Source organism: Bombus affinis, chromosome 12 (genome assembly GCF_024516045.1).
Source record: "Bombus affinis isolate iyBomAffi1 chromosome 12, iyBomAffi1.2, whole genome shotgun sequence".
Lineage (NCBI taxonomy): Eukaryota > Metazoa > Arthropoda > Insecta > Hymenoptera > Apidae > Bombus > Bombus affinis.
Window position 1 is genome coordinate 9,122,404 of NC_066355.1, and position 72,089 is coordinate 9,194,492.

General features: G+C 45.8%; 1 protein-coding gene and 1 long non-coding RNA gene across 2 annotated transcripts; one reads left to right on the top strand and one right to left on the bottom strand.

The window, feature by feature from the left end:
- Positions 1-286: 286 nt before the first annotated feature.
- LOC126922757 (uncharacterized) lies at positions 287-581 on the bottom strand. The gene is made up of 2 exons (XR_007712922.1): positions 391-581; positions 287-332 (listed from the first exon to the last, which is right to left on the bottom strand). It is a non-coding gene; the product is annotated as an uncharacterized LOC126922757 (long non-coding RNA).
- Positions 582-828: 247 nt separating this feature from the next.
- Positions 829-47,853, top strand: LOC126922697 (transcription factor Sp9-like). The gene is made up of 3 exons (XM_050735517.1): positions 829-14,116; positions 43,374-44,436; positions 44,505-47,853. Exons 1-3 carry the CDS (start codon positions 14,006-14,008, stop codon positions 45,476-45,478), a joined length of 2,148 nt encoding a protein of 715 aa, XP_050591474.1. The 5' UTR covers positions 829-14,005; the 3' UTR covers positions 45,479-47,853.
- Positions 47,854-72,089: the final 24,236 nt, after the last annotated feature.

The window sequence follows — 72,089 nt, forward strand, 5'->3', positions numbered from 1 at the left end:
CTCCATATTCTGTCGGACACGGCAGACACCTCGGCTAATTGTATAAATTATGTATGCGGCTTGGACCTTTGCCGACTCGTGTCGAGAAAATACCGTGTCTCGTGTTCTCCTCGTCGTCGGTGGTATTCTCGTGGTCGTGAACGACCAAGCCAGACGTTCGACGAGAAACCAAGGGGGAATGAATTCTCTGGAAGAAAGGGGATGTTGCACAGGGGGTACCGATTTACGAGCTTGCGCATCCGCTTTGCGCGAGCATTATTGAGATTAACAGGCGTCCATACGGTTGCTCTCTCTCTCTCTCTCTCTCTCTCTCTCTCTCTCTCTCTCTCTCTCTCTCTCTCTCTCTCTCTCTCTCTCTCTCTCTCTCTCTCTCTTTCTGTCTCTCACCACCGAAATGGTTTCTCAATCGTCGGGCAACTCGGAGCCAATCCGCTCGGAAAACTGAGCGAGAAAATGCAGACAGTTTCCTGAATCGCTGTAGAATGACTTATCTAGACCACCCAGCACGGAGTAAATAAATTAAAATAAATTAGTTAGAATGATAAATTGTGAAATTGTATAATTACGTCTTGCCAACTTATCTTTAAATAACATTGACTGCTGTTCGAACGTAGAAGTCGATCCATTTCGATAAAACGTCTATAATTATACCAAAGACGCGTGAAAAATGTTCATCCAATCTGTTAAGTAGATCTTAATACATTGGAAAAGGTTGGAAGGAAATTATAGTTTTTCGTGTCATTGTAACATCATGATCGAGTGCGTAATACACGTTCTTCAATCAGATACTATCTTATTAAGGACATAGAATTAAGAAATATCTTGTTAAGGACATAGAATTCTACATACACATACACACATACTATTAAAACTATGCTGTTCTAAAAAATGCAACAAGAAATATCGATTCTTTCCTAATATACATCACCCCTGCAGAGTCGCCCTCTTAAAGAAGAAGCGGATCGGATGTTCTCGGCGAGAGAAATCCGAGCGTTATACGAAATACCGCGGATGTTAATAACCACGAGATAGAATCGCACGCACGCGTGTGTTCGTTGAAATTCACGATGCGAAATAATAACACGCGCGCGGCCACAACGAGGGAAATTTATCCTCGAATTACCAGCAGCGAATCTATTGACAGCCCCTGAACGGCGATCGAACACGAACGGTCGCAGTTGCCCTGGACAAAACATGAACCACGCTACCGGCCGAAGTGGATGATTTATCATGGAACCGTGTGTAGCGGGAAAATGATACAAAATGATGCCGACGATTCTCCGTCTTTCTCTCGATTGGATTTTTTTTCTCTATCGAAGAGGAGCGATCGAGTATCGACGCGCGTCGCATATCTATAAGACTGTCGAACGTACGTGTCCAAGAAAAGACAGGACGCGACGCTCGCAAAACGCAGGAATCTGTTTTCCCGCGTGATATCTCCGTGATAAATCTGACGTCAGACTACAAATGAATTTAAATGACGAGTATTCGTATGCGCATTGTTAAATGGTCCGCATAGTTGGAGAGACTGTAAGACGCGCTTATTTTCGCCTATTCATCGGACGGGCTACGAGGTAGTACGATCTTGGATCACGTTACGGGCTTCGCTGGCCAGCCCCCTGGTATGGTTATTATCGAGATGACAAATAAAGCATTTTATACGCAACGCGATAATTCATCGCGGCCACGGTCATGGAATGTGGCGAGATGTTAAATCGATAAAGCGTTTCGCGGCGAAGAAAAGGAGCGGGCGAAAAGTACGGACAGGGGAAGGGAAAGAATTATGAGAGTTATTATCGAGTTCGTCGAACAGTGTTATTTGTCCAAGCCAAACTGCCGGATCTTGTACTTTCGGCTTTCTCGAGGAAAAGTACATTGTCGATGTTGCACGCGTGCTTATTTTAAGAATCTGTCGACCGTTGCGACCGATTAATATTTAACGCTTTCACGAGGTCAGTTTGTCGCATTTCTATCGAAGTAGATCTCTGTGTTTTATTTTGCTCGGGTAGTTTCATAAAAACGAACATTCGCTCGCGCTTTTATCAATCTAGCCATTTTATACTCTCGGTGAAAAGAAACGAGGCACAACACAATGACGTAGAATTTACGTATAAAACTATTCGCCATTACCATACGATGCACTTAAGAAATAAAGCTATGCACGTAGACTGTGAATTGAAGATTGATATTGTTGCGCTAAGAATCGTGGTAAGGTCCGAAAATTTCGCTGGTATATGATCGTTGTAACGAAGGAATCAGAGAAAAGAAATGGAACGTTCGTGCGGCGATAATCCATAACGGAGGCAGGTGGTTTCTTAGAAATCTCTATAAAATATGTGCTGCGCGCGTGTGTCGTACGCGCATTTACGTAAGCGTCGGACATGCGAAGAGGGAATTGCAAATCGGTGAACGAGGGGAGATTTACGGATCGCGTTTATGCAAACAATAATGCGCCTTGGCTATATAACCGGTCTGAACAGAGGTACGCCGGTGTTCGAGTCGGCTGGCAAAGGATATCGACGTACAAGAATTGGTGCTGTTAAAGCTCGAACGTCGGAGGTTAGGTCGTTCCCTCAATGATTCACCGGATAATGGAGACGAATGCGGCCATAACTCCTCGTCTTCGTGCAACGTGTGTACTGAAAAGCCACACTGTTCCTTGCCTATTGGCCCGGTACCGTTTACCAGCGTCCGAGTTAACACGGTTTGCGATCACTTTGCTCTAACCTTTTCGTTATTTCTTATTTTCCACTCATGGACATGTTGCGCAATCCGAGCAGCCCGAGTACGGCAATACGAGACTCGTTTTCACACAGCCACGTTCCTAAATTGCCACGAAACGAAGTGGCAAACGATAAAATTGGAGCGGTTAACAGGGTCGCGAAGTGGAGACCGAAGCACGCTGAATAATTGTCCGTTCTTGGCACGAGCGATGATGTTAATAGGCGCGAGTAACCGTGTGTATTCCGTGGCGTTTGCAGTTCGCACCTACATGCACGTACATAGTTCGAAGTTTCCCTTTCCACATGGAACTCGGTAATTACCGCGCGCGCTACGGTGTAATAACGAGTTACGCCCGGGACACCCGCTATTGGGTCGCGAGTAAATACTATAATAATATGACTAATGGCGCGTTATGAATTACAAACCGGATAATGAATAAAGTATATATACGCGTTCGCGCTTTCCTCCTCTCTCCCCCTCCTCCACCTCCTCCTCCCCTGATTGTCCTTTTTCTTGTACCCGTTTCAGCGGTATACCTGTTGCCCGTTATTGGCTTCCATTACGTGCACACACGTGGTTGCGTCTACTCGCGAGAACGCAGAGAAACCAAACAGTGGTGGGGGGTTGCAGAAAGGGATAAAAGGGGGATAAGAAGGAAACGAAAAAGGAACACAGAAGAAGGAGAGTACAGAGAGACTTTCGTCGAATCGTTATCGAAGGTCTACCAGACAGATGAGAGGAACTGATCGCGGACTGGCCACGTTTACCAGGAGGATAATCGAGCGCAATTTCTTGCCTCTTTGCTTTGGAGCGGTTTCACACCTCGGTCGCTCTTTCTTCTTCCGTTCCGACGTTCCTTCTCGGTCGGCCGCAAACCTCATCGAGAGCTCGCGCGGCTTCGAGGTAAAAGGTTAACTTGATAACCACGCGGTAACCGCGGCCTAACCGCTGGCAAGCCCAGCCGGACCATAGCTCGGACCTCGGCCGCAAGTCGAACGCGAGCCAACACGTACGAGCAACTACCGTAAGAACCCTCTCTGTAAGCTACGTCGTGTTTTCCCTTCGCTACTTAGAACCCGTGATTGCGGTCGCAACGACTTACCATGCCACTTTAAACGGCTGCATATTTCTCCATAATCGCACGGTCTGCGTCTTACCCGAACAATCCTTGCCACGAGATATCACTTAGCTAGTCAGCTGTGACGCGGCTCTCTGAGAATAAAAATTCGCGGAAACGAAATTTTGAAGATTTTGGTATTTGTAGAGAACGTTCTGCGAAGGTATCGTGGCTCCTAGTAGCTCGCTCCACCGTGAGTTTTTGTACCCGATGAGATCCGTGTTCCAGCAGAAACTTGTACTTGAGAAAATTGTACGATTTGCTTCGAAATAGTCGCACGAACTTGAACGATCGTTAGATAATACCGAAAATACAATTAGTTTGTTATATCACATAGTTGCGACAATGATAAACAACAAAATAATCGTACATTCTTCCCCAGAAACTCGTGATTGAATTCGACATCCTGTCCAGAAGAAACGAGTGCCCAGATACTTTCTAAACGACGTTATACGCCTATTATAATTTATAAGTTCGCTTTCAGATACAGAATATTGTACGAAACATCGAAATGGAGAAAGATTAGAAGTTTACACGTTGGTTCGCGCGTTAATGTAATCCAGATATTATCGAGGTCTGACCCGCAGGGGGTGAGTTGACCGGCATCGATCGAAAGAGGGACACCCTATCGAAGATCGACAGCCGAGTTTACTTCTCGCTTTCCACTTAGCGCCTACATGACCGTACATCCTATTGCATTAGCAACCTATTTGTAAAGATCGAAACCACCCGCGGTCCAACAATGCCGCGAAGGTGTGTTCGACCGGGAGGTGATCTTTCGCAGCATGCGCCTTCCCAGCGGGTGATCGCTTGTTCCTTTCGTCTCGGTGACTCTACAATACGACGTGCCATCTTTCCGTTCTCCTGATGCTTGTAACCGTTCTTCGACTTTGTAACTTCACGCCGTTGATTCTCATTCGACCCGAAGAATTCAATCTATCTATCTAATCTGCGCTGCTTTTCAACAACCTGCACCTCAAAAATAATACGTACGGCCATAGAATTTTCACTTTTTACATTCGTAATCGTGTCATCGTGATTCCGTTGATCAAATTTTCATTCCACTTTGAAACTGTTTAAAGCTCAGCGAGCGAACGAAATTGTATTCCATTGTACGATCGAACCAATCGATATTATTGAATCGAATCGATATTGTCAATGTTATTGGCCAGAAATCGCAACTCATCAGTATCGACCAACTCTCCTCTATAACCAAATGTAATTTTGTAAATTATAAGTCGTCCGATCATCAAAATTGCACAGCTTTAAAAGAAAGGTCTGTGACCTATAACCCGTAACTTATCGATTCACTAACATCGTTAATTACTAAATTATTGTGCAAGAAAATGCAGATTCGGTTCTGTTCGTATTATTATTTATGAATTTCCAATGATCCCGGTATTTTCTGCACTTGGCTTATCCTTCCTTTTTCTCTTTCTCTGCGTCGCTTATTCTCACAACAGCCAAGCTCCTCTTTGGCGAGAACGGTTGTACGTGGGTACGTGCAGTAATCAATTAATTTACCGCAGTGCAGTACGCAGGCATCCTCCGACTCACCCTTGTACTCCGGCTCGTCGTCCGCGTTGATCCACGTTTACTTTGTGAGCGGGTATCCGTGTAGGCCGACACCAGCACCTAGCACGGATATTAGTCGAGATTGAGTCTGGAGAGCCGGGACGGATCACGAGGATCCATTAGCCTTTATACGCGCGTAGATGTTACATCGAGATAAGGATGCCATACCTTCTCGATCGGTCGAACGTCACGATAATTAGAAAATTAAATTGTCTGCTTGATTCGGGATGCTGGACCAGTCTTTCGAGAAAGGACCCGTGCACCTGCTAATTTATATTTCATCGCAAATCTTTTTTCGTGAATAACGTACGCCAGCATGTAACACAGCGTTCAACTAAATTTACGCTTTAACCTACCTACGTACACGGAACAAAAAAATACTCGTCTTTGAAACTCGAATCACGATTGCAAGCTCACGAGGGTTGTATTTTATCTTTACGATGCGACGCTTCGCTATAGTCGATCGCTACCAGTTTGGTAAAAAATTGGATTTTCCTTTTGTCAGTAAGAAATGGAAAAATAACCGAGAATCTGTGAGAAGGATCTGTGTTCTTTTAGGATTGAGATTGAAAAGTAGTTGGGGAAATTAATTACGCAGCGTGAGAGTTAAAGTACCGGCTCAGGTATACGTAGCTTTGTTCAGGATCGACGTAATCAAATCACGCGCGTGCAAATTACACGTGCAGTGAATGACGTGTGGAACATGGTGATGTGCAGAGCGTCTTATCGCTAACCACGATACCTCTGGACGACACGAATCAATAAATGCTTGCCACGCTTTAATCGGACAGAATTCCTCGTGCCGAGATCTCTTCGAGAAAGTACCCTCCAAGAACGAGATTCTTCTGGGGAAAAAATTAACCACCAAGTCGAAGGAATAAGTATCGTAAGTCGAAGAGATTTCTTACCTTGTTCTTTTTTTCGCGCCGCTATCGTGAAAGAGGAGAGCTCGTAGATTTACTACAAATGCAAAGAGAGTCGGTTGGAAAGCGGGGAGACTTGGCGATATCTTAGCCGGTCCACAGATAGGCTTGAAAGATAACCCGAGGGCTGGTGGGTGGTTGATTTAATGCCGAGGCAACGGACGAACGTGGGGTAACCTCGAAGCGAGGGACGAACGGGTGGGGGTGACTCTCTGATATTTTAATACGACGGGGGAGCGTGATGCTCGGTCATCCATCTAACGCCACGAGAGCTGTTAGTGCGTGTGCACGCTCGATTTTGCATACACGGAAATCACGATGCATTCCGGTGGTAACGTGCACGAGGAAGAAACCGCCGGCCTCGTCTGGAACAGGAAGGAAGACAGTTTGTTACTATTATCTTCGTTCCTGTCTATACACTCGTACGTAATTGTGCCGCTTGATGAAAACAGGAAATGTTTGACAAATTCCGAACCAGGTGTATTCATCGGAAACACGAAGATTGTTAAACGTCGCGTTATTATTCGTATGAGAAATTTCATAAAATAAGTTGGCGAGAGAGAAACTTTAAGGAATTGAATTACGTTTTTAATTAATGAAACGAGGGATTAAAATTAATGGAAGATTAATAACATAAAATTGAGGAGAACAGCGCCAGTTTTAACAAAAATATATTTTTATATTTATTATATAGCGACTCGTCTTTTGCTTTTATAATATGGATCTTTCTGTCGTGAGAACTACAACCTCCATAATTTAATATCGTTTTACGAATACGCAAGATCTTTGTTCTTCAACTTGGTACCATTATTTTCTCGTACAGTCGTCAACGTAAAAACTTCCAGCAAGACAACTTGGAAACCATAGAAACATCGCTTAAGCTTTCCACGAAAGGCAAACGTGTCCCTTGTTGCGTTCAAACGCGGCTCATCCAAACGATTCGACCATCGCGTTGGCAAAGCCGACTGTGAAAGGAGCGTGCGAACCAAGTAGGCAATCAGGGTAGATGCTCGTAGATCGCGTCTAGGCAGAAGGGCATTTTTTCTCGATTAGGTTCCCACATATTACCAAGCCACCCCCGCGACGTCGACGTGGACGTCTCGGGTCTCGCTTCGTACATCCTTGTGCTCTGTTCGCTCGCGCTGGCTTAAGCAACGTTTCGACGTTGTTTTTTGTGTCTGGCGGGCCCTTCGCTGGTCAGGTCCATGGTCCGCCACGATTTAGTGGCCTTAATTGCAGGGTTCAGCTATTTAATTACCGGGTTTGGGGCCCTGCCGCGGCCGTCCCTGGCCCCCTACACGCCCGGTCAAAATGCGAGTACATTCATACGCGAGCACACGTAGATGCGTTTTGGTCAAGTCCACCCACAAAGAGAGAGACCAAATCCTTTCTTCCGACGCGAAACCAGATTCGCGACACAAGTGGGAGATTTACTCTCCGATCAATCCGCACCTTTCACCCTTCCTCGAGGGTTTACGAGTTATGTTACGAAAATGTACTCGTCCTCTATACATCGTTTTCGATCGGGTACTGGCTTCGGTATATCCATTGACCAGCCACCATCTTTCTTTACACCCACGTATCACTTTACGTGCCCCACTCGTCGCCCGTCTTCCTACCACGAAGCTGCATCACGGCATATATCACCTTTGCTCGCACCTCGGCCCACCTTCTCGCAAACCTCGCCGCTGTTAAGATGCCAGGAGTCTGCGCCATTTTGGTACATCGTTCTGAACCCAAACGAATCTGTTAAAATGGTTCTTCGTTACTTTCCTTTCGAAGAAGAAGTAAGAATTTCTTACGAGTCGATTTTTAGATCTTGATGAAAATAAATTTTTGTAATCGAACCAAAAATGTCGCAAGAAACCATAGAGTGGAGTGTACGTTCTTGCACGAAATGCCTGGCGTGAATTCATACGAATAGAGCTCGTTCGATTCTCACCTTGAAATATCTCAATTTCCATAGATCCTGCGAATCGGTTTTTATATCCTGATGCGATACCGATGGATTATGATGACCGAAGGAAAAAGAATCACACGAGATCGTCGTCGATCGCGTCGTAGGCGAAATGACCGGTGTAAATTCATGTGAATGAAGCCTGATTCCTCCTGACCCCGGAATCTTTCAATCCTCCCTAATAACAGGCTACAAATCGGCAAGAAACATAGGGCAACTCTCAGCTCTCTGCATGGCGCTACCAAATGATTGATAAGTCCATAAAGCATTCGCTGCATCCTGTTTCTCCGGTGGTTTTCATTCGGTGTTGTCGATGGTGGCGGAGCTGTTGATGCCCAAAGAACGTGCACAGGGTTAAGGACGTGCGTGCCACGATTTTTTGGCCGCGGGTGACGCGGTGACGAGATGATGACCGACCCCAAAGTTGGAATCATCGTGATTACCCCGCCCGCGTAACCCGTAATGCGGACCAAACCACCGGAGCAACTGCCACCGTGCCATGTACTCGTTTCTCTCTCTTTTCTTTTTTTTTTTCCTTCCCTGATCCTTGCCATTCGACCGAGTACCATACCTATTTCCGATCTGTGCCCGCTAATTTATATTATTAACCCGACAGCAACTGATCACCTCCATTTCTCACCGCGAGCCATGCTACAGTCTCGGATTATTCTCGACGTTGGCAGATAAGGACTAGATTTCTCTCCTGGCGTGAACGAATTAATAGGACTTCGTCTGCCTGTTGCAAACACCGATTAATCTCACCCCATTTCGTTATTTTTTACATCGACATATCGAGATTCGTTATGAGAAGCGATGTTAAAAAAGCGTTTCGATGAAAACCTTCATTCGTCTAGGAAGAAGAATACGTTTGTCTTTGACGCGATTGAAAATACGACGCTTCGTTGGCCTCCGCGAAGAACAGCACATCCGTACGTTTCGAAAGAAAGAAGCATGTCGCTCCACCGTGGAAACGAACATATTTGACCAACGATATAATCTGTTACTTTTCGTTTGCAAGACGGTGAAACATGCTACATCTTTTTCCTGGATAGCTGAAATATGCCACGTTTCGCAACTTCGCGTCTATCCAAACGACGTATTTTACGTTCAATACCAAGTACCCCCGTTTCCCTATCTCCGGCTTTTTTTCTCATGTTCTTAGCAAAACGAATGTTTCCCTTTCCGGACGACAGAAAAGAGGGTTCGATCGATGTATTCCGGAAGCACTCTAACGCGCAATGCTCCCTGAAACCGGTCGCATTCTCGATCGACTGTTATTTTCCTGGAATCGTTTGTACCCACGAATGCCGAATAAAATCGGTAGATCGTCATAGACAGCAAGGGTGGAGAGGTTGGTGCACGAGAGCTGGACATTGAGCGAGTCGATTAACCGGCGCGCACCGACGAGAGCCCTTCCCGCCCTTGGGAACGCGCGAGAGTTTTAATTGTAGGCCGCGGCCACCATAGGGGGAGGCTATTATTCTTTCTCTCTCGTCGGTAACGCGCTGTCCCGAACGCCGATCCGTTTCTCTAAGACTCGAAGAAAAGAGAAGAGAAACGAGAAAGGGAGAAAGATATAATAACAGAGCGCTAGAGCCCGCTCGCGCACGAAAAGAACGACCATCCGTTCTTTTCGTCCGTCCGTCCATCCGTCTGGCAGTTTCATATCCGAGGGAACACACGAGTCTCCACCGGCACAATTTTTCATCGTGGATCCCGTGTGCCGCGATTCTACGCCGATACGCCTCTTTCCGTCTACTCTCGTGCCATCCCCCGGCCCCTCATTCATCATCCCTTAACGCGATCGGCGTTTACGTGGTTTCGGAAAACCTCGTTGGCGCCACCTGGCCGAATATCGATAGATCGACCTACCTCCAACCGGGAACGTTTACAGGGGGCCACAGACTATACAACCACCCTCGATCAATCGTGCCCTTAATTAGTCCAACATAATTCATTCGTTAAACGAGCTAAAACGATGGTTTTAGGGGGTAAACCGATCTTCGATTTCTTCGAACGTTAAATATCTTCCAATAGGGGAATGTAGAATTTGTAGGCGTCATCGTTCCGCTGAATCGAACGAAGAACGCCCTCTGGTGATGCAACCGTACAACCACCCTCGATCAATCGCACCCTTAAGTAGGCCAACGTTAACGTACTCGTTAAACAGGCTGGGGTTTCAGAAATCATTTAGGCTTCGGTGAAGCGCGTTTACTACGATATTCCGCCATCGTAAAGCATCAGATTTATAATGTACATGCACTCGTACATCACTGCGTAAGTATACATTTACCGATATTTCTTAACAATCTATTAAACTATGTATCAATTAATCTATCGATAAATGTATCTTCTTCTCTTTTTCTTAACTGGTTTAAAATATCGAAAATTGAACGCGAATCGGCCGTGAAATATCTCGACGAGGAAATCTAAAATTACCGAACGATTAAGGGGCGTCGGTACTTTGTGACGTCCGATGGCATTGAAAGGGAAGAGGAGGGTGGTGGTATCGTGTGCACGAGAGGCGCAAAATAAAAGTCCGACAATCGACTCAGTTTAAAGAGCGTCGAAATCCCTTCAACTATCCCGCTCAGGGAGACGGAAGACTTTGTCGGCGAGGGAAGCCGCGGTGTCAGCGAAGCAATCCTTTCGGTCCTTCCATAACATTCTAGCCGGTGGTGAATGGAGATCACACGCGGTTCCCACTGTATCGAGTTACAGGCGAAGGGAGACGAAGAAAGAGCAAGAAGCACTTTGGCATTATGCGTCTGAGGGAGAATACGAATCCATTCACCGGCAATCATCCGTTCACCCAAGCGTTCTTGCTCGCCGTCTCGTTCATTCAGTCCTTGTCGCTGTTAAACTAGCTCGAGTAATTCACACTGAAACGGGGAACATCGCTCGTCCGAATCATGGAAGAAAGAAAGAGGGAAAAAACGTAGTGCTTACTTTCGAAGCGATTTCCAGGCAAACGATCCTCGATCGAGTTGAATAATCGCGAACGATCGATCGAGCGTCAGCCGAGCCTACGAATGGAGAAAGTCGAGTCGTAGATTGCGGATTAAATGTCGCGTTACAATACGTGGCGTTTAAACGAGCTATTCTTCGATCGTTCTACGTCTTTATCTTCTTTTTCTTTGGGTGCAAAGATCGTAGTACGGTAGAAATCCGTGTAACGAGGGAGATACAGTTCCGAACTTCGTATTATGTAGATCCCAGAACGCAGGAAGTTACAATTAAATGGAACAATTCGTCTTGTTTTTAAGCGATAAAGACGTAATCCTCGTAGAATAAAGCGAAGTGGCAGGTAAAATCCAAATCCGAATACCATGGCCATCGCTTAGAATCGAGTTTCACGGATATCGCTTTTCGGGGGTTGCTACGGTTTCTTCGTTGCTTGAATTCTTTTCGACCTTTAGAATTTGTACGTCCTTTATCTGCAAATGTTTCCTTTGATAATTATTTGCTTAAGAAAGAACCGCGTTATACAAAGTGCTGTATGAAGAGCGATCGATTTTTAATTAAAGAAAAGGATCTGGTAGGGTTACGTAAAGATAACTAAGAACGATCGGAACTGGAGTACGACGGAGAATGGTCGTGTTCGTGGCACGATAAATTCTTGGCGAGTACGCAATATCATTAGCGTGTACGATAATAGGTTCGATCCTGAGGCTATGATCGTTATATCGGTACGCTGGAGGAGATCGAACGCTAAAAAACGGCGCGCATCGACGCGCTAACGTAAACCACGAGCATTACGGATAGATAGAGCAGACTATCCTGCTATTACGTTACGCTGCGAGTTACTTTATCGCATTAATCTCGTGTACGTGCTCGCGGGTTTTTCTGAAAGTTTCTCACCTGCTTTTTAATTGAAGCGATAACTCAACGAGGACCGCATATATCAGGGCTTCGTTGTTTAACTTGCACGACCGATAGCCGGCTATTTTCTAAACGCGCAAAATTGAATTAACCGCGCGAACGACACGCAGCGACAAATACAGCCACGGCGTTTCGATAATTGAACTTTAATTGCCAGCTTTCGCCAATGAGTAATCGAGTCTCGCGTACGCGATACGTTTAACGCATGCTTCCACGACCCTTAAACAGACGATATCTCATTAACGAGATTGCCGCGATTACTTTCCACCGGCTTATTCGAGGAATTCCATTAACGCGCGCGCGCCAACTCCTCGTATGAGAAATGTCGGAGCCGGAGCGTTGAACGCGGCAACCCCATCGTTGCGCGTATACCGTCCCTGGAAGATTACCATTGACTCCGTAAAATCGAAAAACCTGTTCCACGACCGTAACGATATACTAATATCTCGGACCTAGTCGTCGTTATCTGCCCATTCGCCTCCCACGCGCGTGACCCCGAACGAGTATCGGCACGGGCACGAATGGTACAAGAATAAAACAAAGGGGGTACTGGCGAAAGGCGAACCGGCCGAAGGGGTGGCGGGTGTATGGAGGTGGAGGACGCGGAGTAAAAACAACGGCTACAAAGATAAAAGCGAAAGCTAGAAGAGGAGGATATAAGACGATGGGACGAAGGAACGGAGTCGAAGCTGAGAAACTGAGAAAGAAGAAGAAGAAGAGGAAGACGATGACGACGAAGAAGAAGAAGAAGAAGCAGCGGTGGTCGCGGCGGTGAACCACGTGATCGCAGCGCGTTTTAATTGGTCGGGAGTGCGGTCTGCGGTGCGATGGAGGGAGGACGAGAGACAGACAGGGAGAGAAAAAGAGGGAAAGGGGGAACGGAGAGGGTTCGTTAGGGTTGCCACAAGGATTAGACAATCGCGAGGTTGTACGAGGAGGACCGTTGCGAGGGCGGGCGCTGCTTCTGCCCCACCAGTAACACCTTCCAGGATGGGTACACACACTTGTGGGAATTCCTGCGGGACGTGGCCCGACCACTGGCGTTTCACGCACACTGTCGACCTCGTTGCACACGCATTCGCGTATCCATACGGACACCTATTCGTGTTAAAAGACGAGAACGGTGCCGCGGTGGAAGAGAAACCGAGAAGGAAGAGGAACGGTAAACAGGGAAAGAAGGAGAGAGGATCCGCCTCCGTAGACTCGTTCTCCTCTTCTACGTGGGGGACGAAAAAGCTCAGTTATAATTGTTGCACGCCGCGAGCTGCACCTCCAGTCCCTCCGTCTAATTGTAACCTCCTTCCGCATCGCACCGGACGCATCGCAACGACCACGCGAAACGTCCGCGTTTCCTGCGTCCTCGACCGACCTCCTTGTCGACTGACCTCCTCTGGTTGCCTTCTGTGGCCAACAGCCACAGAAATTACTGTGATTACCAGGATATACGAGGGGCTACGGCAACCTTCGAACGGACTACCGATGCCGTGGAGCGCTTCTGCCGCACGATCGACCTCCACCGACACCAGATTCCCTCGATACTCGAAGGATCTGTAACGGCAGCTTCTCCTTCGTAACAATCTTGAACCAATTTCGCAGCGATCCGTCGTGAAAACATGATCATTGATCTGTGTGCTCGAAACGCTCGTTCGCAGTTAGTCCGTGAGATCCTCTGACTCGACATTTAAATGTCACTTTGTGCATGGTGCGCCGCGGTATCGTCGGTCGATTAAAAGACAGAGGTTTCGTGTAACCATAGTGCACAGACTCGTTGATATATATTTTTATATCTATCGGAACACAGTTTGTCAAGACTGAGGGTGTTTAAACATGAATTGCGCGTATCAGTATTCGCATCCTGCTCATCCGCAGAACGTCATGACCATACCACCGACGGCTGTCCAACAACCTCAACATTCCACGGATACCGAATATCTAGAGGTAAAGTTTGTCAATAATTATTTGTAAAAATTAGCGTTGTCGAGACTATGGTGGATCAAAGTAGTTTGCACTTTCTGTCAAGCTGCCAGTAAAGTTTGACAGAATCTATCGACAGCATCTGCTCCCTTCTGCGACGACATCCTGGGCGGTCCAGCGACACCCTCCCGTTAATTGTTCATCTCCCAGTAGCGAAAGAGGCCAATGCGAAGCCTCACGCACCCCCGAGTCTCCTTAACGCGTTGCCAATTCATCAGCGCTCGTTGAGAATTCAATTTGCGCGATTGCCAATCGGATCTCGCAATTGAATTTCGCGATCCACGGTCGGGGTCATGGAAAAATTTGGCCAAACATGGAGAATATGTATAGCAAACGCTTCGTTGCTTACGCAGACTCGCTTGTCAGCGATTGTACAAAATGACGCGACGCTCGCGTTCTGCCACGTGGAAACGTGATTCGAAAGCTCTCATTAACGAGCGTAACGATGTTCGCAGCAATAATAAATCGGAGTTGATCGGTTCGCGTGAAAGGTTGCGGAAAAAAGTCTACTTTCACGAGGCTAAAGGCTTCACGAACGAACCAACGAACGAACGAATCGTCGCGGAAGAGAGAGGCGCACGAGAAGGAGAAAGAGAGACGTAGCTGGGGGATATTAATATAAGGGCTCGATACGTAATTATAGTGATTACCGTATTGCCAGGGGGCGGACGAGGGCGTCCCTCAGTTTGCACGTCATTTTGCAATCTCAACTTCCAACGAACATGCGCGCGAATTTGTCGGCGATCCTCCATCAGGCTAATTGTTTCCCCCTTTTTGCGCTAATTCTTCACGCTCTCTTCGCTCCTTTTGTTCAAAGTACCGCGTGTTCCGGAAGAAAGCCACCGTCGCCACCTTACGCTTTAAATACTCGTCATCATTCGGTGGCGTGTCTCTGTTTCGCGCGAATCCTGTCTGTTCAGGCTAAGATAAGATAAGTTTGTCTACTCGGTAGAATATTTCGCTACGATATTTGGAAATTTGACAAATTCTGTTATGAGAATTTCCGAGAGATTTCTGTCTGAAAGTAAACTATCCCATTGGTTTTTAGTCGCTTGGTAAACAATGAAATGTATAGTTACATTGACAGTTCGACGATCATAATTTTCTACTCACTAATTTCGACTCGTCGAAAGGTAAGAAGTTTGTTCAGTCAGTGTTAACAGGATGATTACATCTGTAATCGTCATAATTCAATGATGCGTGTATCGTATTTTATCTTTGCAAGATATTTTGTGGCTTACTTTATTAATTCTTGCACGATAGCTTCTCACGCATTCAAATAAATCTACCATATGGTTATAGGAATCATTTCCTCGTTTCTGGCATCTTTTCTTTCTGTGTTCTAACGTACGCAATATTTGTTCGTTCTTTCGTTACTAAATGAAAGATCGATAGTCGCGTAATATAGAACAAATTTGATTATTCTGTAGAAAATACGAGACTAAACTTTTACAATGTCGAAGCTCACTTTGCCGTATCACTGGAACGTGGTGTCGTTCATTATCATTACGATAGCACTCCTCAAATGATCTATAATTATTAGTTTCTTTAGCAATTACGCTAATCCTTTCGTATATTGTCAATTGCGACTGTTTTAAAATTAAACAACGTTTTGCGCTATTTGCAGAACAACGTAATTTGAACTTAATGGCTATGTCGTCAAGCATAATGTTACTTCGACAATTCGCCTATTACGATTATTCGCGTGTAAGTAGTCGATTCCAGCGCGAGTTCTGTTATTCTTCCGAGCGTTCGTGAAAGCGGCGCGAGTTCCTTGTTTGCGGATTACGCGCCGACAGAAAACCGAGTACCGCATGAGTTACGGAGGATCGGCTTCTCTCCTCCATGTGGAACACCCCATAAATCTGGCCAAGAGCGTCTCTCTATTCCGGACCACGATACACACGGAACCGCGAGTTGTACGCCAGCCTCGGCCCGGCCAACGAGTCCGTAAATCAGTCCTAGACAAGTTTCTCTTCGCCTTGTTTCACGGCAAAACTAGCTGCTCGACCTTAAAAGCCTCAAAGAGACGCTGCCGAGCGCCTCTTCTTCCAGCCGTTCGTTCGCAGAGACGAATCGTCGACAACGGTCAAAACAAGCCACGCTAGTATTTATTTGTTCGTGGCCGGTGTATCGTTATAATTCTTTTCGACGATTACACTATGACACGTCTGAGAATAACTTTCGCGCTGAGAATAACTCGATCGATCAATTTTAGAGATTTCTCGTTCAAATTTGGATGTCTTAAGAGGCGAAGATTCTCGACGACGTTGTACGTGTAAAGGTACCCTCGGACGATCTGTACGTATCGTCGATGTAACGCCAAGTCGAAACTGACCGTATGGTGGAAATATTTATTGACAAAGTTGAAATATTGCCGTGCGTTAGGTTTGATACAGACAGCCGAGTGTCTCGCGTTCTAGCGATCCGCTTAAATACAAATTATCATTCCGCCTAAATCGAGCGTACAAATGCACGAAAACGTACGCGGCGTAAGCATCGATAATGAAGTCTTTGTCTCCGATGTTTGGCATAAGCAGGATCGTGAAAATGCGTGCACAGAGAGTTAACAATCGCGTGCAGCAAACGAAACATTGTAAGGCTATATGGTTGAAAGAATGTTTGCACGTTATCAACGCTCTTCCATTACATACTTCACGCGAGTGTTTGATTTATGAAACGAGCATTGGAACAGGTTGACACCGTGTGCCCGTGCTAAAATACTGCTTTTTAACTGCACTCGTTGCCCGACGCGCGAACTATCATTACACCCTACGAGTTAAATATTTTCAAAGTCACATTGAAAACAGTCCGCAATTATTACGCTCTTTTCCCATTATCACGAACGCGATAAATTACGAGCGTGTTGTATACGCGATGGTTTCATGCCGACGGTTTAAATCGCCTTTTTTACCAACATAATCGGCTGCTTCTTCTCGTCAAAACCCGATAGCGATAGACTAAACAGGATACGGGGGTCGTAGTGGTTATTAAGCACAAAGCACCTTTTCGTGGGCCAAGCAGCCTGCTACGTAGCTGCTACAACGATAGCTGCACGACTCTGGCTCTAGTCTGCTTTGGTGAATCTTCATTTTCGACGGTCCCAGCCGCTATATGCGAAGCTGGTTCCTTGGTAATTATTAGTCCATCAGCATCTCCCGATGGCCACATGGCCGTATAAGAGGCAAAAGGCGAGCTGGTTCCAACGCGGACCATCTTAGCATCGCGAGGCCGCCCTGTCATTATCCGCCCCCGTCAGGCCCGTGGGCCCCATTTCCCTTTCAACCCTGTTCGCCTTCGTCTCTGTGCCAATCAGCGATCCGTCATTTCATAGACTCGATATCGTTCGATCGTTACCGAGAAAATCAATCGTCGCTCGTTGATCCACTTTTCCCATCCGATCTTTTTTCTTCCTGCTTTCTCGTCTCTATTTCGCCTTTGTCTGTCTTTCTCTAAAAAAATCGTCGACTTACGTTCGCGTGTACGTGATCGGACTGCTCGCGATGCTTAAGCTAATAAATAAGGTGGCTGGTTTTTATACAAAAATCTAAAAACGTGCATGCTAGAAACGAAGGGAAGAGAAACATCGATCAGAGAAACAAAAAAAAACAACTGAACACCCCTCGAGGAGAATCTCGCACCCTCATTTGCACGATCCAATGCCGTTTCCTCTTTCAAAGGACGTTAACGCCCGATTCTGCTCCGGTTCATTGTAAAACATCCCTTTTCTCGCTTCCCATAACAGTTGCCGTTATCCTGTGACCTCGAGAGCGGGTGGGGTAGATCGCACCTTTTGTTGCCCGATTGCACGCGATCTACGCATCATCGTCTCCTCGAATCGGTGGGGGATGACCTCCGATAATGCCTCGCGTTCCGCGAAATATTTGTTCGTCGATTAGAACTTGTATCGATCCTCGTAGTCCTCGCGAGCAACCAGGTAGAAAATTAAGATTCGAAAGGAACGTTTCTACGTTTTACCGCTAAACGCGAGGATTCGGAAAGAATGTGAAAGTCGAGAATTGGACGCGAAGATTCGGAATCGAAAGCAAGGGCACAAAATTGGATACGAGCATTCGGAATAAAACGCGTGAATTTAGAACCGAAGATACGAAATTTAACGCGATTCGACGCCATTTCATAATATTTGAATAAAAAGGCAACGCTTGGAATACAAAGCCATATTGCTATTTCTCACGATCTACGTTGCGCATTTTACTTCAGTAATTTATTAATCAACCGATCGAAAATTGCATCTACTGTCGGAAAAAGTGAATCCAAATTTCGGTGTATTATATCTTCTTCGCAAAACCGTACGAAAACACGACGATTATCAACGACTAATGTAAAAATAATTTTGCACGCAAGATAGAGAAAGATTCGGTCCCGAAAGGGTTAAACGTAAATCGTATTTATCCAAACGTCGCTATTATTATTATGTAAAATTAAAATAACAATTACTAAGCGCACATATTCGTCGTTAGGCCATAGCCAAACTGGGAATCGTTAAGAATAGTTTTCTCTCGACGTATATATCTACTTAGGTTATTCGGAAGGTTAGGAAATCGATGATCCTTGCGAGACGTCAGCTATAAATTAACCGCGGAAGTCACGAACATGGTTTAGAAAATACCTTGCTTGTCCCAGCGACGAACGACGAGGAGCAGTTATGAATGGACCGCGATTAGACGGTCGCTTCGCCACAGTGGCGCCTCGATTCTCTTCCATTATGGAAAATTAGGACCTAATACGATCCCAACGCGTCTGTTTCTACGCTAACCATTGGCGTAGTTTCTCTACGTTAGACCGTATCAATTTGTAATCGTATCAACCTGCATTATGCATAATGACGTGACTAAGCTAGCTACTAAAAAGATGATCGAATACGCCACTGGGACCAGCAGTCATAATAGAGCCGCGTTCCTTGTTCGCTAAAATTTTATCCAGTATACAGCGGGTTGCTTTATACGAGCAAGTCGATAGCATTTGAAATTCAAACTCCTCGATTAAAATCACATTAGACGCTCGTAAGACGGTATTCTCGTGATCTTCTTGCGTTCCCTTTTCATGGATCTCGCCAACAACGTCATAATGCTCCGAATCTAACCGCGGCTCGCTCAAATCGTCGCAAATGTCGTTGTAGATTAAGCGATAATTTATTTCACCGGGCAAAAAGTCGATCAAGATCCGCGCACTTCTTGAGCAACGTTGCTACCGTAAGCTGAACGAGACGCGTTCACACAGACGTCCGTATTCCCTTTGTCTACGATACGACGTTCGCGGAGCGATGCCTCGTCGATATGCGCTGTCAGTCATAACTATTACAGTTAAACCAACCACTTTGACACGTTCATCTAATTCGAGCAAACTTTATTCTACTCGAACCTATTTGACAATCTTCCGGTAATTTCTTCTCTTGACAATTTCTTTAATTTACGCGATTAACGTGCGATTTTCAAAGATACGAATAGCTTATATCTGCAAGCTTATTTACTTATCGCAGCAGGATAACGTAAGTGATGGTAAATCATCGGACAAATTTTAGAAGTATTCTTTATCAATCAATATGGTTTCTGAGCAACTCTCGAGTATTCTTACACTCGTAGCTGGTAGCGCACAGTTTTGAAAACGAAGATGCGAAAATTAGCGAAAGCGCAGTTTCGATCTGTGAAAGTTCGGAGATGAGAAAATACCAGGCCCGACGAATACAGGGAAGCGTGACAAATCGGAAAAACGTACGGTTTCCGCAAACGCGTGGATTCGATTTGTATATCAATTACGCAGCCCCGGTCGATGAACTTTGCTGGTTTCGTTGGTATCAGATAGTGGCATGTTGGTATTTAAATACCGGCGACGTGCATACCGTTACGTCAAACATCGAGGCTCGAGTTAATACGACAACTTCGGGTCACGTAAGCCTCCGCTTGGAACAGCGGACGAGCGTAAGAGAAAGAGCGAGAAAGGGAGGCAAAGGTAGGGACAAACGTGGAAAGTCCGTGGTGGATAGAGGTGAAACGCCGAGAGGGCACCACCAAAGTCGTCGTACGCGTGCCTCCTCTTCGTGGCGATGCGGTGCGCGCGCATTTCACGGTTAAATTATCGAGGGGAGGGTTACGGATTGGCGGCGGCGGCGGTTGGAGAGACAGAGAAAGAGAGAATGCCTCGGATGGAACACGAGGAAGAAGGACGACGAGAGAGCTGGAGGCAGAGAAATGGGGAAAGAGAGAGAAGAGGAAAGAGTGGGAGGAAAATCGGTGGGGATAAATAAAGCGAAGAGGAAGCGGACACGGCACGGAGGCGGTCAGGGGCGGTAACTGGTTTTCCCTGGGTTCCGCCCAGCAAGCTCTGCCCCTTTTTTGCCCGGGGGCCGAAGTCCTGCTCGCTTCCCTACTACCATTCCCCTGTCTGGTCGGGGCAAAGCCGATCGGATAGCCGGCAGTCTGTCACGGGGCGAAGAACGGGAACCACGTTAACCGGTTTGCCCGACGCACCACGACGTTTCCGATCCACTCGCTTTTTTATCCAGCCGACGGCCGCGGACACTGCCTCCGAGGCCTGCGACTTTTCCAATCTTCCTTTCAACCAACGAATTCCAGTTTCGAATCATCGAACCGTCGGTGAACGCAAGTGAAGTGTGCACATTGGACAGAGAGAGACTCGATATTTGAGAAAAAGATAACCGCGTCGTTCGTCGAACTCGCCGAAGAACCAGCAGACAGGATTCCGCGAATTGACGAGTATAGACGTTGATACGCGTCAACGAGATGTTGACTGACATGACACCGGCTGCGGCTGGCCAACTTTATCCGCAGCTACAGTCGATCGCCAAGTCACCGGTGCACGGACATGTGGTGAGTCCTCGTTCATCAATTTCATCGAGTTTCTTGCGTAGATAGTTGCTCGTTCGCGAAGCTTCCTGCCACGATCGTTGTGTTTAAATCAACGTTATTATTCCGAAATTCTTTCGCCACGATTGGTAAGAAGCGGCGCAACCATCGAGACTTTTGGAGCTCTCGATCGCCGCTAAAAATAAGACGCCAAGATTAGAAGTTAACTAATGGCCAGATTTGTTCCGCGACTGTGGTCTTTAAAATGCAGGCCAGCCGTCAGAGGCAAGGGTAGCTGTCAACCTCTGATCTCCCTAAGGCAAGGTCAATTACTCAGCCTCCTTCCAGATAGGGATCTTAATCCGTTCAGGTAGACCACGAATCGTTGATCTCGCAAATCAGGTGCTACTGTTCGCCTTGTCACCTTCGTCAGAGCTCTTTCGGTGGACTAGCCGATAAAATCGAAGGTCCTGTTGGAAGATCGACCAAGCGGAGAATTAAACGCACTTTAGACAACGCCGTCGGTATCGCCGCGAGACTTTGAACGCGTCTCGGAATTTTATTTGTCGGATGATCATCGTGTAATTTTCAATTTCGGGATCGATGGACCAGACGCTTCAAGAGGCATCGAGCAAATTTTTGAGGGTTAGCTGCATCTTTTATGGGATAGGTACGGTGGACGCAGCGAAAAAGACGAGCGACGTCTTGGTTGCGCAGATGCTGGCCGTTTCCGCATCCGCATTGTCGCTTGTACGCAGCGAGCCTTTCCTTGACATTGTCCGGGAACTACCTGCGAGCATTATCAGTTCTGTAATCCGCCAGATTATCCGGGATAATCTGTTCTGTTTTGACAGAAGCAGCGATCTCCGTAACCGCGAGCTGTATCCGATAGAAACCGTTTCGAGCAGCTTTTGTGCCTTCTCTCTGGCATAACACGTGTTCCACTCTCTTCTCTCGAGTTTGGAACTTTTTATTTTATGACTCGGCAAGAAGGACGCCGTTGCTCCGCTGGCCTCGGCGAGATGATTTACGAGTCGATGTAAAAAAGTAATTAAATCCTCGGCATCGAAAAAGAGATGCGTACGAGCGTTAATTAAGTCAGCAGAAAAGTTTCCTGTCGGTGTGTCGTGCCGAAAATTAATCTCGGTGAAAAGTCTTGTGCGTCGCTCGCTCCAGCTCTCTTCCTGCTTCGTCTCGAACTCCGCTTCGCTTATTTCGCTCGGTATACTCGGTATACCGCGATCTGATTTCCATAGCTCGCTGTGACTTTCGAAACGGGAGAGCACAGGTTCTCACAGGGTATTAAAACATCGATTCGCATTGCTATAACCGAGAACGCCGAGACAAATATAAAACCACTCGGCAAATACTCGCCGTCTCGTCGACGCGACGCTCAGAATGTTGCGACCAGTTTATTTTTCTCTACGTCCCTTTGCTGTCGTTCGCGTTATTGAAGCGCCCAATCCCAATGTATCGAGTATCCTTGATATAATAGTTCTTACGCAAGGTTCTCAGGGATCAAAGGGACTGGCCTTTACCTGTGCACCCAAGGAGCCAATTATTTGTCTGCTGCTCTTTGTGCACCAAGAGGATCCACTTGACAGGATGCGTGGGATGGTAACACGATACCCACTTCCTCTCGTCACTCGATCCTCGTAAACGGGAATACGTGACCAAGAATTTTCTCTTTCATACTTTTGTCGTTATCCTTTATGAACGTTTCCTTTCGTTTCTGTCACAACGATTTAAACGTTCGCGTTTAAATCGTCTGTTCTTAACAATAGTATCGTTTACTAGCAAAAGTTCCAATCGAAACTTTTCATACCGCAACGCGATGGATTTTCATCGATTCTCGGCTGATTAATTAATCAGTCGACGATGGAACTTTCTCTCGTCAAGTATCTATGTTGAACTATAAGTAATGTAACTGGTGACTAAGTCGTGCAAGACTTTATTTCGATACATACTACATTGATCGACGAGCATTATCAAATATTCATCAACGAAACTCGCTGCACCCCGTCGCTATCCAATGCTACACATATTTCTTTCTAGTTGCTTGTGTACTTATTACTTATAAACCTTGTACAATCAGAGACTGGCCATTCTTATTCTTCGATTTGCAAAGGCGTGTTACGCAAGTTCCCTTTTTCAAAAATAAACTGCTGCAATTATACTATACATCGTTGTGCAGCACGAGCAAAAATTCTCCAACGAAACGTCGGATTCGATCGCTAACCTTCAGGTACTCAGGCGATCAAATTTTTATTACACGAATACGTGCGCGATTAACGTTCACGATTGACGTGAACTCGAGAAACGAATAATTTGTTTCCATAAATTATTCTGTTAAAACAAGACGACGCGAACAACGATACATTCGAAAAAGAATTTCAAAAATTAGCTCGTTTCTTTCTAATTGCTTACGCACTTGTAACTCCTTTATAATAAAAAGCTGACCGCTTTTATCCCACTCCGATTTGCGAAGACGCGTTACATGGTTGTTTTCTTTTTAGAAAATAAAGTAGTACAATTAGAATACACGGAGGTTCCGCTCGAAAATCCTCGACGTGTCGCTCCACTTCACTTCCACGCTGGTAATCCGATAATCCGATTGGCAGGATAAAAGTGTCCTTTTAAACGACGCCCCGTTGACATTTTCAAGGATGACAATGGACTGCGAACGGCCACGGTATACACCGTTCGTCGCAAAAATACGTCGTTCGTCGCGCTGGAGGGGATGAAAGCACAGCATGGCCTTTTTATGACCTAAGAGGATTTACCTGGAGCACCGGACGCGACGACGATGTCACCCTAATTTGTCTTTTCCGAGAACGAATTTTCCGTCGACCGGAAACTTCCATTCTTCAAGCGACCACAACGCTTGTCTTTGCTCGATATGGTTTTGCCCGATGACGAGCAGAAATGCTTGGTTTATATCACTGGAAGAAATAAAGATGACAGAAGGAGTCTCCCCTCGATCGTTCATTGCTCGACGACAAAATCCCTTGGAAATGGCGTCACGCCTACCAAGCAATAGGCTTTGCCCGGGTTTAATGAATTATTTTTGTGGAGTACGTCGCGAGTTCCCGACGTGTAAACACCCTTTCGAAAACTCGTTCGTGTTGGTTGGAAACGCAGGGTCCGAAAGTGGCAGATGTTCGGGGTGACAACATGGCCGCCTGCTCGATGTGCACGTCTTGGAAAACCGTTTTTGCGTATGATCGATCAATTTCGTGGCCCTTGGGATGTCCTTTGTCGAGCCAAACATTCTTTTTCTTTCTTTCTTTCTTTCTTCCTTCTTCCTTTTTTTTTCCAAAGTTACGCGCTTGCGAACGGTTCTCGATAGTCATTGTGCGCGTTGCTCATGCAGTTTTCATCAGGTTTAACGACGTTGCCGAGCTGTTTAAAGCGAGTTCAACGAATTAGAGTGAATGGTTTTTCCACGGAAAAAGATTGCTGCAACTGGCCGAGCGGTTCTCAAAGGTACGAAGCGTAAGATATTCATTACGGTGCGCTCTCGGTTTTCATTAAACGGTCAAAGATGCAATTTCGTAGCCTCGGTTAGGGGGTGTGCTCACGGTAAAATGCACGTACGCAAGTTGGCTGGCATCGTTATCGTGGAAGGTTCGATAATTGAAAACCCTAGCCTCCCCTCGGCTTCGTTCGCGTACACGGTGTTCCTATTGCTCGCGCGAGCAGTACCTCGAATTATCGGTCATTATTCTCCGTACAGTACCGTCGTCGATGGAATTATTCATCAAATACAAACGTAGAATTCCGCTTCGTATTTGAACTTTTCCACGAGTGAATGGGGGGTGAGGGGGGGAGGAGGAACAATTAAGAATGCAGGGAAACGCTCGGTTTCTTGCGAACGAGGACATTCTAAACACGAAAAGACGATTCGTGCGATCGGCTCGTGTGTGTCGTATGGCGTGACGATAGAGCGCAGTGGTTCGAGGCTGCAATTTGGTAGAGAGATGCAGCCGGTGCGTGTGGGTTTACCGGCGCCCGCTTGTGAAGCCGCTCGTATGTGTGCGTTTTCCATCGACCATCATCGTATCGCTGGAAGGTTCGATAATTGAAAAGGCAAGACTTCTCTTCTCCGGGGTTGGTATCGTCGTTGTAAACAATATTCCTCGTAGAGCGCGCACGAGCCTTGAGATGGTACGTCGAATTACCGGCCATTATCGTGACGTATCATCGCAGCCAGCGTCATTCACCGGGACCATCATGGGAAAGATGAACAATACTCGATCTGGTCAACACCTCGAGGCCTTAACGTGCGCCACTCGACCAAAGTGGAAGACGATTATTAACGACTCGATTCTATTAACCCGACTACTTTCCTCCGCTAAACACAATGCAACATTTTTTCCACTGTGAAATTGCACGCTCCAATCGGTTCCTGCGCTTACCATCATTACGTTAGATATATCCTCTTACGCGGGGGGTTCCTACGAATTTTCTCTTAGCCTTTCTTTCCTTTTTTTTTTTTTTTTCTTTCTTTTCTTACGTCTTTCAATCGCCAATCATTATCGTATGCGCGTCAGAGCGCCGCAAACTGGCGCCCTTCTATTTCGCGTGGCAAACACCTCGAGGCTCTCGATCCGATCTCTCACCACGGATGAATCCACTAGGAAAAGAAGCGTGGCAACAGCAGGGAACCCCCGCAGGGGTGCCAAACCCCCGCAGAGTCGGAACCAAAATACCAAACGTTGGCTCGGCTGTCCACCGTGCTCGATGATTTATCGACTGCATATTATACGTCCCATGAAGCGCGAATTTTTTACACCAGCGCAATAGTATAGCCGTTTACCGAGTTCACGGTCAGAGCTCCAGAAATGATTTCTCGCTCGTTAACTATCCTTTTAGAGAACGCTTATCGCGTAATTTATTAGATAGATAATATCGTGGCAACGAAAGAAAGCCCTGTCATCCTTGATGTAACGCTAAATAACGATAATCCTACGATATAATGGTGGTTGTACGATATCTGACAACAAACTGGTACCCTGATAAAAATGTTGGAGAGTTAGCTTTTTATAAAAGACGCGTTGACTCGTTTTGCCGCGAGTAATTATCTCGAGTTCCAGTTCTATCCGCGTTCAAGACGGAGACAGGAGGCCGCTTCTGGAAAGGCAGATTACCTCTCACGACCAGTATAGAGCAACGACCTTTTCCAAGGCCCGTAAAAAACTTCCGGTATACCCTGCACGAGAAACACAGCCGCGATTTTCCCTTTAGCAGATGCATATGACCGAGCTCGGAGTTCGTTCGCGCCTCGGAAGATCGCGTGTTGTTCGCGGCCGAAAGAGGAACCGGCGAGTTTTGAGCGATGCCTGGGATAATTGCCGCAGTTTACGCAGGAATGCCACCGAATCGATACCGAGTCGTCTCTGAGACTGCTAAAAGGAAATTGTGAAATTATGTATATTCGAATTTGACGTACGACGTAGACACGGATTTTGACGAGGTTCGTACAGTATGTTCGAAAAGCTTCTGGACTGATGATTTATCATTCCATGTTCCACGTAGACATCTTTCAATACTTTCCCGATGCTTGCCGAAAACTTCTTTTGGGATAGGAAAACTTCTTTTTTATCGTCGTTAGAAATCGGAACGCTTCTTTTTCAGCAAGAAGGAATATTTCTCTTTTTTTAAAGTTCTCAGAATGAATTCCATTCGCAACTACTTTCAACTTGGAAAAGACGCAAGATTTGCAAGGTAAATGATTCATGAGATACAAATTGGAACGCTATTGGTTATGATCGTTATATCGCTTTAATTCCAATTAATATCACATAACATATCTCGGTGCGTAATAGTACGATTTACCTACTCTCTAAACAGCATCGATCCACGAACGTTCTGCATACACCGTGTACGTTATCGACCGGCATAGATATATACCGGAATAAAAATATCGTCCTAGACGTCCGCAACGAGATAGTTTAGCTGTATCCAACAGCATCCAGCTGTACACGTCGTAAACAAGAAACGTCGTAAACGACAAATTATTCTAACATCGATTTGCTCGACTTTCATGGTACCTATTGCCTGGTGGTACATTGGAACAAGTAGATTTCCAAACGTGTATCTACGATCAGACGTTGCGTAAGGACAAAACGCAGTAGTCGAACGAGCGAGGAAACCGGAATAGCGAACAGTCTCAACGAGATCGGCTCAATTTTCTTCATTTCGCTCTCCCCGCGTCCTTGCAAACGGGATAATTTGCATTTCGGTGCCTACGTCCGTATCGCTATCGCGTTCCTTCCCTACGGGAACGAATTATCCTCTTTCGACGCGTTGCATAACGAAACCCGCGTTTGTCCCGTTAGACGTACAGATTGGACGCTTCGTTAAACCGAACACGGAAACCCGCTGAATTTATGGGTAACCTTCCGAAAATAGCTCGGCCATTAAACACGGTGTCATTGATATTTCCTCTGAGAACGTAGTTACTTCGTTCACCCTTTTTCATGCATTTGAGGGGGCTGCTGCAAATAACAAGGCAGCTAGATTTTTCAGTAATTTAAACAAGCCGACAAAGACTCGATTTAAAATTAATCAGCATTAAGTCATTTTTTTCAAGCGTAAATTCATAATTCATAGTGAACCGAACGTCTCGGAAGCAAAATTGATCGATTCCGCTTTCGTGAATATTAATTTTATTGCCACAGATTAACGTCCAATTCCCAAGAAACAAACGATATTCGATAGCACAAATTTATTTTTTCTAAGAACGTGTAATAACGTAAGTTTCGAGGCAAGTTTTCAAAGTTACGTTCGTAGCTTTATTTGTGAATTCGCGAAGTAAGATCAACGTGGTATCTAAACGACCCAACTGATATTCGTAGTGGAAACTTGTGCACTTTTGAACACGAAACCTATACATTTTTCTCTTCCAATAAAAACAATCTGTTTAGCTTGCGTAAAACTTTCCTAACTTACTAGCTATCTTTAAAAGACGTGACACGCCTCTGCAATTAACCGTATCTATCATGACCACGTCTTTGCACCTAACGGTTAGTTTTCGTTTTTAATTGCGTCAATTACGTACAGCGCGTTATTAAAATCCCGGCGTTCGCTCGTAAAATTACGTTACAATCAATAAGAAAATCAACGAAACTGTGCTATACCGCGTTCCTTCCACTGTTCTTCGTTTGAAAAACGCGATTCGTCAAATCGCTCGACCCATGCATCTAGACTCCAGAAGAGACTGTTACACCGACCATGAATTTTTATGGAGGGGAAACGGTTTCCGAGTTTCATGGGAATAAAGATGGCCATAAATCTTGCCAAAGAGCAACGCCTTTCTCTTTAAGAAACTGGATCGTCGTCGTCTCTCGTTGGTCGCGCGATTCGTACCTGCGACGAAGGTCAGCTCTAACGATCTCGAAACCGAACGATCCGTTCTCCGGTAATCTTCTGGTACTCGCGAGTACTTGTACGTTCCGCTGCCTCGACCTGATGGTGTTTTCGTACGGACGATAATTTATTTACGAGTCACGGGGGTGAATATAGAGCAACCACAGCAGACTCCCACGGCTCGCTTGGCCACTAAATCGCGAAACAATAAATCTGAGAGCGGAGTCACCCTCTTTATGGGCCTCTTATACGGGGATGATGTCCTCAGGGGGTTGCCTAATATGTCACAGTCTGTTGCAGTACTCTCTGCTATCGTCGTGAACGAGGGTGGATCCGCGCAGGACCACGATTCCTGAGGGTTACACCCGCGAGGGGTTAGATACGCTTCTAATGGACTGATTCAATAGCGACGATCTGATAAACTGATCCCGCGGTACACGCGTCTTCGACGATCGAATTAAACGGATCACCGTTTTTCAATTCATTCATAATCAACACCCTCTGCGGTTTAGAATCGGATGGGTTAAGCTTGGATAATTTTCAATTCAGGCTGAAATAGTTTGATGAAAGTTGAGATTCAACGACGAGCAAACAATAGAATTTCTAATCGAATTGGCAAGATCTTCGTCGATCGAATTAAATTAACGACATTGTATTAACCTGATAATTCATTTTCCACTCTTTTTCTATCAACTTACATTATCGAATTCTAGTTATCGATATTGTAACTATGAAAGAGAATTCTCGAGAATGTAATTAATGTCGTTAGATTGTAGTTCTTTTCCTTCCATTTAAATACTTCAATTTTATGAAATTTAAAGGAACCGAAGTAAACTATTACTTGGTATCTAACGGGTTAAATAGGGTTAAACTCGTAAAGTTCGAGTAATTCTCAACGGGACGAATAGTTAGGTTTAACGACGGGCGAATAACAGAACTGTTCGCCGAATCGTCAAGGTTGTTTCGCAAATTTTCCATGGCACGAGTACGTGGCAAATTAAAGCAGCGATCGTATCGCCGCGAGATTACGTGATCCTCGGAGTTTTGTCACGCGTTTATGCCTCTTTCATCCCGTGTAACTCCTTTTTAATAAGCCATCGTCCAGCAGAGTCTAAACAAGAGCAGTCTGCGTGCTTCCGTGGAACTCAACGGACTGTTTAAGTTAGAAACGATCGGGCTTCGTGTAACACGTTTGCCGTAGAACAACCGCTATCGGCCGGGAAATCGCGATCATTACAAACGAAACATGACAGCTGAAAAGTTATTATAATCTTTGGCGGTCGGGTTAACACTGGCGATTTGCATAATCTCGGTACGTGGTGTGGCCGAGCCGAGGAAAAGCTTCTCCTCGGTATAGAGGCATGCACGCGCTTGCGTACGTCGTGAATTTACGATATGAAAGCACGATGAAGCTATAAATCGCGCGGGCTCTCGTAGAAGACACGCGAACCAATTTACCCGAGATCCGGCTGAACGCATCGTTTCGTCGATAATCGCACGCCCAACCGATATTCTCGCGACACCAAACCCGTGTATCAATTTTCAACGCATGCGAAATCTTTGCCAATTATCGCAAAGACGCCATTTCCTTTAACGCAAACGTTGATTAATGCGCGCCTCCCAGAACCAGATATCGCGGTCATTTATCAATCATTTCTATTATGCGGCATTCAAAGCATTCGCGAAAAACGAATACGAGCTTCTCGCAAGCTAAACCGATTAACCGCGTTCTTTATGAACTCGTCAGTTTCATTATCCAAACGCAGATATAGTGATATTTTGAAAAACAAATTTCTATAAACGTATTTAACTCGAGATTATACTTTTACGGACGGAAGAAATAAACCGCAAACGACGTTTTCCGTTGTCTCGATGTCCGACGTTCTTTTTTGTTATTTACACCCTGTATGTCGAACATATCTGAGCAAACGATCTCGGACATCCTTTATTCAGAACAGCAACGAACTCTCAGCTGCAGGCAATAGAGAAAATGAAGACTCGATGTAAGTACACGGAAAAGATAGGAAAATTGGCTGGATAAATTACGCGAACGTTTATCAAGCATGTCCACGCGGAGCAGGAAAATTAAACAGTCTCCGTGGTCCTCTTTAGCGGGTTCCAGCAACGCTCCGTGCACGTAATGTCTATAATCGTTACGCGTGTAATTCATAGTCGGAGAAAGCGCGCGTTTCGCGTCTCTTCGTACGGCGTGGTCGATGGCCTAACTGTTCTTGATTTATCCTTGCGAAGCAAGTAGTCGGATAGCGATTAACTTCTGTAAGTTTTCCATGGATTTCGAGCCGGAAGCATACTATCGCGAGGTAAATACGATCGATACAAACGATATAGCGAGATTACGTTGTGAAATTATTAACAACATAGTCACTTACACGTAGAATCGAGTCAATAAGAAAAAGACAAATAAGCATATGCGATGTTTCAACGAAAAGACAACGAAAATACGAACGAATGCGCAAGCAACCAGATTAAAAGAAGTTTCGAGAAGAAACAATCTGATATTTTAGTAGCAGCGATACCAATTTGCCGAGCTTAACGTTTCGCTTTATGAACTTACCGTATCTCTATCATCGAGCATACTTTCCGCGAAACAGCGCTACCAAGCACGAAGAGAATTCTATCCAGGAAGATCGCACGAGGGTTATTTACCTTGTCGAATTATTTGTAAGACCGATCCGGCAACCGTTTACTTTTTGCGCAAAGCGTATTACAACCGCGTGGACGATGCGGCGGCGCCGAGATTGGATCCTCTCGAGCGGTTCGCTTTAGCAGCACCTGCGTCCGACGAGATGAACGGGTTCACGGTCTGCCAAAGGTGATTTAGTGGCAGTTTGTTGGCGTAGCGCCGTCAGTAACACTTCGGACAAGCCAGCAGTGTACGTGTATTACACGGGCCGCGCGTACACACGGATGTACTCCGGAGAGGATTCTGCTAAATTGCCTCGACCGGCCGCTTAACTCGCGCCACGTCGCTCTCTCGGGCTTCTTTCCAACCGTCAGACCGAAGGCCGATTTTACGTCGCGGTTCTGTCGCGTGTCGACCCGCTCCACGCGAAAAGATGGACGCTGTCGACGCGGACGATGGTTATCGAGAACCCTCGACGAACGCGTATCGATTAACTCTTTCGATGGCTGTTTATTCCACACACAGCATTTTGAATACGCATGTAAGATGTTTCGCGCGTGAAGATCGTGGAAGATAAACGTGGATGGTTTTAATAGATATGCTAATGGTTTTTAACCATCGGGTAGCGATCAATTACTGTTAGTGACGTTCGAACTGGGAAAAGTATATTTTCTTGAATATAAATCATCGTTATTGATGGGTAAAGTCTGCGGTGTAAAGTTGACAGTTTACATTGATAAAGTGCTTTTATAAAGCGACGTTTATCGTTTTATTATAGATTGGCAGAGCAGAGTTATAGCTAACCAACGTTGTCGAACTCGTGTCCTCTGAAATTTCCAATAACTTGCTCGATCGGAACGTCTAAATACAAAAAGTTACGATTAATCGAAATGAACGAAGGAAATAGAAAATTGCAATAGGCGTTGAGAATTGTGGATCTTATTCCATTGATGTGGAAATAAATATATGGGAACACTTGAAATTGATATCAAAATAGTGTCAAATTTATTTGATATGTGATGTACAAGATCATCGTCGATATACATTTGCGCGCGTCTCAGCATTCTCTTTGTCTCATCATCTTCTTATACCGCACTACTAACGGAACAGTTGCATTCATCTGTTTTACGAGACGCTGTGCACACACCTACTTTCACACACTCGTAGTCGTATATGTGTGTCACTACTACGCGGCTAATCTAGTGTAGCACACAAAATTACACGTATCTCAATAATAGGAAATCAGTTTTTCCGAAGATTTACGATAGAGTATCTCCTCAAACGCGCGGCGTGGTTCCGAGAAGCTTCGATAGAAACCATAATCCATCTAATACGAGCAATTTCCCTTTGATTCGACGTATCTGTCTCGTTAAAGCCTTTCCAAAAATTCGCACGTTTCTCGTGACGAGGGGACGAAATTGGCAAAGCCACCGTGAGGACAGGTGCGCGACCATCGATTCGTGTAATCGACACGCGACCACTACCTTACATAGTCTTTATTCCTTTGACGAAGCGGAAGGCGGCCGTTTCATTCGTATGTCGGCTAACTGTGGAAAAAGAGTGGAAAGAGTCGTTGTTCTTGGTCGTTGAAAGACAGTCACTGACGCTGAAACAGTGGACGAGCAACCGTATCGTCCAGGTCCATTTAGATTTAGCCGGCGTTAGGTGTTTACGAGTTTTTAATTGAACGTAAATATTCGCAGGTGCAGCTGGTGGAACCGCTCCACAGCTCGTCCACGGATCTCCGCCGCTATTACGAACCAACTTGCGTATATATACGTATATATGTATATCGAGCGTATCTTGCTTTCAATGTAAGCTTTCGTCGTAAAAGGAGCACTTAGGTTGTTAGAAGTATGCCGCACGGTGTAAATTTATCGGCTCGCGCGTTCGCTCGTTGGCGAATTTCGCCAAGTACCGTTCGCCTTCTTGGTCCCTGCGCCTCTCGTAAAACGCTGCGCGACTAAATTACGACAGGCACTAGCTGCCTAAGACCTGTATCAACCGGCGTTTCGCGAATACCGCGAATAAATAATATCGAGCTCGCGCAGGTGAGAGCCGCGTGTGTGGCCACCTGAGAGAAGCCTGCCTTCTTCCATCCTCTTCTCGCGATTCAATCCCTTATTCTCGAACGATTGATGCTGCTGAAGCGACGCAAATAGCGAACGCCCGGCCATTTTCACCTACCGAAGATTCTACGTAAGCGTCGTGGAAAATAACTTTTCATAGCAAGCTTTCATTGTATATTGGTACAGGTCAATTTTATGGAGTTTGAGAAAATATAAGGAGTAATCATCGTTCTTCAAATAAGATACTTAGTTTCACGTGCAATGGTATCAGAAAAATTCTGACAATCCAGTCACGTTCCTAATGTTTCCTAATATTCCTAATATATTAGTATCGTAAGTTCTAGTATCGCTATCAATATTACATGCAGTATAAATACATTACATAGCGTAGCACAAGTTTCACTAGCAGTATCATTACGCTTCGCGCAATCTTCCTGTTCACCGCGACGCTCTTTATTCTAACAAAATAACAGGATCGTTGATTCATAAACAATGAAAGTTGAACGCTTTAATCGTTAATCCGGCATATAACCTGGAGCGGCGTGTAAACGTCGATTCTATTAATCTCAGAGGTCGTAGGGCAACACAAAGGCTCCATCGTCAGGGCGTTCGGTGACAGGCGATACAAAACCATCCTATTCTGAACGATGGTCGAGCGATAGGTCCGTCAAAAGGTTCATCCATCAGTAGCACGTCGTATCGTAGTTGTCGAAGACTGATGACTCCCGCCAGATGTTGCGCGACATAGCACAGCCTTGGATAGACCCCTGCATGAAACTTTTCGCAGGTTTCGTGGGTCCATCGAAACCCTATCAAAATCCTGGTTCAACCGGTGGATCATTTAAATGCTAATATTCGGTTAATTTATCGTTCGTACGATTGCCCTTCTCGGCTGCGCGGTGACGCTACTTACTTAGACTTTCGTAATTGAAAGAAAGCCGCCGACTAGGACCACCGTGGCAGTGCTGGTGATAAAACGTGGAATATACGGGAACGAGAAGCTCTCAGAAGGCTGATCTAGGAGCCGAATAATATATCGAACGATCGGCCACGCTGGTCTACCTGGCCGAACAATAAACACGACTATCCGACCCCGCCCCTCGCGCGACCTCTGGACGCGAGCGCGAAAGATCCTCGGACAAATGGCGTGGAAAATATTGTCGTTATAGCCGGGCCACTTTGAAATATAGGCGGACCGACTTCTACGAGATGACGGGACGCGACATCGATTAAGGCAGAGGTTGCCGTTTCGTAAGTTGGATGAAAATTAACAGCGGTCCCTCAGGCTGTTGCTTTCTCGAACGAGTTGCGATTTCTGTCTTGATTCGATGGTTTCCGTTATGGCTTTTATAATATGTACACCCCCATGTGCACATAAGTATTAGGATAGTTAGAAGATGAGGTAAGCTTGAAATATCGTTAGGAAGTTATTTCGGTATAATTAAGGACCTTTGAGAATTACCGTCTAGTTCGAAGACTTAGATTAATTCATTGTCGATGTAGTTTGTTTGCCAGGAATAAATATTTCCAAGGAGTTTTATATTTATAGTGCTTCAAAGTGCAAGAAATATATGTTTTCATGAGGATATTGTACAGAGAAACGTGAAAACAAAACGTAGGAATAAAAGGTAGATAGCAAACGGGGAAGTACTCTGCTCGTTGATATAAAATTCGTTTGCGTATCTCCTATAAAAAGGAAAGGAAAAGGAGAGCAAACGAAACGAACGACGAGGAGAAAGAAGAAAAGAAATGTAGGGAATTTTTAATATCCTCGTAACGTTAATTTAATCGAACATTGAAGCTGCTTCCTCGAGCAAACGTAAAGTTTTACGTTCGTCAGTCCTTTAGAACGGCCAGTTAAATTTTGCTTGCGCAAGAGGCGAGCATCGTCTCGAATAGGAGAAGGGTGAAACTGGCCGTAGACACGGAGGAAATGAAAGACGTTCAAAACGGGTCACCTTTCCGAAATTAGAAGCGTTCTAAAAGGAGTAAACGACTAGCCGGGCGATAGATCGGACACTTGGCCGCTAATTGGCTGCAGAATTTTATGTACCACTAAATTACTCGATGCAAATGCGATGACTTCCGTCCCCCAGATCCCGGAGATATTCCAGAAGCACGCGCAACAACACGCCGCTTCCCGTAACAGATTTACGCCAGCCTCATTATCCTAATGAAGACGTAACGTCTGAAAAACGAGCCGCGATTTTTGTCGAAAAGCAATTGCCCTATCGAAAAAATTTACCTCATTGTCGCTGTCTTCGGAACAAGTGGATACGCCTCGGTTCTTGCCCGTCTGCGAATCTACTTGTAAAATGAACTCGTGGAACGTACCGATACAGTGGCTGGACGAAGTATTTGTAAACTTACTATAGAAAACTCGTAAGTACGTATCGTGCGGATTATATAAAACATTTTCAAATTTCATTGACGCAAATTACATTGATTTAAAAATCTGAAAATCTACGTAAATCCAATTCAATTGATTCTTTTTCTTCTCGATCGATCCTTTTTTCTCAGATTAGTCTTTTTTGTTATTCAAATGTTCTTCTATTTGCTACATGCTATTGTATTGTATTTGTACATGCTATTGTAATATATTATTTTGTTATATGTCGTATTTATTCTAATATCACGCGTCCCTTTTGTTTCACTGTTTGGATCTGTTTGCGGATTGTTCGATTCACGGGCAATTTCAAAAAAATTCGACGTAAATAATTAAAATCCGTTTCAATAGATTATTGACTTTGATATCGAATTGATTCAAAGCCGTGGACCTCGATCCCATCTCCAGAGCGAGGAAAATCGAGAGGATCGATGTTTCTCGTGTTTTTTGATGACATTTAGTACGATCATTTTCTCGTTTCCTCTCGGAGACCGAAGTCAATTCGATTATACAGAGGAAGGAACGCTGTCAGCGGGAAGCTATTGCCTTGGACTTCGGCTCCGCTTTAATCTGTCGTCGAGTTAACACGAACCGGGCGCGAGTCCAAGAGGATCGAAGCTACCGACGCAAAATCGGTGGGTACCGGAGGCGATAAAGCGTTTAGGGCGGTCAAACATGCTCCGTTTCTTCGTCAAACGTATACTCGGCCGAGGATAAACGGCGTTAACTGGCTACGAATTATAACAAACTTGTAGTGCGCGATTAATATTCCGAACAGCGAGGGGTGACAGATTTACGAGTGTTAATGAATCGGTAGCCTGGCCATTTTTCTCCCTGTCGTTTCTCTTCTCTGCGCTCACCAACCGATTTCGATCGTGGCAACGTTCTCTAAGACTTTGCTCCCTTTGCTCCACTGCCCTTTGGTTACGTGGGTGCCCCGTTCTATACCCGGAAATCATTAGGTCCAAGGGCAATTTGAAATTTGTCGAGGGGCTATACGGAGGCCAAAAAACTCGGTGGCGAGCAACAACACGATGGAAGAGAAAAAAGCGAGGAAGAAGTAGAAGAAGAAGCAGCCTTCTCTCTGTGTTCCCTCCGGTCGCTCGATAGCCGAATAAATTTGGGCAGCTCCCTGTTTTGGCCCCGGGCCACGGTTACAGCGAGGTAGACTTTTTCGGATATACGATCGGACCTTTCGTAACGCGCGGCGCGCACATCGGACAGACGAGGGACGCCGCGACCAGGGACGAAGGGCGAAACAGAGATAGCCGAGTCGCTCTCTCACGATGGATTTAATTAAAAAACATAATTTAGAAGGGAGGATAACAGGTAGCTGCCGCCTGGTGGGAACTAACGGAGGCTCTTCTTGGTCGCGGTGCAGCCTTGGTTACTCATGAATAAAATTATTAATCCCGTCTCCCGACCAAAGTTTCTATCGTGTCCGATGAGCTTCTCTATGTTTCGTTTCCCAATAGCCGTGCAACAACGTCCACGAAACCTGATTCCACGATGTCCGATCATGGAAATTTACCCTCTTTCGAATTCTCTGAAGTAGACTAGCACGATCCGCCATAGTGAATCTACCATAATACATAAATTTCTTCCCTTAACTTTAACGTAAGGTATAGAGAATCGCCACTGACACGCGATCACTTACGAAGGAATTTCTTCTAAAAAATTCATTCAGACTGCGAGATGTAAGAGCCGCTTGAAAATCAAACACGCGAATCTCATCGATTTCGATCGATCGAAAATAATGGATTCTACTTAAATTCCCCTTTACGTATCGGTAAACGTATAAACGTGTAAAAGACGTACGAATTTCTAGTTAACGTTGAAGAAATAGAATAAGAAAAGGAGACTACAAAATCTTCAAAAATAATGAAATAATCTCTCGTTCGGTCGATATGTACACGTAAACAGCGCTAAATATATACAGTGGTTCTCATTTTTCAATGAACAATTCTTCTAAAAGTTTCTACGTTTCATTTCCATGGTATTAATACCGAGTGTTATATAAATGATATTCGTGCAATCTCGTCGATCGATAAATACACAATTGAGGACTCTTGAGAAATCGAATCGGAGAAAACAACGATGTTTTCGCGATGAAGAACACCATCCGCGAAGCAAATAGTGTGTAGGAAGGAATAATAAGTTCTCGGCGCTCGTAGAAGGGTTCGAAAGCGGTAGCGGCGTTTTATCGGGTGAAGTCTGCGTGTCGGTGCAGTTGCATGCGGAGGCCGATAAACAAATAATTAGCATTAGAAACGAGGCACGATATCATGGCGATCTCTCAGCTCGCCACGTATCCCAAAGGGACGCGTCGAGCCGAACCAGAGTTGTAACGACGCCGTTTACCGTCATCAACCGCTGTATTCGTGGTCCGTACACGTTCATCTTTTTTTTCTGCTGTTGGCCGGAGGAAGCAATTAACAGAAAATATGAAAATCTGGCGAACGACGTCGCTCGCAAGCGCGCGTACGCGTCTCGTTTTAATTTAATCTCTCGCGGTCGCTTTTACTGCCGCGCCAAGTTGTTACGGAAGAGCTTATTTTTACAACCCCGCGCCAAGCTGCTTTTATAGGAACCAGATCGATATTAAGATTGCGTAGCAGTCCGTTTCCCATGGCGGACCATAGCACAGAAGCGAATCGCTTGTGAAACTTTACTGCACGGTTTATGAGTACTATTTTGCGAGCGAGATATCAGTCCAACTGCCAGCGAACGAAGATAAGTAGCGACACTCGGAATTCATCGAGATTCGAGAGGAAACTCGAAACTATGCGCTAGTTTTGTGACTCGAGTTCGAAACTCTGGGGATTCGAGTGAGCTGTAATTCGGATAAATAATTTACGATATCGTGACGACGTAAAATTATTTTTATGCGACAATACGGTTAAATTTATACTTAGCTTGGGTGTACTTTATCAGGTTAAGCTTTTTAATGAAATAAAATCAAAATTTAATTACGTATTATAGTTCGAATGGCATCACGCGCCGATACAAAATCCCGATGGATCGAGCGTTCTTCTAATAATCTAGAACGAATACCACGATTCGTAGGGAATGGGAAAATCCTACGGTATTGTCGGTATTAATAGCCTAATACTCTAAAACCAGACGAGAAAAATATGACAAGCTCACTTTTGTGGATTTTCCTACCTCTACGATACTTGGTGGTTAAAAAGAAGTAGTTTAATACGAAATAATGGAAGGAGGAAATAATCTGATAGATCTGGGATTTGGTAATTGCTGTTCCATTGAAAATGACCAATACGACTTATCGTATTTTCCATTCATAGTCTACGCTTATTTACGTCGTTGAGAAGCTCTCGAAATCTGCGATTCGGAAAAACGAGCGTACCGTTTGGACGATCTCTCTAAAGAGAAACGCAGGTGGATCCAATCAGAAGCAGCTCGAGGCAGGTGCCAGTGAGGAGCCGGTGGTCAATGCCTCTCGAAAACGACCGACGCTTTTTACACGGAAACCAGCGAACACCGTCGACTAATTTCGCGTCCAGCTCTATTACCGGACCTTCTTTTTCGTTTTCTTCTTTTTTTTTTTTTTTTATTTTTTTGCCCCGATACTTTAATTGTCTTTTCGGGATAAGAGAAAGAATCGTGTCGTTTCGATCGGAATTATACGAATCCTTTGGAAATGTATTTGGATAGTGGAACCAAAAACGTCTCCATTTGTGGTTTGATGAGGAGAGAGAGAAAGAAGGTTGACGCGTAGACGTCGGATGCGGTTTGCCACACGCCTAGTTGCTTCGACACCCTACGGTTTACCGGGTTCGCACCCTCGCTTCAGTCGACCGTTGTGCGAACCCCGCGTTCAGCTGTCGCGTGGCTCTTGCTTTCGCTCTGACACCCACCGGTTCCGTTTTGTTTCAGCCGTTCGCCAACCCTGTCGCTTTCTCTTTACGTCGTCTATAGCCGAACGATTGACTCTTTTCTTCTATACCTTCAATTATGTGTGAGAATGTTAGAATTGGAATACAATCGCTGATCATTGATTTCGGATCACGTAAAACGCTTATCCTCTGATAATCTACACATCTCTATACGTTTCTATAGCTTGAATTATTAATAACGTAATATTCTAAATGGCAAATTGTCTGTGACTAATCAAATTATTATTTGATATATGGACTCGCACAATTTATTATCGTATACGATATTTTTATCGTTTCTTCGAAGAACATTCCCGTGCTCTCGTAATTAGACAATTCATGCAACTTGAACGTTATGCAAAATCTATCAAGCCCGAGAAGATCGTTTGAGTACTCATCCCTCTTCGTTCTATTAGGTTGTCCGAAAAGTTTCTTTCCTTTCATAAGGTGATAATAGATGAACAACAATTTCTGTTTTATATTATCTTATTGAATTAGGTGTGATCCATTTCGTTCTATTTCTATCATTACGTTCGTGGATAATTCGATAAACTAATATAAAACATTGCGCGTCTATTATTTCCTTATGAAACGAAAGAAACTTTTCGGACAAGCTAATACTATCGTTTGATGATTCGAAATCAATTTTTATCAGAAATTCCAAGCGATTGATAAAATGACGAGAACGTAGAACGTATGATACAGGCCATGCCTGCGAGAACATAAACTATGATCTTTAGACGCTAAAAACATATAATAATTTTAATTTTAATAATTACATTTATATTATATTATATAAAAAAATTCTCCCAGCGTGTTCAACTGCACCAAAGAACTTGGAAATGTCAAAAATTCTACGTTGGTATCGATTCGTAAAATCTCTCGAGCTCGTCTACTCCAGGATATCGATGAATCTCTTCGAACACGCGATGAATTCCTTTCGTTACACACGTCGAGCCAATTCGACACGCCGTCCCCTGTTCACTCGAACGTAAGTTTCGCGCGAGAAACATGGACAAAGTCGATTCGTCTACGCTGTACGGCAAACGTACCGACAAATTCTTCGTTCCCTTCGCACTCTACTTTCCTGTTTCCTCGAAACGTTTGACCCGCTCATTGTCGGAACTTTACGACGACCTGCATCTTCGAAAGGACTCGGCTGGTGTTACGTAGTTCTCGGAAGATTGCCAGCCAAGAGAAGCGAGGAAGAAGGGAGACGACGATGCTGCCTGGTTTTAATTTATGCGCGGCACAGCCGAAGGCGTTATTAGTCCTAGCTGGCTAGGATGGGCGTGACGTCACGCGGCTAAAACAAAGGATTCTAGCCGTGCCCAACCTACGATGGCTCTCTTTCAACTGTGCCGACAGCAGGCCGCGAACCTGAGACGGATCTCGCTCGCAATCCCGCGCTTTCGATCTTATGCAGACGAGCGATTCTTCTCTCGCGCGTTCACGCTGCGCGGAAGTGGAATTTTTCCTTTCAACGCTATACTATAATAATCGTAAGTTGCAAAGTTGATTTTTACGCGAAGATAGCATGGAACGGACGATCGAATCTCTGTAAAAATCCTCCGTTCAACGATAACGAGACTGTGGACTTTTACGCGTTTGTGGGAGATTTGGCGGTTCCAAATTGCATAGAAAAAGTACGTGAAATATCGAAAGCGTGGTACTCGTTACGATATCTAGCAGGTAAAGCAAACTTCTGCTTAGACTTGATTACTCGAATTATATTTGTAAAAATATAACTGAAAGAAACGTCCGACCGGTGAATAAGCAAGACGCGGCAAAATTCGTTCATTTGCGATTATCGTACGTGCGACTTTATCGCTTTCTTCGTTGTCACGATTCGTTCTTTCTATTCGCCTCACCCACAAAGCTGTCTAATAGGAATCGCTCGAGTTCGCTAGAGCAAACGAAGACGTGGGCGCGCAAGCCTATGTCGCCTGCGTGCGTAACATGCATAAAACATAAATAGTTGCCGAAGAATCGCGACGATCGAAAGACGACAGGTATAAGGAGAGACGAGCGAGCGTGTATCGGCGACTGGAAGGCGCCTCGCGCTCGTGCATTGCTAGCACGAAATAACGACTCCTTTTCGTTCTGCGCGATATAATTACAGACCGGTGTGCCAGTTAATATCGTCCTAATCGATAAGCCTATTAACGCGCTTTACGCGTTCTCGTTAATCTGCTATCACAACGATCATCCACCGCGATATCCACTCTTCGAGATAAGAAGTCTGACATCGCGAGCAGATCGATTTGAGAGGCGTTGACGCGATATACATGCATCGTATCGGAAACTCGTGACCTAAACAGCGGACTACATTATCCGGTGTAAGTGGAACGAGCATTTTCTCTACAGCGGTCGCGGAATGAGCGAGGATATAGAGTGGAGAAAGGAAGGCAGAGCAGGCTAATTGAGAGACGTCGTTGTCTCCACCAGGCCACTGTCATATCGTTCCGCCGGATCAATACGTAGCCTGCCTACAACCTGCACTCACGAAGCTCGAAGAGGGCGTGGCTCGTACACCACCGGCCGAGAGATACTCTCTCCCCTTCATCCTCCTACTTCCCTCTCTTTCACTCGTCCTCTCCTCTCTCTCTCTTTCTCTCTCTGTTTCTCTCTTCCTTCTTCAAGCAGCTTTCTCACCCCACAGCAGCAAAGAGTCGAAAGGACGGGGTCGTCTTCCACCCCCGTTGCGGCGAAACCGCGGCGAGCAAGCGCCAAAGTTCGTCTTGCTATTCGTCGACGCCTCGAAACGAGAGCCATCGCGTTCTCGACTCTCCCTTTTCCAGGATTGTCCTTCGATAACGCTGGGGATTACGAGGGGGCCGACGAGAAGCTTCGGATGGAAATTTTGAAACGACGCTAACGAGGCTCGATACACGAGCTCCGTCAAAGAGTTCCGACAGGGTGAAAGAGTCGACGACCCGAGGCAGAACGACTCCGAGATTTTTTTAAAGAGCGGAACAGGAAAGGAGCTCGCCGTTGACCGCAACCGTGGTTATTACCCTGGCAACCTTGCCCGAAGTTACAGCACGGGGTGACCACGGATTGGTAGAGCTCTCTCTCTCTCTCTTTCTGTCTCTGTCTCTGTCACGGTGTTGCTCTTTGTCTGGATCGTCGAAGGGTGCGCGCACCCGTTGTCTTTGGTCGGTGTTGGTGCAAGGTTTGAACCGCGTGGGGGCGTGTCGCCTCGATGGCGCCGGCTGCTAATGGCTGCGCGGCCCGCCAGACTTTAATTTCCTGCCGCTTCCGCGGACCCTTTGCCTTTACCTTTCTACGTCCGAATCCGCTTCGGACCCTCGCCAGCCTCCAGCCTTTCGGTAGCTACCGAGGCTCGCTCGTCTTTCCTTCGCTACTCGAAAACGGCGTCTCGATAATTTGTGTACGATCGACTTTCGCCGTCGGAGCGGCGCTGGAGTTGGAAAAACGCGAGGTACGAAAGTCATTAGGGTATAGGGTGCGGAAGATTTCGTTGTTGTCGATCGTGGAGCAAGGGAAACGGAGGTAGACGGTGAGTGGAATGGAGTCGGGCTTGACGATAGTTTCGGGTAATCTTGGATCTCTCTCCTAGGATAGGACCGGCAATTTAGTGTCATTATATATCCTCGGGGGAAGCCTCGGTTCCGGCGGCCGGTGGCGAGCGAGCACGGTTTCTTTTTTGGGTCGATTTAGCTGCGATTATGGCCGCATCGAGCGTCCGGTGGATTTCGATATTACGAGCTGCGTTACCTTGAGAAAGCGTCTCAATCGAGCGGGCGATTTCGCCCGGGATCGATATACACGCGGGCGCCTAATTCGCGAAGCCCGCCGAAACTCGTTATTATCGGCTTGCGTAATCGTATCGGAAGAGTGGATCGTAATTCCGAGGTAACACCTGCTCGGGAACGCGTTTCGCCGTAATAAAATCGTGGCCAGCGTGCCGTGCTGTACTCGATCGATCGATCGAACGAGAACGATCTACCGAAGAAGAATTGGACGGAATCGAGTCGTGATCCGTTGCTTGTTTTTTCTTGTTTCAGGATCATCCGGGTTTACGAGGTACACCGTTGGCGATGCTCGCGGCTCAGTGCAACAAATTGAGCAGCAAGAGTCCACCGCCTTTGGCCGACGCAGCGGTGGGCAAAGGTTTCCATCCGTGGAAGAAGAGTCCGCAGAGCAGTGGCAGCTCGCCGCAGCACTCCGCTGGAAGCGGTGGCGGCGGAGGCGGAGGAGGTGGGGGAGGGGGAGGGGGCGGGGGTGGAGGAGGAGGTGGATGCACAACGACCGGAGTCAGTCAAAGACCGGCGGCGACGAGCAGCGCCGGCAGCACGACCGGCGGCTACGCGAGAGCGCCGGTGACTTCCTGCGCGTCGACCGCGCCTCAATACGGCAGCGACCTGTACTTTCCTGGAACAGCGAGCGCCCAACCGGCCGGCGATCCGCATCATCATCAAAGCAGCCTGCTCGGAAAGGTCGAGGGAGCGACCTTGGGCTCGGTGTACGGCCGACATCCGTACGAGTCGTGGCCGTTCAACGCGATGCCGGGCGCGACACACGGCGGTATCAAAGCGAGCGACGGTTGGTGGGACGTTCACGGGGCCGCGACAGCCGGCGGATGGCTGGACGTAGGCAGCACGGTCGGCGTCGGTGTGCATGCCGCGCAAATGGCCAACTACTCGGCCGACTACTCGACGAGCCTAGCGCTCGCGGGCAATCATTTGCTGACCACCGCGACCACCGCCGGCCACAATCTCCTTCAAGACACGTACAAATCGATGTTGCCGGGAGGCCCTCCCGGGTTCGGGCTCCACCATCACGCGGCCGCGACGGCGAGCGCGAGCGCCGGTGCCGGTAGCCCTCAGGGGAGCGGCGGCGGCGTCGGCGTTGGGGCAGGCGGCGTTAGCCAAGCCCCGTCGCCGCGCTCCCAAAGACGCTACACCGGACGTGCGACCTGCGACTGTCCGAATTGTCAAGAAGCCGAGAGACTCGGTCCGGCCGGCGTACATCTCAGGAAGAAGAACATCCATAGCTGTCACATACCCGGCTGCGGTAAGGTCTACGGGAAAACGTCGCATCTGAAGGCCCACTTACGGTGGCACACTGGTGAGCGACCGTTTGTTTGCAACTGGCTTTTCTGTGGCAAGCGGTTCACACGTTCGGATGAGTTGCAGCGGCACCTTCGAACCCACACCGGCGAAAAGAGATTCGCCTGCCCGGTCTGCAACAAGCGGTTCATGCGCAGCGACCATCTCGCGAAGCACGTCAAGACCCACAGCAGCAGCAGCAGCAGCAGCGGCAGCAAGGGCAAGGGGGGAGCGGGGAGCTCGTCAGCCGAGTCCTGCTCAGACAGCGAGGACAACGGGAGTCAGCAGAGTCCCACTTCCAGCTCGGTGCCGCCGCAGCCGCAGCCGCCGCCGCCGCCGCAGCAGCAGCAGCAGCAGCCACCGCAGCAACCGGCCCAACCGGCTCAGGCCCAGCACCAGCAGCAGCAGCAGCAGCAGCAGCAGCAGGCTCTGGTGGCGGCGGCGGCGGCGGCAGCGGCAGCGGCAGCGGCGGTGGCGGCGGGCCAGGACACCACCAACAACACCACATCCCAGACCACCACCACCACCAGTCTCGGCCATCAGCCGACAACGCCCATGACCCCAATACAGATGACCCCTCCACCTCTGACCCCACACCATCCCCACCACCCGCATCTCCCTCCTCTAATGCACCATCCGCATCATCACGCAACCTCCGTCCCGGCGGCGGCCCACCACCCGCACGCGGGGATGAGCATGCACTGAGCCCGGTGGGGCCCGGAGCCGGTGCCTGCAGTTCCGCTGCCGCAACGGCCCTGGGCTCCCCCTTATCCTACCCCCTCAACCTGAACCTCGTCCAGAATCACGCCGCTGCTCACCAGACCATCGCTCACCATCACGCCACCTCCACCTCTGCCTCCGCAAACACCGCTCCTACCCATCACCAACACCAGAACCATCATCACCATCACCATCATCACCACCATCACCATCAACACCAACACCAACAGCAACAGCACTCGCGTCAAAGTAATTCCTATTCCGTGCAACAGAATCCTGGCACGCCGGGGACCGCGCAGACTCCCTCACCCTCGTCCCCCGCGCCTGTACATAGTCTCTAGGTTGACGCGTCGCCACTCTACTAAGCCCTTCGTTCCATCGGTCGCCCATTCTCTACCGCCCCTGCTACCTGTATTTTCCCTCTCGGTAGATCGGGCAGCGATCCTCTCGAACGGTGCTTCGACTAAACGACGCTCGTTCCCCCCGACCTTTCGACTTTTCACGCTGTTCGTCGAATACGATTTCATTCGATTCTTCGTCTTTCCGCTCGAACGAGTCTCTCTCTGTACAGTCGCGATCGCTGCCTCGTCCACCGATTCTCTTCTTCTCTCTCCCTCGTCCCCTTTTGCCCACAGTTCGAGCCTTCACCAACGCACCCGAGATACTTACCGACTCTCCGTTACTTGTAAATACTTATACATAGCGCGTGAGAAAGATATTATATTAATTATGCGGTGTAATGTTAAGCGGTGTAAAAAAAATTCTATATAACGCACTGTCGTCCTGTATCATACACTGATACGTTCGTAGACACACACCCATACACACACGCACGCACACACACACACACACCTACACACAGCCACGTACACACATACACACGCGCAGAACAATTAAAGAAAATGCATGAAAGACGTGTTGGGCGCGTGTCGTATCGTTCTCGTGTTTGTCTTCAACCCCCCCCCCCCTAGAATTTTGGGGGGCGTGCGATCAGAAAACTGACTCAACGAACGACACGCGTACGATTCTCGAATCGTACAGCATTCACAGAATTTGCTCCGAGCAGGTTCCAAACGTCGCGAATCCTGAAGAACCAGGCAGGTTTTATCGTATCAAAGAGGAGACCGTAAAGTACTATATTACGGTCGTTTCTCCCTTAGATTGCGTTTGGAACTTGAATCTCGGACGTGATTCACGCGTCGATCGACGAATTCCCTTCGATCTTGATATCACTATATTATGGATTAATTATTATGAATTAATTAATTGATTAATTAATTAATTATTAATTATTATCATTAATTATTATTAATAATTATTATTGATGTATTATTATAAAAATTATAAATTCATTTTAAGAGAGATAAAGAGAAAATAAACGATGCTTTTGTGAGTAACGATGTGCCTGGATGATTCTCTCTTCGTGATCGTGTTTCTCCACTAAACGTCTATCGTCCCTTAGCTCTGCCCCAGCTCCTGCTGCTGCGACGCTTTGGTCAACCCGTAACGCCATCCGCGGAAGACGTCCTGGTTGCGTATCGCATCCCCCTCGCTTCCCATCGACGAAGGATGCACCTTCAATCGATACGGTTCTATCGTAATCGGCGACAGAGTAAGTTCATCAATTCCAGTCGTTCTCATTGTCAGCCCTCCTAACGAGTAACGTCTGACTTCGTTCGTTTTCGATCCGTCGAAATACATATTCGATACGCTGATCGCGATTTCCGAGGAAAGTGGAAAATTTTCGAGTCACCGATTACGTCGAAGTTTTCCGCGTTGGCAGAAAAGTAGCGAGAGTTAACCAGGAACTCGACAAATTTTCGAAAATCAGACTTTAAGCGGAGAAATTTCACTGTACAGTGTGGCAATCCAATTTCTTGAAATTGAATTTTGTAGCAATAAAATTTTGGAACAGAAAACAACGAAAGTATAGGGATCTATCGTAGAATTGGGAATTGAATTGTAATATTTAAAAATACTAAGAGAAATATCGCTGATTGATTAGATGTGATACCGACAAATAATATTTTATTTTCGATCTTTCAAGCCGATTTTCTCAAAAGTAAAATACCCACGATGATTTTATCTATTCTAATTTTGCATCTTACTTCGAGCCCTAACTGTTAAAATCCCTCACCGCGAATATCTAAATTGTCTAAGTAGATAATCAATATTTCTGCAAATATTCGTGATTACGTTTCGTTTATCGTTGATAATAAAAGTATATTACACTTCCGAATGTATTTCCTAAAATTACAAGAACCAGAACATGACCTGTAGCCGAGACTTTATCTCTAATCAACTATGCCAATCAACAGACTGATGTTTCTCATTAATATACATAACAAAGTTGAGTTGATACGTTCAATAAACAATACAGTGACACGAAAAAAATATATCTGTAACTTGAAAACTTAAAGCTCAATTTATTTCTATACGTAGGATGTTTCTCAAAGCGAAAAAATCTACCGCTGTACATAGTTTCGACTAAATCGTCGATCCGAAGGTCTCGCACTCTCCTCGTTAACGCTCTACACGCGTTCGACGAAACAAAAGATTAATAACTTAGTTGCACGCGCAATTTGCATTAAAATTATTAGCCAGCGGTTTCTCCCTTTGTCGGTTCGCGAACGAAATCGGCCGCGGCGGTTCTCTTTTTCTCCCGACGATCTCCTTACCGTGATTAACCCGAAAAGGGTTTTTATCCACTCCCCGATATATTCCTGTTGGCCTATTTCTGCCGGTCCAAAGACCGCTCGCTACGTATCCGAGCACTCGCCGTTATTACCGAGGATGACTCGGCTTGTTCGAACCCTGGCCCGAGCCCTTCCTTCGCTAATGCCTAAATAATGACGTATATACGCGACATGCAGCCTTATAAGCTTCGATAAATTTAATTACCCTCGGTTCCCGACCGCTACGTCCACGCGTAATTTACTTTTAATCGCGTGCTCGAAGAAAATCCACCGAATCGAACTACATTTTCTATAGCGGAGCGTGGTAAAAACGGATCGCGCGATTCTTCGTGGTTCGTTTGAAAGGGACAAGGTAATTAGATGATAGAGAATGATCCGTGCGGAGAAAATTGAACAATCTGACAGTGACAGACGGTAAAGCCTCGTTTACGTTGATTCAAGTAACTTTGAAACATGATTTATTTGAATACTATTTATTCGACTCGAAACATTCCAAATTCTTTCTCTCGTCCTCGTTAATCAAGTCACTTGTCTTCCACTACGTAATTTCAAAGACTTCGCTAATGTGAATTTCTTGTTTTACTCGAATTGCAACGTGGTTGCGAGATTCGAGTAAAATTGAAGCGATATCAACCACCTTGAAAGGGACGCAGTTTGATAAATTGTTATTTTCAGTAGCGTTTCGTTGATCGATTAAATATCGCTAACTAATGTAGCAGTTTAACGTACTTCAAACTCCATTGATCGGTACGTAAATCTTACCAATGAGTACGATCGATGTACTTTGTACGATGTACTTTCTACGTTCATCTTCGTATTCGTTGCAAATTTTATCAACAACAACTGTACCGTTGTTTGATTTTGAGCGAGACATAGCGGAGTCCGGTAGCGAACGCTCGTTTTACGGTACGTTCTTTAAATCGGATCAATATGGCAGAGATTACGAAATAAGATCGTTATGCAAAGCAGTGGTAGAGGGTTCGAAGCATAGAGACGCCGCGATCCGCGGGGGGTGCGGTTAATGTTCGAGCCTTACACAAGCCCAGGGGATGGCTTTTTCGGTAATTTAACCAACGAGGGTCGAACGTTTGTTATTCAATTTGCGACCCCCTCGGTACCAGCCACTGCTCTCCTTTTCTACCCACAGATCATCGCGCCTTTACGACCTTCGCTCTTCCAACTCGACGACCATTTCTCCTCCGTTCGGATACGATCGCCGTTATGTTTGCCATCCTCCTACGTATGCACGCATTCGCTCGTTTCCTTCGCCCGCAACCACACAGATTATCCCTAATGTTGCGCCATTAAGACTACTAAAACAGATGTACGGAAATCCACGCCACGACGATTTTCAGCTATGGAGAAAGGGAATTCTAAATCGAAGTAAAAATCGAAAGGTAAGCGAACAGATTTACATATTTATACTCAGATCGTGAAATTTTAGATACTTTGGGATTTTAGACGGTGGAGATGCATTTAATTTTCAACGCTTTGTTTCATTTCTTGTATATGCTGAATAATCGATATAAAGAAATAAATTAGTGGCTTCGAAAGGTAATCACATCTGTTTCTTTCTGTCGCAGATACCGACAAATAAATCGAGTTCCTATCCACGCAAACAACTAGGCATTTTGTAAATCGATTCCAGATAACATTTTCCTATTCGCTTTTATATCGTCGCTAGAACTTTTATGTTTCTTTTTCTACTAAATTCTTGCCATGTAAAAGTGATTCGACGAAATAAATTATAGATAAACGATACAACGTGTTTTTATTAATAGCCCCTTTCTACATTCTCTCCTATCGCTCCACAGAGAAAGAAAAAACAATAGTAATCGCGATCCAACGAACTAAACGATTTACTTAAAATTCCATTTAAATTTAAGAGAACTTTTAAACATGGCCTATAACCACGTATTATAAAATATGCTGATTCGCGAGAAGAGGTAAGTATAATCGAGGCAGGTATGACAGGTAAGTAACGCGTGGCACTTATGTATCAGGAGAACGCGACGTGTAAAGCGTCGACACGTAAAAGCCATTCGACAAATGTCTCGATACGATAATTGTTGGAAAAATATTTCGAATGGAAATTTTCGAAATCGTTTTTTTGTCTCAAAATTAAGGATTTGTTTTGGGAGAACACGATGGGCAAGGAAGCGAAATCTTTTCATAAAACGGTTCACCTGATAGAGGGACACATTTTCGAAAAATTTTTGGGCAAAGACTTTTATCCCAAAATTGAGTATTTGTATCAGGGGAATATGATATGTAAGGAGGCGGTTTGTTATTGAATTTTTTGACTCTAGTCGTTAGCATGCGGTATTTTCGTTAATTGCCGACCTGTTTATATTTGCCTGTTAATTATTTATCTGTTTTATACCGTACGTAAATTGCGATATATTATGGGTATTCGAATTTTTCGAAATTAATTTACATCCAACAGATTGAGGATATTCACGAGAGCTGTCTTAAATAATGAACGCATTTATTCCATAGAAATACAGGTGTTTATTTAAACTGATACAAAGTTATATAATTGCTATAATTACATTTTATGTACGTGTATAATTGCGTTAATAATTATATCTTAAACGTTAAGAAAAATTATAAGGAGCGTTACATATTTTATTGCGTAACGACAAATAGGGCAATTATGGATATTATTACCTTTTTACATGAATTCCTTACGGAACGAGATTCGAGGAAATACTAATTTTAGATCGAATGTTGTTCTTTCAAGTCTTTATCCCTTTTAATGTCGGCCACAAGCAGAACGGAATCGAGGCTTAGTGACCAGGGAACTAAGAGAAGTAGAAAGGGCAATAACGGTCGTTAATTGAGGAAACAAGTCGAGAAAATTTATACAGATTCATTGGAACGCGGATGAAATTATTTTATTTCATTCGTAGTTTAAAATAGGAAAACATTTTCGTTTCCACACTTTCGTATTATATTGTAAGTTGAAAGCTACGCGTCACACTTCTAAGAATTTACGGCCAGTTGGCAAAACAGGGCTTAAAAGGTTTAGTGACCAGCAAAATTGGAGAGGTGCAAGGGACAATAATGGTTGTCAGTTGACGGAACAACTCGAGAAAATTTGTACAGATTCATCGGAGCGCGGATCAAATTAATTTATTTCATTAACAGTTTAAAACAGTTGTTAAAATAAAGTAGTTAAAATAGTTTGTTGGACGCTACGCATCACATTTCTGAGAACTTGCGGTCAGTTAGAGAAGCAAGGTTTACTGGCCAGAGAGCCAAGAACAGTGGAAGGGATGATGGTCGTCGGTTAACGAAAGAACGGAGAATATTTACATAGATTGATAGATAAAATTACTTTATTTGATTAATAGTTTAAAATGAAGAAATATTTGTATTTCCTTATTTTTACATATTATTAATTGAAAGCTACGCACCATACTTCTGAGAATTGGCGGCCAGTTATCAAATCAGTGCTCAGTGGCTAGCGAGCCAGGACGAGTGGAAGGGATAATGGTCGTCAGTTAAGGAAAGGACAAAAGGTCGAAAAAGCCTGGCAGCAAGTATCTTTGACCACCCTACGAGTCCGCTAACAAACCTCGTAAAACTAACGACTCGATCTGGTTCTCGAGAATATCATGGTTTCGTGTTTACAAAAGCTGGCCCGCCTCCTTTTACTTCTTGTTCCTTTTGCAAACTGAACAGGGATGCAGCGTGTCGTTTCTCCCATTGCGACAAACATTTGCAAATTTAATTAAACTACCTTTCTTCGTATTATCTGCATCTTCCCTGGTTGAACGTATGTTCTGAGTTGCTGATGGAATCAATGAAAATACTGAAATATAAATTGGGGGAATTTCTGGGGAAAGGATCCATGAAACAAAATTGCAAATTTTATAGTAAAACTTTTTTTTTAATATTAGGCAAATTTTATTCGATAATCATAATGCTTCTGAGGGAATTTTGCTGTCTTTATGTATACAAAATAAAGAAAGATCTTCATAATAATTCACGCGTTTTACCATAGAGTATACCTAACTAGCAATTAGCATCTACATAGATACCTCATGATTTAAAGATAACTGGACGCACCTTGTCTTTTTTTGTTTAATTTAAATACAATAAACATTAATCCACGCTCACCTAGTCGTTATTTTGTAATATCCTGCACATTATACAAATCTCTACTTAAAAAGTAAAATATGCAAGGGAATTCTCAAATGTTTCAATTTATATACTTTAAGACATGAAAAGGTGTTAGACAGAGGATAGTTTTACTGGCAAGTAGGTGGCAAGAACTGCGAAATCTCGAATGAGTTGTACGAGAAGTTGAACGAGAATGGTAAGCCAGGCCCAAAAGAACTTACCTGCAAGCACCTTTGTTCCCTAAAATATTTGGATTTGAATGGACGTTAATATATTTCCCATAAACCTAGACCACTTTTTCATCGATCGTATTCCAAATTTCCAGATTTCATCTGGAATTCGATCATTTCCAAGTTTCCACGGCGCGTTATCGACCAACAAGCGCGAGTATCTGCGAATCTAGGATGAAACGGAAATTCTGACGGGTAATCTCGGTGGCGCGTAACGAGCGAACAGATTAGGCTGTCGTAGGATCCTGATACGCGGCTCAACGACGTACCTAATAAAGGAGACTAACGAGAGCAGGGCATGTGGTTAACGACGATCTATCCAGGCCACCGAACGAGACTACACGAAACACATGCGTCGTGCTACGCGTTTTCGAGAGGAACGCACACGCGTGCACGAGCTTGAGACACACGCGCGCAACTTCCCAACGAAGGGCGCACGAGTAGTCTTGTTACCAAAGTGCCGCGGCCTCGTGAAGGACCTCCGAGTCCAAGTTAAAAAAATTCGGTGTCTTTTCAACTTTCCAGCCGTCCTGTCACGACCAAACAGATTATCACGCGGTTCTAGATTAGGTTACTCGAGTAGATCACCCTCCAACCGATCGCTCGAATGTCGTGTAAATTACGACCGAGCCGTTCCTCTTTATGCGCATTTATATTTTTACGAACACGACTCAAGAAATACGTGGAACTTAAAAAGAAAGTCGTTTTACTTGTTAAAAATTATAACGGATACTTTGCTTTCAACATTTGAAACATTTGCCCTTTTTCGCATCTTAAACAGTTCTATGCTGTGCGTTTAACTATAATTCGTTCTAGGCTATCGCAAAAGAGATGTTTCTCTTTTTATTACGCCTTATCAAAAAGTTCAAATTGTATATATCTTGCAATTATCGCAAAATCTTTTCCATCCGATACCGTTGAAGATGTAAAAATTCCCAAGGACAGTTATTTCCTAAATCGTTCGTTGGAAATTCTTCGTCATTTTATTACACCCCATCGAAGGATAAAAATGTTATATAGATTCTCGATGATCCAATTGCGGGTTAAAATCGTAGAAAATCAAGAGAGGGAGAGAGAGAGAGAGAGAGAGAGAGAGAAGCGATCGATTACGCGTTTCGCCCTAACGAACGTGGACAGAGAGACACGTTGGTCTCCGCTGTAACGCAAAACCGATAACGTCAGCCGTCCGATTCCAGCTAATTGCTCGTCGTTAAAGGTCATTAAAGTATCTGGTTGGTTCATACGACACTCGCGTAGGGAGCCGACAGTGACGCTGCGATATTCCTGCTGGTCAGGCCAGTGAATCAACATCGTCCGGCAATAACTTCGTTACGGGAATTTACCCTAATTGAAACGGTCTGCCTAAACTAATTACCAGCCGCTGCTGCCGATTCACGATCAAATTATTCCAGCTACGCTGCCGTGTCGCGTTCATCTTTCAGCGATCGCATTCCACGCGAGATTCGTTAACCCGTTCGCTTTCCATGCATTCGAGCAGATTGCACGGGGAAAAGCCTTTATTTCTCGTCTTTCGAACGAACTATGTTTAGAATGACGAATAACGCCGCCGCTCCGATGTCGTGCGACGCGTTTAAATCGCTACATCATATTTCTGTAACTCCGACTCTGGTCTGCCGACGTCGTTTTATCGCCTGTCAGTTCTGAAGATTTAACATCAAACGTGTTCCGACAACCGCTGCACGGTTTGTACCGCGACTGATTGTGCTAACTCGTACGTTAGCTTTTCTCTTCTATTCCTTACAAATCGGTCGAACAGAAGCATTTCCCGATGCAGAGTCTATTAAAGTCAAGACGCGGAGTCCATTAAAAATTAAAGGAGGAAGGGAAGGACTGGGAAGAACGCGGAAGAAACGTTACGTAGACGATTAAATTAGTAAGAAAGAATCTTACGTTGGCGCGATATTTCAATTTCTTTTTAGCCAACTTTATACGTTTCACTTATTATGTTTTAACATTATGACTACGAGATGGAATGTCAAACATTTGCTTAATATTCTTTTTGCATTTTACGTTTTTACACAACGTTTTACATTCACGTACAATTATTTCGTACTTTGTCGCTGTATCGTGTTATCGTACGATTAAAAAATCTAGACTTTATCGTTAGAAGAAGTGATATTCATTTTATAAACTACAAATTCAACGAATATTCGAATTTCGAACAGAGAAGATGGTAAAAAGTAGCACGAGATACCGAAGATCGAATTGTCATAGCATCGAATACGATGAAACCAAGAGGAATAAAGAAACTCGTACGAAGAATACGAAACGCGCACTTTAAGCTTCAACTTATTTGGACACCTTGTATACCTGCGAGCGTGGAGGATCGTAGGATGACTGTCAGAAATCAATTCAATTCCGTCCTATATCTGATTCAATAATCTGAGCGGGACGAGTGGGCGAGGAAGCAAGGAACGGAGAATGTAAATGCGATAAACGGAGCCTGGGACGGTACGCGCAAGAAAGAACAGAGGAACAAAGGGCACCGCGACTTCCGGCTGACTCGCATGGTCGACTCTCGGCGGCCATAAATCGTTCCGACGAACGAAACCGACCGGCTGGCACGCGGTCGCTCGTGGATCTGACAAACGATCATTTCGAGGCAAGTCGATTAACACCTCGTACGCGACCGTGTCGCCCTCGACTTGCGAACGGTCGCGACCGATTTCGATTCGCAGTCATTTGTCTCCGCTCTTTACTAGCAACGATGCTGCTGCTGCTGCTGCTGCTACCGTGCTAAATGGATCTTCGACTATTTCATCCGTAGCGCGGTTAGACGAGTGCAGCAGAACTGCAGTTCATATCCGATAGGCTCTTGATCGTGCCAAGTAATCGTAATTAGATCGTTTTTAAAGAAAGCCGCACAATTTATTTTTTAATATATTTTTTATATATCTATATTGCAATTTACTTATTTGATACGTTCGATGCAAAAGTGGTGTAAGTTGGTCTTTTACCTATTTCAATTTAATTACACATCTCGAGAACGTAAGCACCGTCCCGTTTTTTGAGCAAAAATCGTGTCAGTATATCTTCGTTAGATTCTAGTGGATAGTAGAATAAGCGTTCAGCGTTGGAGTCACGTATCATGCTCAGTGAACAATTCAGTGTTCTTACAGAATGTTTGCTTTATCCATCGTTATCCGGTGGTCAACATTTTTGACTTGCACCAAACGTTGCATTAAACGGATCGATTATTACCAAGAGCCTAATTCCAGATAAGTTGGAACGTACGTATGAAAAACAGCGAATGTATCGAAGGGACCAAGGGATGCGATGAGAAGAAACCAATCGTTTCACAAGTTTTCACCGTCACGGTGGCCATCTGCGACTCACGTTTCGCCAAATTTCTTAGGATGATTAAGAAAAACAAAAAAATGTAGGGACAAAGAAATGTCTTCTACGCCGTAGTATCGATGTTACATATTTCACAGAAAGCAAAGTATAGAAAATTCGGCTAACCCTCCGAATGGGAACACCCTATCCTTGGAGGGAAAATTGACGCGAGCTTGCGACAACCCGCGAAAAAATCCAATGCTCCAAAGTGGGACGTTTTTGAATAGGATAGAGAAACGCGAGAAAGAATGGCACGGTAGCGAAGCTCGACTATCGGCCGATAATTTCATGGCACATCGAGTAGGTATGTGGAGAATGGATGGAAATTAGTCGAGATGGCCGTCGAGTTCCGGAGTTAATTGATACGTCTGCGCTCGGAGCGGCGCGGCAGAATATACACACAAGCTGCCAGAGGGAAAGAGAAACGAGCGGGTCGAAAGGGAAGGGTCGAAGAAGAGAGAAAGAGAGAGAGAGAGAGAGAGAGAGAGAGGCAGAGACCACGCGTTGGTAGTTCGCGCGTAGTTCGAACCGTGTGCGTGAATTGGTTCTCGTATTGGTGACCGGTCTGCTCCGTTCCGGGTTTGTTCGTATCCCGCGTGATTTAGCGGCTCCGCTTCCTGGCGATCTAGTTAACACACGTACGAGTCAGGCTGCATGAAAAAGAGAGAGGGAGAGAGAGAGAGAAAGGGAGAGGAAAGTTGGACGGATACACGCGCGCTCCTCTCGAAACCCTACGGGCCATCGCAACATGACTAATACCCTTTCGGCCGTATTTTTATCTCGCCACGAGCGAGTGGCTGTTCCTCGTGTTACGGCACTGCAACCAACAAAAAAGAAGGAAAGGAAAAGCGAGATAAAAAAGAAATTGCGGACGGATGTGGCGAATGGATGTTGACATCGCGAGCATCTTCGACGATTCGCGACATCGGTATCGGGGTATTCAAGATTTCCCCATCGTCTTTATCATCCACGTTGCTTCTTCGTCGGTAATTTCTTTCAGCTGTAGGTTCCATGGATATTGCGGCTAATCATTAATTCAGGAGTTATTGACAGACCGCGGATTTTTATAAAAATTCTAATGGAATTTGAAAAGTGGAGCTAACACCAAAAGCCAATACCAAAGCATCTTTGTCGCTGTACATACGTTGCGTCAACTAGATTATTCTACTTGTTGTTAGACTCTCGATGTAACTACTGTGTTTCTAGTTTCGTGCGTTTCGATGAAAGGATTCAAGAACAAGTAGTATTTGGTTGTCCGGAAAGTGTCTTTCTTTTACAGACACGTCTTTTACAACGACGCATCTCTATACAAAAACGAATCCTAATCCGTCGAACGTTGTAATCTTTATCTTGATGGAACAAAATGAATCATACGTAATCCGATAAAATAATATGAAACAGAAAATGTTGCGCATTCATTATTTCCTTATAAAACGAAAGAAACCTTCCGGGCTAATAGTACTGTCATTTGGAATAAAAATCTGTCCGATGAAAAATACGAAGCGTGGAAAACATCCTTATGGACATCCTTATGAATGGCGACCGATAACATTGCCAATATTTCAAGGTTCTCGACGAAGATACGGTTTGTCGATAAATGTCGACAACGTTGTATCGATGATAATTATACATCGACAGCCTAAGGGCTCCTCAACGACGCTCTGCTAAGTATGTTACATTATACGTTCGTTAATATTATACATCCGACAAACATATTCTGAACGTTTGTAAAACATTGCCAGTCATCTTTAAAACGTCCCTAAGCTATTTCTTTCCTCTCTGTTACCAATTTATTTCTGCGTATTTGCAAAACGAAACTCATACCAAGTCGGAAAACGTCACGACGTGAGTCCACGATGTTCGTCTGCCAATTAAAGCGTCACGGACCCGAGGACGTTCTAACGAGGGGAAAAACAAAGACGTCTCGACGGATCGAAAGGATATCGGAAGACGATCCATCGTTAATAAGCTCGGAACTCGAAGGTAGTTGGCGTTGAAAGCGCGTTAGGTCGGCGGAGGGAGCACGTGTCTGGCGTCGAATGTCGGAAGGGCCACGACCCGCCCCCCTCGGAGCGACCTTAACGATCGTCGTTATTGAATAAATCCGAGGCGTTATACGTTGCCGGGCCGACGTTGCGCGTCAACCTCGAGGACCTCCTTCGTCGAATGTACGCCCACCGGACGAGTGATCGATTCCGATAGACGAGTCTCGTATAATGAACCATCGTCGAGGCTTTAACACGAGGAAGTACGTAATACAGCGTGAAGATACCACGGTTAAAGAGGCAACAACGCGAACGAGAGAGATAAAGAGCGAGAGAGAAAGAGAGAACGGGACTTTGGAATAGGAAACTGCGTAAAAAGTATCGGGCTCCGTGGACGAAGGATCGAAGCCAATTTAGCGAAAGAGAAAGACAAGAGGATAGATGAGAAAAGGAGAGGAAAGCCGATTCGATCGCGGTTTTCACAGTTACTCGGCGATATTACCAGACGAGGACGATTCCAGAGATCCGTTTCGACTTGGACTTGCACGAAATCGGTTCCATTAAATCGGTGATTCCGTGATGGAGAAGCGAGACGTTCGAATCCGACGCTGTCGTTGAACTCTCTTTGGACGGTCGGGGAGAAAAAGAAACGGGACGCGATCGTTTTTGCGATGCCGGAAGAAAGAACCGACTCCGCTCCACTCCACTCCGTTCCACTCCACTTAGACTCGACTCGGATTCGACTCGACTTGGACTCGACTCGGTGAGTTGCGTGGAATGGAGCACGGAGCGGAATGAAACGAAGGAGCAAGAGGAGAAGAGAGCGAGGTGGAGCCGGCGGACGGTAGGACGACGCGCGTTATATCGTGTGTGCGTGGCTCGCGGTTCGACAGCCTCGAGGCCTCGGGCCGATCTGAATTCGCGACCGCGTGTATGAATAAGGCATTGCCGTGACAGAGGCGGAACAACAGCATTGCACGTTACGTCCGCCACATGCGAAACATCTGGCATTTTTCACGTGAAAGAGAAAGACCGGAGAGGCCTGACCCAAAGACGAATTTCTGAAACCGTGTACGCCCCCCTGTCATGCTTCTCCGGGGAGACACACGCCGAGACCCCGGGGAATTTGTATTGTCGCCGCCGCTTTTATTCTACCGGACACGAGAAATTATATCGCGATTGTTCTTCCATCTAACCGTTAATTAGAAATCAATGAGCTCATTCGTGCGTGCAACGTAGTTTAAAGCAAGCGATTTGCCGCCGGTTTACCACCGCGAGATAAATCGCGATTGTGCCAAGGCGTTCGTTCGTTAGCCAACGATACCGCTTCCTTAAACGATATCAACGAACCGTTTCTAATCGCCGAACAAGCGCGCCACGCGCCATGCGTTACGATCTACGATCTTACGCGCATTGCTCCGCCCGACCCGAGCGTTTCGATTTAGAAAGGATACACCTTTGGTTCGGTTATGTTCGCTCGTAGAAAATTCACGCTCGAAGGAAGAGACTTCGAAGAACGAAGAACCTGTAAAAGCATTTCGCGCGTAATTTTTTTTCTCGGTAAGAACAATTTGCCGGTAGCACGGGCCACTAATTGTCGGGCAATTCTATTGGTCGTCACCGACATTCACTCTGACCAGTCGGCGTAAGTAATCTGCTAAAGCGCAAGACAATGCGCGAAGGTGTGGCACGCAGCGCACTCATTGTTCAGCAATTAAAAGCACTTTTTCTTCTTTGTACTTCGCCACCTGCCGCTTTTGTTTGTATTTTCGTCGCGATTAAACCGCGTCACCGCGCATTTCGCAACTCGCTGGCCACGTCAGAAAACGTTTCCCCGAGCCTCCAACGATTCGATGCGACAGCCTTACCGAAAACGATTTCGCCATTTCCGGCCTGGATATCGCATTATGTATACGCTAACGCCGATTACGCGATCGAGAATATTCGCAGGATACGGGTAATTAGGTTCGCGCGATCGAACAATGTTTTATTCTCGATAGAATGATCGCTTGCCGGCTTCACAGAACTCGATAAAAAAGACTTTGATCGAGTTACTTTGTCAAGCGAATCGCATAACACTCGTGGACCTTGAATATTGCTTCTGTTATTCCCGTTCTCTGAAACATGGAATTAGTCCTAATTGAATCGAGCTTGAAACGCAAAGAGAGAAACACGCGGAAATCTTGCGTTGGATGACCTTCTCTCGCTCTTAAGGCAGAGACGTTTTAATAATTTTAAAAACATCCGAATCCTACTATCGATGTACCAAATTAATTTCACGATCAGTCGTCTTAATAAACTAACGAGATGCAAATTGTAATTTTATAATTTTGTGTCGGATAGGATAATCGGGTAACTCGTAGTTTAAAAAATTTCATTTCTTTGTAATAAAATTCCATTTATACCAACAGCTTGTCAAACTAGAGCTAAGACTTTTGGCGCAATTTTCTCAATTCACGATACACCTTACTCTGTTTTTTTTTTTTTTTTTTTTTTTTTTTTTTTTTCAAGAACACCTTTAATTTTATCTAATATGTTCCCGAGTTAAAGATTTTTATTCGTTTAATCGTGACAGACGTTCGGAGTAAACCGACCCTCACGATGCACGTTGTTTCACATAAGCCGAAGCAAGACTATTAAATTTCCACGCTTTCCTAACAGGGAAGAACCTACTTTTGCGAAGGAATTTCCTCGTTCTGTAAAACGCGATCGACCAAACGACACGTTTAACGTGCAGCTGCAACTTTGCACGATGAAATTCCTACTTTGCGACGGTTTCGCCAAAACGAATCGGCAAATTGAACGGCGAGCAGTTATCAGTCGACGCAACGACTGTAATTTCCCAACTGCGCGCGTACTTTCTCGCTTCGTGGAAAATGTGTTTCGATTTTCCCTTGGCCGTGTAATACCAACGTGGAAGAATTGCTCGTTTGTTTGCAGAGGCGGGCAAGGGTGGTCGCACAGGCAACTTTTACGTCTCGCGTTCTACAATATCCGCCTTTGCTTCTATCCCACGTAATCGTCCGAGAGACACGGCTCTCTCATTTCGCAATGGAAAAGCATGGCTAGTCGAACGGTACGCCCCGCGTGTGAATGGGAAAATAATAATCGGCGGCCAAAAACGATCGCTTTCGCGCCCCTCTGGCTTCGCGACAAATCCCAATGATTTTCCTACGATCGTTCTATGAACAAGGGGCGTGTACAGACACCAGTAATATACGAGGACATGTGTTTGCTTTCGATCGGTCTCTCTTAAGGCAATCCAACTGTCCTTTGTAATTCGTTACGCTAAACGAAAATATGGATAAAACGCGAGGACAGAAATCGCTTTTATTCGAACAAATACATACTCTGTTCGAATCGGTGGAACGTATACGTACTCTAACGTGTAATTTTTATTTCACCGTTTTCCTATGGAAATGCTACCCATAATCTCGTGTAATAATTTTGTGTTTTGGATATTCATCGTTTGGCTGAGAATTTTTATGTACACAATACAATTATGGAAATTAGAATTGTTTTACCCAGCCACTGGGTACTGGATATCATAGAAGACACTATAATCCGCATGTTTTATACTTTCTTGCAAATTACTTGGATTCTGCACTTTGCATTTCTGCACTTTCAAATTTCTCGTAAACGCATAAAATCCGCAGTCTACTTGTGACTTCTTGTAAAAGGCCAAGTATGTACTTATTTCGTATTATACTTAAGTATGTACGCTTAGTATATACTTATCAAGGAAGGTGCATATACCAGAAGAAGAAACTTTTAGGCGAGGACAGTTGCCGAAGAGTTTCGTGGGCCCGAGAGTATTCACGCAACGAATTTGTTTGGGTCTTCCTATTGGCCTCTTTTATTTCTAGACCCACCGGGTCGACTTTCGAGAGTACTTGTGTGGTCACAAAGATGTGGTCGCATCCTGAATGGTGGTCCCGTTACAAACCTACCGAGAACGACGTCTGTCCACGTTCGTTCGAAGTCGATAACGACTTTACCCAGATTCGTTCTATGCCTTGTTCGACAATGCGCGTGAAATATCGTGCGGTTGGATGCACGAAACGAGCACAATCATGAATCCGTCCGACCTGGTCGTATAAATCGTTCAGAATGTCTCGCGTGCCACGATTATGCCATCGAAGGACATCGTTAAGAAGACGAATTTTCTACAAGCAGATTGCAAACTTCTATACATTTGTACGTATGCGATCGGAAATTATCGTTGCGTGTGGTTTATTTTATTCTCGAAACTCGATTAAAACTTAACACGAACGAATTTCCATCGCTCCTAGTTCTGGTTAGCAGCGTAAATACCGTAAACGAGAAGATGCAGTTTGAGAAAGGAAAGATCGGTCGATTCATTTTCCAGCATCGTTGTCAGGGACCGTATAGCAGTTGATGGACGACGCGAGAAACGTTTCCTGCTCGGTTTCAATCGGGAAAACGAGCTGTTTCGTATTTTCCCGCGGTGGGTTCCTACCGGTGTCGGTCCTAGGAGGTTGAAATGAAAACGCGCGTGGAAGCGGGCAAGCGAATCGTTCACGACATCCGAAGCACTGCAGCGCAACGTGTCATTCCGGTAATGCGGCGCAAAGTACGAGCGTAACAATGCCGCGCATATAGACGTTTAATTATCATAGAGTAATGCGTCTAATGACATACATTAGTCCGCGAGTCGCCATATGGGGACCCTTTTGTTCGCCACTATATACGGTATATAATAATAGTCGCTCACGGAAAGAGTTGTGCACGCGCATGCGTGGCGAGGAGACCAGCCTCCTCTTCCCTTTGCAGGTCTTTCGGTCTTTCCTCTTTCCTTCCATCGCGTTTCCATCGTTTTCTCGTTTCCTCCCTTTCCTATCTAGCGAAGCCGACCTCTCGCTTTCTCGCTCGAGGCGCGTCCTTATGCCACTGTGAATCATTCCGCGTGCGACTGCGTGCCACTGATTACCGTAATCAGTCCGTTCCTGTTCCGGTATATCGGCCACTAATTATAATCATCGATTCGCCCGACGTCACTTCCTCGTTTTCGAGCTGACCGCGGTGCCTAGCTCCTCTCTCGCTCTCTCGCGGATACGGCCAAACGGATTCAACGGAAAGCCTGTCATTCGTCCACGTCCACGTTCATGACTCGACCGTGTACGCCGGAACTGCGAAACTAAGTTTGCGAACCGACTTGGGGCTCGTCCGACGGTTTAAACGTGGAATTTTCTATGAGCGTGACGCATATCAGATTCATAAATTCCTAATGCAATCAGCCACGATCCTGTTGCGACGTATGTAGTTATTAGATACACTCGCAGCAATCGCGCGGTACGTTTCGCGTAGAAGAATTGAAATGTACCGAACAGATGTTTGAAGATCTTTTCCTTGTTCTAGAAAAAGACTGTTTTTCCTACGAGCGTTTTAATTGTCGTTTAAACGCCACGCAATTATCTCGTGATAACGTCCGCTTCTAGTGTAATTCGTCGTATAAACACAGCTCTTCCACGACACAATTAGACGTATATCGCAGCAATTACGTAATTTCGACGAAGATAAAAATCCGATGTCTAGATATCCTCGGTCAAAATACTTATAACCAGAATGTTTCACTGGAGACGCTCAAATTTTTGGGCAAATACGAATGAGACGAAAAGATACTTCGAATTTGATCCGCCCGAAAATCGCAACGTCACCTTTGCACGACGCTTCGGCTACACCGCACGACTTTCGTCCGCAACACTTTTTCCTATCATTTTTCCGGATATTCGAGTTATGGACGCGTACCGTATATGTACGTGCTACGTCGAGACGATGAAACTCAAGGCGCAGAGAAATGACGTCGAATTCGAGGAAGAACTTTAATTCCTGGGCTTTGTGCATCGTGGAAAAGTTCGCGACGATTCGTCCGGATTGTTCGCGACGGGAAAGTCGTCGGACTGGTTCTAGCCGACAATAGCCGTGGAACTTTTCGTTCGTTTTGGTCGAGCCGTGGTTAAACGAGGTCAAAAACTTTCGCGAATGTGCAAAGTTCTTGGAGCCCGCGAACAGAAGAGAGGCGGGCACGAAGAAATCCGTTGTGCCTGAACGACAAAGAACCGCGCAATTATAATGCTATTGTCGGCGGTCCTATTTTGCATTAAATGCGTTCTTTCGCTGGAACCACCGGGGACAATGCATCGGTCGAACGGATCGCTCGAATCTAAGAGATGAAAGAAATTCGCAAGGGAAATGAGGTGAAACTGGCGCGGAACGGCGCAGCAGCATCGAAACGGAAGCCAATTCGGCGGTTATCCAACTTCTTTTCTGCTACTCGAATTCTGGAGCGAACCGGCGCAACTGGGTCAGATGCGACTAAATACAGGATGCAGCAGCAGATCTCGCATGCTCTGCGGTCGCGCACATGTGTATCAATTGGTCAACTTTCGCTGGTGCCGCGGTTCTTCGTACCTTTTTCCATATCCTTTTACTAACCTTTTCTACTCTTATCGACCGGTTGTACGGCCTGTCGGTCGGGTGGCCTGAATGGTCGCGCGATTCGCGACTCGCCGCATCTGCAGCGTCGTCTGCCGCGAAACCGCAACGTTCGTCGCATCTGTTTCCTCGAGGTCTGGCAATCTCGCGACGCACAAACTGCACGAGAAACACGTACCCCCGTCCGATAATTGCGATCGTATCCCAGAAACGCAACCATCCCTTTCTCCTTTAAGCTTTATTTAACAGATCGTAACCGACCCAGTTTCGATTATTTATTCGCTCGTTTTTAATATCTATAGCTGTGTACGTATCAGTGCATCTGCTTGACGACCCCTGTGCGACACGGGGTACGACACGAGTGAATATTAGGGCACGTAGATCGGGGCGTGTCCGATGGTGTCGTTTCCTACGTGGCATTGTACGTCCCGGGACGAGACGCACCTGGGAGTGAACCTACCACGCCTCTGAACTATGGCCATGTAAGAGGTCTCCGTCGATGTACCCATAAAGGTACGCATACACATACGACATACACGAGTGCACGCGTGCATTCATGCCGTACGTGTAGCTAGAATGCATTCACGAGACACGATTCTCTAGACACGATTTCCCCGTGAGCGTGCTCGTACATTCGACGACTCGCGCCTATGACATACGGGATCGTGCGAGAGCTACGCGAGGAGACACGATACGGGCTGGTCATTACGCGCCCGTAGGCATTGTTCGGGATATATAACGCCGGATACGCGGAGATCGAGGAAAAGTAATGGCGCCTCGAACCAGTCGTCGATGTCTAGCCCTTCGTATCTACGCAGCACGTTACGCGTAATACGGTTTTCGGTGATTCGGCGTTCCGTGGAAACGAGAGGGAAGTTCGAAAGGGGATGGGATTGCGATATATCGTCGCGTCTTCTTGCTAAACGAGTCGAACGATATCCTGCGGTACCGTGCAGCGTTCGCACGACCCGAATACGCCCGGGGGCGGCTAGGGCGGAGGCGATTCCGCCCCCAGGTGGGTCAGGGTGGCACCCGGCACATCTCGTTCCACTTGTGCATAAATAACGCGACTAGGAGGATATCGGCCGCGTCGTAAATCGTACGTTTAAATAAGGAAAGGAAGGAATAAGGTTGCTCGTGTTTGTCCGCCTGCTTATTGCATATCCTTTTTACGTCTCTCTTGTTCTTCAACATGGGTACTCATTAGTATACACGCTTGCAAATAGAGTTTGCGTACAGTATACGTAACATGTTTGCGTTCATTTTACGATCACTCTACTATTTTCTCAGCAACTCGCAGACGGTCAAAGTCTGTGCGAACACGAACAAAGATGTAGTTTCAGAAATCGGATCGAAGAAACGTCGAAAGCGGATGACAAAAGATACCTCATGGCGTTTCCGCGCCGCTGTTTACGAACAATTCGTTATGCGTTCGCAACCTGTTTGCATATTGTTCGCGAAAATGATCGTTCGACGAGTGGTTTTTTCTTCCCAACATTCGAAATTCCCTACTCCAAAAGCGTCGATTACGCAACCAACACGCGTCATATCTTGAGGTATACTCGTACCCTAATAAAACGAAATTTCCCGAGGATGTCGTTGATATCGCGTGTCTTCGCTACGTATCGATTGTATACGCGTATAAGACCAGTTCAGTCGGAGAATCGCACTCCTCTGACTTCCTCTTCGTTCGTGTATCTTGCGAGAAGGTTTTTGTTCGCCGTCAGGCAACAATAAGGTAACTGTAATTCTCGGAGGGCAGCGCAGGCGACGCAATGGCAACAGATGGGGAAACGCGTTCGGCGTCCAATGTCTTCGGAAGCGTTTCCTTTGAATAGCTGTCACACATATGCCTGAAGGAATAATAGCACGACCGGTCGATGGAAAGAGAGTTATACACGCATGCAACCGCAGATAGGCCTTTGCGACTCGGAATCCTCCTTCCGCTTGCGAATTGCGCGTATCGTCCTGGCGTGTTCGCGCGACGAAGCCAGTCGACCGTCCCACGGATTTAATCGACGTAGAACGATCGTAAAAAGTCGAAAAGATTAGTCTGGTCGCGTTGTACTAACGACCACGGACAGATGGTCCTCGGCTACAGCTATAATCCAAAGATGTATTTCATTAAGCGATCGTTAAACGTAAATGATCTCGCGGTAGTAAAGATGAAATATAATACCTGGAACACACAGGTAGACTTGTAATTTGCGAGGATGTGTGCGTTATTCGTTGAGCGAAATGTATCGATACGAACGTATGAAGACGGTACACGAAGGGGATGAATCGTCTTCACGTGCAATTAATCGGCGTCGTTTTGTTCAGGATTAAAGGAAACTGGCGAACGATCATCGATCGCAAGACGATCGGTTGGTCCGTTGCACGTGCTACGCGGCATTTAACAAGCGGATCGTAAAGCGCTGTTTACAAGGCGACGCCGATAATAGATGACAAATATTGGCAGATGCTCGAGCGGAGAGCCGCGAGGATGTCCCCGAGCGTCTAACTTCGTCCTTTATTGCCGCCACCAAACGGGGGTACCAAAACGCCGCACCCCAAAATAGAGGATGACATTTCCGTGGTTTCTTTTTCGGCTCGGTGTATTGTCGGGCTGCTGGTTGGTTTCTCCAGCCCGGACCGGAATGCATAAATCAAACTGAATCGGTGCGAAATGCCGAGCAACAATGTTCGACGCGGATCGCTCTCCCTTTCGAACACACAGAGAGGATAGAAATTCCTGACCGCGGTATTTTCGTGGCGTAGAGGCGCGACCATAATGCGCTATGATGACAAATGGTATCCCTACGATAGTTCGGGCTGGAAAACCTGCAAACGGTGTACCTTTCGTTCGCGTCCTCGTAGGAAAGAGGACACGACATGGTTGGCCATTGACGAGTCGAGAAATCTTTCGAGTAGCTGAACAATGCAGCCCCTTTTCACGCGGCTATACCATGTCCTTCTCATGCTGTTGCGGTAATCTAGCACGCTGTATACGGTGAATAGCAGCAAGGAAGAATCGAGAGAAAAGAAGAAAAAAGAAATCGAAAGAAAAATCGATCGACGCTTCTACTACGTTGCATCGCGGTATTTCACCAGAGTCGTTCGTCAAATCGTGGCCAACATACCAAACGCATTCCCTATCGGCGTATAATCGTGCGTTGAAGCGCGTGAGAAGCCTCGGACGATCTGGAAGCTTCCGTGGCTCGCACCGTTGCCGAAAATAACCGATCGGGCGTCTCCGAAATCACGTAAAAATGTCTCGAAATGGGTAGAGGCTCGGTACGGTGTCGCTGGTGTGAAGAACTGCTCGTAAGAGTTACGAGTTCACCGGGCGATAAAGTTGGCCCTCCGTAACGCCTCGGCCAGACCCAACCAACGGATTTCTGTCTACGCTAGGCTTATTTTATGAGTCGGCCGGGAGACCGTCAGGAGGAAGCGCGTCCTTCTTTCTGGTCCATCTGCGCTTTACGATCCTTTAAGGAATTCGACGCTGAAAAGACCGATGACGAATTACTCGCCGCGCTATTGTCAAAACCACACGGCGATCCTCGAAAACAGCGTAATCCGCAAAATTTTCCAACAAAGAAAGACTGTGTCTCCAGTTAGGAGAATCTAATTCCGATCCGAACGTTCCGATGGCGATACTCGTCGGCTTTTGAGAATCGGCTCGGTCGAAGGGGGTTGGACGTCGTGCAGAAAGAAACGCACGGCGTCGAGGTCAGGTGTCAAACAGCTCGACACCGTGGAGAATTCGTCGGACAAGGTTCGCAGGCAAGCGCGATGGTAGCGATGGATTTCTGGCGATCCGAGAACGGGGTTTACGGCCTCGTCGAGGCCCAAGAAGAAGCTTAAGAAGATTCCTGGAGGAGAAGAGGGGGGCCGTAGGTGTCTCCGACAGCATGTGCTCTGGGCGTGGACCAACGCGAAAGAGATATACTGCTTCGCCCGAGTATTTATGGCATATCCGCACTTCGTCCGATATATATACATCGGGAGCAGCGCGGAATGCGCGAACAGCCATCCCGAATAATTGTTTCTGGAAGTGCGAACTGCCGAGCTTATTAACGACAGAACCATGACGTTTCCCTTCGTCGTCGCGTTGGCGACAAAGCGCGCGAACCGAGCTTGACAACACCTCGAAACGTTTACCGAATGTAAACGAGGATATTCTTCTTTCGAGCGACGATAGGATCGCTGTGTGATTTAAAGAAGCGTTCTTTCCCAGGCAGGATCTGTTCAACGGACGAATATCTGTTTTGGCGAGGACAGAATGCAATTAACGGCTGGGGCGGAGTAAAGATAAACGCGTACCGCGATTCTTTCAAAGTGACTGTGCAGTATAACGCTGTGCACGTTCCGTGCTGTTCGTCCGTTGCGCCACGCTACCGCTCTCTCGCTTCAGCCAGTATTTTTTCCTGTCCTTTCTTTCCCCCGCGTCCTGTCGTCTGACTTCTTCATCCAAAAGACGATAAATCATCCGGGAATATATGCTTCTTTACACGCAATCCCGTATATAGTACGTTATGCACGTAACAAATAACGTCGGAGCATGCATCTCGCGAGCTGCGATTTCGACTCGCTCGCCGTGCGCCGGTGTGCTTTATCGGCTCCCTCATCTGCGAAATGATCATTAAATTGCACACTGGCGACAGAGGAATCGCCCAAGGATGCACGGACAACCTACAAAAACCAGCCATTCCATCGACGATTTTTATCTCTACACGCACGGTGCTTTCGTTCGGGAATTCTCTACTGGAAACTGGACGATTACCACATTTGTCTGACTGTACGCTATACATACGAACACCATTGTATACGATATTCTTGCGTCGTTGACGTTTCCATGTTTTATCGATAATTACGCTCCGATAATAGAATATTTCTACGTGCACGAATTCTATACGGATCGAGCAATTGTTGGTTCGGCGATCGTAGCGGCGTAGATCAAAGTTTCAAGAATTTACAGTATACAAATTTGTACGGCATATTACGTACTTGAATTTCAGATAAACTCATAAAAGTCAGACTATTCATGGATGAACGTGACGCTTATCCGTACGATATGGAACTCGTACGTGACACGTTCATTACAGATAGTTTAATAGCGCACTCAGGTTCAGCCCCTTCGTGTAATCACGACTTCTTGCTTCGGTGATACTACTATAACTAATACTCGTTCGAGCAGACTTGCCACGCGTACGTTTCCACCGTAACCCGCCATATAATAATCATGATCCGTGCAATTAGCTATCGAAGCTATTTTTATATATCCCAAGGTAAAATAGGTTACGCAAACGTAACCCTGAAAAGATTGGACGGATAAAAGGCGGAGAAGGGCAATTAGTATCGAATGTCGATAGGTGGCGATACGTATAGCAACCCGTAAGAATTGGGTCTACGGGTTTCTCAGCAGGGCGCAACCTGTGCGACTCGCAAGGATCGAAAAAGAGCGACCGTTCATTCATCTGACCAAGCAGGACGCTAATAGCTCACCTTCGGTTCATTCAGAACGAACCGTCGGGGATCCGATTCATAGAAAACCAAAGGGATTAAGCCGCGTTTTTTGACGCATTGCGGTCTCCGACAATCATCCTCTGAAAATTATCTCCGCTAAGAAGACGCGAGATTCTTCGTGGTCGTAAATAAAAATTGGGCAACCTTTCCCATTCGAAGGTATCGACTTTGCCCGAGGAAAAGAAGTGTTTTTCACGGTCGTAAAAAAATCATGGATCGTTGCGAGCCGTTTACATTTTCCCTGCGGTTTTCCTCACGGATAAACGTCCGTACTATTTTCACTTTATGACCACTCTGTGGATATTATTTATCGAGAGGCACAGACGCGCGTGGACCACCCTTGGGATTCGACCAGACTTCAGATTTGCCCGCGCGATAAATATCATTCGTTCCGATACTCGAGGACCCCTCGGGTCGCGCTCGAGTTCTCTGTGTAACTAAACAGAATGCCTGTTTATCACCATGTGTTTCCTTCCTTCCAATGTAAGCGTATTTTCGAGGCATGTACGAGAGAAACGGTATGAATATCGTTGTAGTACGCAGATGCGTTGATATACACCGTAGGTTTACGAAACGTTGTACTAACATTACCAAACAACCCTGCGTATTCATCTCCTCACATACTCGTTTCAGCTTGAAACGTTTCGTACCTGTCAGCTCTGTCCTATGACCGCAAAAGTATCGAGTTGTATTTATTATACCATTCACGTACCGATTAATTAAATCCACACGAATCAAAGTTCGTATCATTTGGTAATAATCTACCACGAATATTTGATACGGCGAGAATGAAATGTAGAACCAGATAGGAAAAATAATTCTAATCTTAAGCTCGATCGACGATCAACAGTGTGTGTCAATGGTTTTCGTAGCCATTGTATTTCCTGTTTACTAGCTCGTCTCGTAACAAACACGATTGCAAACCGATAGAACAGTTGTTGCTCGATAAACGATGAAGTCCAGCAAACGCTTCTTTGACCAGTACAAGTAGGTCGATTCAAAGGTCGCTACAACGAGAGAAGCGTTCGTTACGATCTCTTGCGCAAACCTTCTACTTGGGTCCGTTTTTACGACCGCCTACCTCACCCCTTTCCATTCGATAGAAAGTATCCTTTGGTCAGGATAAACGTACGATTGCCGAAGTCGGGAGGGTCGAATCCCTCGTACTCGGCCGACCCTCGGCAACTCGTTTCCATCATTAGGGAGCGGCTAAGTGGCCACTACTGCCCAAGGCCGTGGCAACCGGGTACTTGAGGTGGACGCTCCAGAAAATGGCTGACGATAAACTGGACATTCTGGATCAACCCCGATCTTACCAAGCTCCGAACTATTTCCTGTTTGCTCCAGGCCCGACCACGCCGCATACCTTTTCACCATAAGGCTAATACGTCCGCAGGGGTCGTGAGTAGGGTGTCGCGCGACCTACGAATCACCGATTCATCCCTTGTCCTTCTCCCTATTCCGTACGCGGCTCTTCTTTCACTCCATTGTCGAACAGTACGGATATAGTCGAAAGTTTCTGACAAATCGGCCACGTGCCGACGACACACGCACGTCGATTTTCATCCATGAATGATACTTAAAACGGAAGGAAGCTGTAACCAGGAGACGATAAAACTTGGGATAAATGGAACTTTGTTCGAAAGGACACGCATGCTTGGTGAAAATTCGCTTAAGACGTTGTTACGTGGCGCATCGACCATACAGAACCCCAAATGTTTCAAAATTATCAGATCGTGAAATATACATGTTCGTTCTGTTTTTACGAACGTTTAGATAAAATTTCATCGCGATTGATAAGCTGTAGCACGTTTTGCGAAATTGCAAAGATATTGGAAAATAAAGAAACATTGAAAAATATTAGGGCGATCGTGTCAGACAGAATCTAAGTTTCACGATTCTGCCCGAAGAACTTTCCTATGCCTTCCGGTTGAATTATCACGACAAAACGTTAATAGCGAATCGACGATGCAAGAGTTCGTTTCCTGGAAACGAAGCTGGCGTTCGTCGAAAAGAAAAGACGGCGTAACGACGGTTACGACCACGAAGAAGTCCAGCGATCCGCGGAAACGTTGAACGCGTTCCGAGGGGAGAAAGATCGGGTTCGTCGTTCGGTCATAAAGATAAATAGTTAGCCGGCAAATTTACACAATTTGTAGCGAACGACGGCCACAGCGAATCGACGAAGAAAAGAAAGCGAGGCAAGATCGAGAGCGAAGAGGGGGACGGACAGCAATCTACGGAAATTGGCAAGAACGACGAACCAATTTCCGAAAGAGGCCCGCAAATACTGGCCCAGGGGTCAGTCAGGGTGAGGGTTAATCGCCGATGAAACGATCCTCGTTAACGCGTTCGACCGATACGCAACAAGGTTGTGAAAACGATGGGCATTGCTCTCGCTACATTTTTTCATCTTTCACGTTACTGTTCCAATATCATCCGAAATATGGTGTTTGTAGTAGACACGAGAAGCGGGAAATGGGGAAAATCAGCAGCGAACATTCGCGAAAAGGATAACTCGAAGATACGCGATGATACGCAACAAGGTTGCAAGGATGATGGCTGTTGCTCGCGCTATATTTTTTCATC

Bases quoted from the DNA above. Each gene is read 5' to 3' on its own strand.
- LOC126922697 (XM_050735517.1), top strand. From the start codon at position 14,006: ATGAATTGCGCGTATCAGTATTCGCATCCTGCTCATCCGCAGAACGTC. The intron at 14,117-43,373 runs GTAAAGTTTGTC...TTCTTGTTTCAG, and splicing joins CGGATACCGAATATCTAGAG to GATCATCCGGGTTTACGAGG. The intron at 44,437-44,504 runs GTGAGCGACCGT...GATGAGTTGCAG, and splicing joins CCACTTACGGTGGCACACTG to CGGCACCTTCGAACCCACAC.